We start from the raw sequence: 71,906 nt of genomic DNA, 5'->3' as shown, positions 1-71,906 counted from the left end.
ACTGCAAGTCGATCAGAAAGCTGGAAGGCAGGTTTTATGGCATCGAGTACACACACGTGGTCCGAGACAAAAATCAAGCAGCAGATGCGCTGTCCAAGTTAGGATCATCCCGAGCCAAAGCCCCACATGGCATATTCATCCAAGACCTACTCACGCCTTCCATCGAGGAGGAAGATCCCACGGTTGACAAGCCCCTAGACAAGCAATTAGTGGCTATGGTTCCGGTGTCGAGCACCACTGAGCCATCTCCGACCACGCATGAACCCAACTGGAGAGAACCTTTCATCAAATACCTGACAGATGGCAACGATTGCACTGATCGGACAGAAAACAAGTGCCTGATGCGCCGCAGTAAGCAGTATCTGCTCGTCGATGGCAAGTTATGGTGCAAGAACGCAAAGGAGGAAATCTTGATGAAGTGTATAACCCGGGAGGACGGTGAACGTCTCCTGGACCAAATCCACTCCGGCTCCTGTGGCAACCACGCAGCCTCGAGAACGCTGGTCGGTAAGGCTTTCCGAGTAGGGTTCTATTGGCCGTCAGCAGTAGCCGATGCAGAGAAGCTAGTCCACCACTGTGAGGGTTGTCAGTTCTTCGCCAAGAGAATCCACGTACCAGCACATGAGATCCAGACAATACCAACCTCTTGGCCCTTCGCATGCTGGGGATTGGATATGATCGGGCCCTTCAAACCAGCTCCTAGGAAATTTACATGCGTCTTTGTGCTGATCGACAAATTTTCTAAGTGGATAGAATACATGCCTCTGGTACAGGCATCCTCAGAAAAGGCTGTCACATTCCTTGACCAGGTCATCCACCGCTTCGGCATACCCAACAGCATCATCACTGATCTGGGCACTCAGTTCACTGGTAACGCTTTTTGGGACTTCTGCGATGAAAGGAGCATAGTAGTAAAATACGTCTCGGTGGCACACCCTAGAGCTAATGGACAAGTCGAGCGGGCAAATGGAATGATCTTGGACGCATTGAAGAAGAGGATGTACAGAGAAAATGGCAAAGCTCCTAGAAGATGGCTAAAAGAGTTACCAGCCGTGGTCTGGGGCCTCAGAACTCAGCCCAGTCGTAACACCGGCGTCTCACCGTACTTTATGGTTTACGGCGCTGAGGCAGTCCTCCCAGCAGATATAGCTTTCAGATCAGCACGGGTACAGAACTTCGACGAAGGCAAGGTCAACGAAGGCAAGGTTAGCTCACCTAGACGGTATGGATGTACCAAACTCGTGGCACATCGACAAGCTTAGACGTTTCTATGCTTAACCACTGAGATATGTACTCCTTTTGTACTTTTGATTTACTTTAATAAAGCTATTATGATTTCTTCGACCACTCTAATGTGTCACTTCGAATTTTATGGTTATTCTAACTTAGCCAGTAAAAGCCGACCACCATTCCTTTTACGGTTTTCGGAGCAGGCCCTGTCTCCGATTCCTCGCAACACGTGCATGGGATCTGTTCTCTACGTTACGGGTGATCGGCAGGTCCCCCCTATTTTGACTTGTCCGCGTCTACGTGTGCACAGGTCACGCACCTCACACTCCGACCACATGGCAAACTAGGGCCGTGCAAACTTCTCGGGATGACATGTCGAGCAAAATGGTACACCTAAACAGAACGTTAACATGTTCTCACTTAGTTACACCAATATGAGTATCAAGCTTAAATACGTTTTATACAAAGCAAACAAGCTTACGATGATATACAGTTACGTTATTACAAGCTTGCCTGAAGAGGCCCAAGTTTACAATAACACAACTATGTCCTTCTTCTACAGCTCTAAGCCTATTCCATTGGCTGGTCGGGGGCGCACGGCACCTACTGCTCGCTGCTTCCGATATCCTACTCGAGTCTCGGGGACTCTTATGCTGGTCGAGCTGAAGAGGATGGCCCCGTAGATGCCTGGCTGGTCGAGACCGCAGGCTTCATCGGTTGGCTTACAACTGATGGCGTTTCTAGCTGACTTGTCGATGGCGCACCCTGTACAGGTGCTGTCCCACCTCCACACAGGATAATATCGCCAATTATCTTTGACGACAGGTCTAACTGGGCCATCCGAAGCTCCTCAGCCTTGTCTGGGTCTACCTCCTTCGGGTACCCAGCCTCCAGGCGCTTGAGATCGATCAGGGGGTAGTGGGCACGCACCATGCTTAGCACATGTGCACCCGTGTACTCACCCACCTCCTTCAAGAACTCTTGGAACCAACTCCATGCCTTTCGGCACCTCTCGACCAGTCCGAGCTGCAGCGTCCTTGGTGCTTCCTCTGTAAGCGCCGGATTGATAAGGTCGAGGACGGGCAAAATGCCAGTTGCCACTTCCTGGCATCGGTTCTTCCATTTGTCCCGATCCTCGGTGGTCTCTAGGCATCGCGCCTTCCAGCCGTCACAATCTTTAATCACATCTTCTAGATGTTTCTTGGCATTGACTTTTAAAACTACAAACTGTACAAGACGTCAGAATGTAACGACATGACAAGATAGGGCGAGCAACAGAATGAGCAAGGTGGTCTGGAACACTTACTTTTCAGTTCCTCCTTCATCTTAGTTGTGCGGTCCCGGAGTTGAGACTGGTCGCGCGCCAATTTCTCGTTGTCCTCCTTCAGGCGACCACACTCTGCGGTCACACAGTTATTCTCCTCTTGGAGGCGGGTTACTTTGGCTTCTAAGCCTGCGCTACAGCTGTCACTACCAACAATGCAACAACGCGTGTCATGCACTTGCAGTGATAAAATGACAACTTACTTGTTTTTTACTACTCTCTGTTACTGAGCTGGACGACCAGGTTCTGGTTTTTTGCATCTTGTTCCGTCCTCTCCTGGTCGGCGGCTTCAAGCTGGCGGCGCAAGCGTTCAACCTCGGCCGCCAGTTCTCTATTGTTTGCCGTGATTCCCTCAATCTGGTCGAAGCACCTCTTTCGGTACCTTGCGGTCTTCATCAAGTCCTGCATATAAACAAGCTAAGTCAGATAGTTTGACTAAATAGTAGGATCAAGTGGTCAAGCCAAACATACCTGAACTTCTGTCACCAGACGTTTTGCCGCTCGTTCAACTTTTAGGGTCTCTTCGACCTCTGGGATTTCCTCATGCATAACCCACTCGTCGTTCCGCCAGCGCGACACATATACATGTTGTCATTTGTCTTGGGGACGGCCCAGGATCTCTTCTACTTTGTCCTCTTCGGCCTCTTGTTCAGGAGGCGGCGCTGGTCTAGAGCTTGTAATCTCTGCAACCACTATGGCTTTCCCACGAGCCATAGCATCGGCAAGCGAGCTCTGTGCCACCACCGGCTACTGCTCCTCAGCTTGGTCTGGTCCCCTTGGCGCCGAAGTATCCCCCTCAGCAGGGGTAGTGCTCAGAGCACTTGTACTTGGCTTGGCTCTCTCCTCAACCAGCTGCTTGGGGACTGTCGTCTGGCCGCTCGTCTACCGAGGATCCGGTGGATTTTCTTCTACAGGTTCCTCCACATCCGGCTGCTGGGCAGTTCTTTCCGCCATTGCTGGCGAAGCCATGCCGCACCTGGCTAGCTGGTCGGGATTTTCGGTGGACGTCGACCTAATATATCAGAGATAAGTTCAGAAGACAATAGTATTCAATACAAATTGTAAGCTTACATCAAGGTTGCAAATACTTACAGCTTGGAAGCGCGGAATGACGTGGCGAAGGAGCGTCTCTTCGACCGTGCTTGCTCCATGTGCTCGGCGGGTTCCACTGGGTCTTTTTCCATGACCAGTACCGGTGCCGGGGCCTGGCGCTTGACCCCTTTGCCGCTTGTCCTCTATGTTGCAGTGGTCGGTGATGCGATCCCTGCTGGCACAGAGGAGCAACCCTGCTTCATTGACTCCAGTTGTCTCCTCTTTCGAGGGACGAGTCGGAAGATGTCTGCATCCTCTGTTTCATCATCCGACAGAGGGAAGATGGCCTGACGACGTTTGTTGGCCGCCGGCCACTTGCCAGCAGCCCTGGCCGTTGCCTCCTCTCCAACCCCAAGTACAGCCCAGTCGACGTCTTCGGCCCTGGCACTGGTCTAGGGGGTTGGGCCGGCAACTTGCAGCCAATCCACACCAGGGGGTGGAGACACGAACACTGATGCCCTCTCATGACCATTACTCTGGGAAACATAAAGGCGACAACACAGTCAATTTTTGTTACAACATAACTGTACAGGTACAAGGAAGCATAATTTACCTTTGGGGGAGGTCGGGCCAGCTTGAAGGCGTGCTCGATGTCGTTTAACCTGACATAATTGGGATCCGCTAAGTTGAATAGCTCCCCAATCCTGGCCTTGACTTCAATCTTGTCAAGTGCCTCTTTTCTGATCCTCGTTGGATCTGCGCTCCCCTGGTATTCGTAACCAGGATGTATCCTCCTCTGGCAGGGCTGGATCCTTCGGCTGATGAAGTTTCCGACCACGCTTGGACCATCCAGCTTCCCCCATGGGATCATTCCGAGCAGTTCCTCAATCTGTTCCAAGTGCTCGGGCTTCTCCGACCAGCTATTTTTCTTCTCCGGAATGAACCCCACGTCGCACAGGGTGATCGTGTTCGGCTCTTCACGGATGTAGAACCACTTCTTGTACCATTCGTCCAGCGATGTGTTCCAAGGGCAGTGCAAGTACTGGGCCTTCATCTCATCGCGCAGATTGAGATATACGCCTCCGGCTATCTTTGAGCCACCGCTCCCTTTCTTCCGTAGACAGAACAGATGGCGAAAGAGGTCGAAATGGGGCTGGAAGCCACCATATGCCTCGCAAAGATGGATGAAGGCGGAGACAAGAAGAATCGAGTTGGGATGCAGATTGCAAATCCCAATCTCGTAGTACAAACAGAGCCCCTGGAGAAAAGGGTGCATTGGAACCCCAAAACCCCGCTTGAAGAAATCCTCGAAAACCACAATCTCACCTGGTTGTGGATCGGGGTAGCTTTCTCCTTCTGGCACGCGCCATCCCGCGAGTGCCTTGTTATGGAGCACTCCCATGGTGACGAGGTCTTCGATGGTCTAATCATTGCTCCTTGACTTCCACCACTCCTTCACCATGACTCCGGCTTTCTTCTGGGCGTTTTTCTTCGCCATTAATCTGTCCTTGCTAAAAGGGGTGGATATGGTGGAGGGGTGATGGGCGATGATTTCGGAGGAATAGGGTTTGGCAAGAGGAAGAAGGCTGCGGCGGCGAATGATAATGGGGGTTGGTAAACAATAACTTACCAGTTCTATATTATAAATAACCAAGAGTTCCGTCGTTTCGTCTGCCCAAGATTTTTTGGGAGATGTGCGCATGCACTGCAGACGGTTGTTTTCACAACCTCGAGATCTACGCCAATAAACGCGCCCCTTTGCTACCAGTGTACGCGCCTTTTCGTTGCTAGTGTGAGAGGGCCCACACTGACGCACCTCCTTACAGGTGCCAAGCGACTGTTTACTTGAAAGGACAGGAAGGCAGTATAGCGTGCCATACCCGTCTGCTTTTTCTGACCAGACGTGTCAGATTGGACTTGATAGAGTAAGAAGATAAATAAATACACCAAATAATAGTTCAAGCGGCATTCGTTTCTTCACTGCATGTTTCGAGCTCAGGGATGGTCCAGACCACTACCGTGCTCGGGAACTGCTCCGACCACTACCGTGCTCGGGGACTGCCCAGACCACTACAGTGCTCAGGGACTGCTCCGACCACTGCCGTGCTCGAGGACTGCCCAGACCACTACAGTGCTCAGGGACTGCTCCGACCACTGCCGTGCTCGGGGACTGCCCAGACCACCACCGTGCTTGGGGACTGCTCTGACCACTTTTGTGCTCGGGAATTGTCCCGATCACTGCTCGGAGACCGCTCTCCTCGGCTACATGTGATTGATACTCGCATACAGTTGAGAGGCATTTATTTAGACCTTGCTACAAGGCTCATACCTCGCCTTCTAGCAAGCTCGGGGACTACATCGATACGATGCACCTGCCGGTGCATCTCGTATTGCCTGTACGATGATTGGGTTCTCAACTTAATTGGGAATTCTTTTTTAGACCCTAGCACCACGTGCCTACGTCACCTACTACCAGGCTCGGGGACTAAGTGGGCACACTTCACCTTGCGGTGAATGTGTTTATTTAATCGACCCCTATGTTTTGACTGATTGTCAGGATTACTATCGTGCTCGAGAATTGTCCCGACCACTGCTCGGAGACCGCTCTCCTCGGCTACATATGATTGGTAATCACATACAGTTGAGAGCCATTTATTTGGACCTTGCTACAAGGCTCATACCTCGCCTTCTAGCAAGCTCTGGGACTACATCGGTACGATGCACCTGCCGGTGCATCTCGTATCGCCTGTACGACAATTGGGTTCTCAACTTAATTGAGAATTCTTTTTTAGACCATAGCACCACGTGCCTACGTCACCTACTACCAGGCTCGGGGACTAAGTGGGCACACTTCACCTTGCGGTGAATGTGTTTGTTTTTCGACCCCTACACCTCTGACGGTCAAAGACACTATGCTTCAACACGCACTTACATTTCTTTTCAGAAATACAAGTGGGCACACTTCCCAGTACGGAAATCTTTTTTTTTCTTAAGAACATCATACATTCTTCGGACAACCTACTTCTCCGGTGACAACGGTGGTCAGAGATGTCAAGAACTCAAGCCTCACTGTTCAGAGAAGGTTAAAACGGCGTGTCGCAGCATAATACATGGTGCTCAGGGACTAGCTGTGGGGGTATTAACCCCTATACCCTTACGGCTAGACTTGGGCCGGCCCAGATCAGAGGGTCCGGTCCACCAAAAGACGACGCGTGGCCTGGCCAATCTGTTTGGAGTCCCGCGCAAGGAGTCAAGACGGATTTGGCGATCAAGCAAGATCCTGGTCGGTTAGAATAGGAATCCTTATCCGGCCACCTATGGCAATTGTAACTGGCTAGGATTAGTTTCCAGATCTATAACCCTGCCCCCCAAACTATATAAGGTGGGTAGGGGACCCCTCTAAAAACATCTCTCATTGACATACAGCAATACAATCAGACGCAGGACGTAGGTATTACGCCTTCTTAGCGGCCGAACCTAAATAAAACCTCGTGTGTCTTGCGTCACCATCTTGTTTGTGGCTTGCGCATCTGTCTGCCGACAATCTACTACCTTGGGCATACCCCTAGGTAGACTGCCGACCATATTTCGTCAACAGATGCAGAATAGTGACGGCGTATTTAACAAGTTCGTTGAGAACTTACTGCATGTACGGCGCCACTTCGTCAAGGTTGGTCAACACGTATAGCATGATATGGCGCCACTCTTCATGATTCAAGGTCTTGGGGGTCGATGCACTTGCGCTTCCGAGTTGCCCTAGGAAAATGCTAAGGTTCGATTCATTTTTGCCAGCATTGTAACGAGGGGGTGGATTATGCATGCTAGGGAGGTTGTCACCATAGTATGCTGTTGTGAAGTTTGCCACCTCCTCCAGAATGTATGCCTCTACAATGGAAGCCTCGATTTTGCATTTATTTCTACATTTCTTTCGAAGAACCTTTAGACATCTCTCAATTGGATAGCACCAATGACCCTGCACGGGCCCCCCCATTTGTGCCTCATACAGGAGGTGCAAAATCAAGTGCTGCATCGGATTGAAGAAGCCGGGTGGAAAGATCTTCTCCAACTTACAGAGCAACACAGGTGCCATTCTTTCCAAGTCAGCAATCACAGTCTGAGATAACTCCTTGGCACAAAGCTGGAGAAAGAAATAGCTCAACTCTGCCAGCACTAGCTAGACATGCTCAGGGACATAGCCTCGAACCATCGCTAGAAGAAGCCACTCAATCCATATGTGGTAGTCATGACTCTTCATCCCTAAGACTCACATAGTAGATAAGTTCACTCCCCTCCTTAGATTAGCTGCATACCCATTAGGGAACATTAACGTCTGGATCCATTCTAGTACTTCCCTCCTTTGGGGCTTGCTCAAGACAAAATCAGCCTTAGGCCTTCTCCATGTCTTGTCGCGACTAGGAGGCTTCATATGTTGGTTTGGTCTATCGCATAACATTGCCAGATCCACTCTAGCCTTAACGTTGTCCTTTAACTTGTCAGGAATGTCCACTGTTCGCCTAAACGGTTGTTTAGCCCGTTTAAACACCGTGTAAACACTACACGGTGGTGCACCGTTTCTGTTTAATCACCCGTTTACCCCGTTTAATTGGCCGTTTAGCCCGTTTAATGGGACGTTTTGCCCGAATAATGGCTAAACAGTAGGTGACCGACTGTTTACCGTTTAGCGTTTAGGAAAACACTAGGAATGTCCATGATTGTTGCTCAAAGTGCCTCAGCGACATTCTTTTCAGTGTGCATTACATCAATATTGTGTGGAAGGAGAAGGTCATCAAAATAGGGGAGCCGAGTCAAGCCTGACTTATGAGTCCACATATGTTGCTCTCCATATCCCACAAAACCACCTTCTGGATTGACCACGAGACCATCTATCTGTTCACGAACCGCGGCACCAGTCATTATCGATGGTGCAGGGTCTGTCACTACGACACCTTTCATAAAGTTCTTGATGTCTCGTCTGAATGCATGGTCAAGAGGGAGGAATTGTCGATGTTTGTCGAACGATGAATACTTGCCACCCTTCTGCAACCAAATGAACCTCAGACCTTCCTTGCATACTAGGCATGGGAACTTCCTGTGAACACACCAGGCGTAGAATATCCCATACGCCAGGAAGTCATGCAGGGAGTAGTGGTACCAAACATGCATTTTGAAGTTTTTCTTTGTAGCTCGGTCGTATGTCCATACCCCTTCCTCCCAAGCATGGACCAATTCATCAATCACAGACTCCATGAACACACCCATATTATTCCCCGGGTATCCAGGAATTATCAACGACAAGAATATGTTCTATCGTTGAAAGAATACGCCGGGGGGGGGGAGATTGAGGGGATAACGAACATGGGCCAACATGTGTTTGGGGCAGCCATCATTCCATAAGGATTGAACCCATCTGTTGCCAGCGCAACACGTACATTACAAGCCTCTTTAGCTTTCTCATGATGAATGCCATCAAAGTGGGTCCATGCTTCACCATCGGATGCATGTACCATCCTATCAGGATTGTATCGTTCGCCATTTTTGTGCCATGTCATCTATTTTGCGGATTCCTCGGTCATGTATAGCCGTTGGATCCTCGGTATGAACGGAAGGTGCCATAGGATTGTCATGAGAATATCAAGCTGCCTCTTCTGGCCATCACCAGAATCTACCTCCAGGAACCTAGAGGATTTACACTTTGGACAGTACTTTGCTTCCACATATTCTTTCCTGAATAGGACGCACCCCTTCGGGCATGCATTTATCTGCTCATACGGCATCTTAAGTGCACGAAGGAGTTTCTGTGACTCGTGCATGCCCTTTGGTAGAAGGTGACCCTCCGGAAGCAGGCTACCAATAATTGTCAACATACCATCGAAGGCGTCTCGACTAAGGCTATACTGGGACTTTAACGCCATTATGCGTCCAATGGCATCCAGTTGAGAAACCTTTGTCTAGCCATGAAGGGGTTTCTGTGCCGTGGCAAACATGTCGTAGAACACCTTTGTGGTTGCCTCTGGCTCCTCCTCCGTACGTCCTTCAGCGAACTGTGCCTCGTGATAGTCATTTAACATGTCTGCTACCCCCGCATCAGCATCATAATCCTTGACACGTGGTCTCACCACCTCCTCTCTCATACGATCGGCTTCACCATGGTAGACCCACCGGGTATAGTCTGCCGTAAATCCATTCTTCCAAAGATGTTCCCCCATGACCTTCTTCATTTGTCTTTTTCTGTTTGCACATTTGCTACAGGGACAACAAATTTTACTTGCTCCTTTAGCAGCCACGCCAAATGCACGTTCCAAGAAAGCATCGGACTTGTCGATCCATTCATTGGTGACCTAACCCTGACTTGCGCGGCCCATGTACATCCACTCACGGTCCTCCATCCTCTAACATATATAGCGGCGAGTAATATAAACATCAATTGCATCTACATGATGTTCCTACTATCTAATAGATGAGGATAGGTCCTAATCCCACGCGAGGATCCGTAGATGAGGTTAGTTTTCATGCTCTACTCCTATCCGAGACAGAATTTCGGCAGCACCTCCCCGCTGTTCTCCAAATACACGTCCTGCTAGGGAGAGTGTGTATCCGGAGAACAAAAGGGAGATGATGCCGAAACTTTGTCTCGGATCAGAGAAGACCATGGAAACTAACCCCACCTACGCATCCGCGGGCTATCCAAAAAACGTGGATAATTCGAAATAGATACAATTTTAGATATGGAAATATCTACATATTTCCAACCGTATCTCTTTCGAACGGGAGACGCCTAACTGGGTTACGTGATCTACGACCATGATACAGAAAGAGGGGTTATACCTAGGGTGGCGGTGGAGTCAGGCTAGCGGGGCCGTGGCGGGTCGGTGCAGTGGCGAGGCGATGCGGTGCAGGCAGACCCGCAGCAGCGAGGAAGGCGATCGGGGTTGCCGAGGTACTCCGGCTCCGCTCCGACGGGCTCTTCTCTGCCAAAAAAGAAACATAAAACTGTTAATACAAAATTTCGGCAGCACCTCCCCTGCACGATGAGGTTTCCAAAACCTGCAAGAAAACCAACGGCACGATGGCCAACATGCACATATATATGAATGGCACGATGGTCGACATGCACAAGATTATGTAAGGAACACCTAGCAACGTAATCAGGACAAGCAAGGATCAGGGATTACAAATTCAGGATCTGTATCCCATTACTAATATATTCCATAAGCTATATTAATTTATGACAAACATCAATCCATGCATCCACAATCCATCCATGCTAAACCTCAGATTTGCAACTATGCACCATAACCAGCGTCCACGAAGGCACCCTAACCAGGACATCTTAATCTATTCATGCATCCGCATCCATCAGGCGGAGACGGCATAGGGGCTCACCACTGCAGAATGGCGACCGAGATGGCCGGATGCGGGTCGCTGCGGCTGCGGGGCCACGCCATGCCCCGGCGGCATTGCTACGGCGCCGCTACAGGAGCGCGTGAGGGCGAAGGCGCCGTTGCTTCAGCGGCCTCCTTCTCTTCCTCCTTCTTCCTCCCTCTTCCTCCTCTCCTCCTCCTCCGGCGGCGCGGCGCGGGGGCGGCGCTGCCGCGGGCGCGCGTGTGTGTGGTGTGTGTGCGCTAGCCCAGCCGGCGAGGTTAAATACCCCCTTTGCCGAGTGCTCCCGATCTGGCACTCAGCAAAGTATTTTTTTAATTTTTTTTAATTCTTTGCCGAGTGCCACCTGACCTGGCACTCGGCAAAGAGTTTTTTTTTAAAAAAAAATCTTTGTCGAGTGCCCTCGATTTGGCACTCAGCAAAGTATTTTTTATTTTTTTTAAATTCTTTGCTGAGTGCCACCCGGCCTGGCACTCGGCAAAGAGGGCTCCTTTGCCGAGTGTCTTCTCCTGACACTCAGCAAAGCGGTAGTTTTTTTTGACCTCCAAACTTTTTCTGCCATCCTCATACAATACCTGGTACTCTATGTTCCAATGTGGCATATTTCTCAGACTTTTTCTATATTTCTTTAATTTATTTTATTTAATTGAATTTTCTTGGATAATTTAAATTATAACCGCTAGTCATTCGAATAATGAAAAAAATGAATGGAAAAATGATATTCATGTTATTTAGTATAACGTGAAGCCGTATCGAGGAACAGACCACCAATTTCGAACATCTTGTTCATGAAACATGACCACGAACTTACGGTCGAATTGTTTTTAAATTCTATAAAAAACAAACGAAGTCCGAAAATCATGAAACTTGTCAAGATGTCATGATATCATATGTGGAGGCTGTGATAAAAAATTGAGGAGGTTTCGCGCAAGTTTGTCACGTACGATGGTTACCACCTCGTCGGCCTCTTCACAAAATCATAAAACTTCTTCGGAGATTCTTCGGTTTGCAAGCATCGTACATGACAACTTGCGTGAAACCTTCTCAAATTTTTATCACAGCCTCCACATATGATATCATGACATCTTGACAAGTTTCATGATTTTCGAACTTCGTTTGCTTTTTATAGAATTTAAAAACAACTCGATCGCAAGTTCGTGGTCATGTTTCGTGAACAAGATGTTCAAAATTGGTGGTCTGTTCCAAGATATAGCCTCACATTATACTAAATAACATGAATATCATTTTCCATTCATTTTTTTCATTATTCGAATGACTAGCAGTTATAATTTGAATTATCTAAGAAAATCCAATTAAATGAAATAAATTAAAGAAATATAGAAAAAGTCTGAGAAATGTGCCACATTGAAACATGGAGTACCAGGTATTGTATGAAGACTGCAGAAAAAGTTTGGAGGTCAAAAGTGGAAAAAAATATGGTTTGCCGAGTGTCAGGAGAAGACACTCGGCAAAGGGTTGCCAAGTGTCTTCTCCTGACACTCGGCAAAGCTACCGAGTGTTATTGTTTGCCAAGTGCTCGGCACTCGGCAAACCACCTCTTTGCCGAGTGCCAGTTGTTTACCGAGTGCTTTATATCTGGCACTCGGCAAACAGCCTCTTTACCGAGTGTCCGATAAAAAGCACTCGGCAAAGTCTGGAACACTCGGCAAAGAAGTTGTCTCCGGTAGTGGGTATAGGGGACCTTCGAATGATTGTTCACAAGAGCAAACGCTATATGTTGGCAAAAAACCACGAAGTTACCATCGAATTTGTACTCTAAGGGATGTTGTCGGATTCACCCCAATTCACATGTATTGGGGTGTATGGGGGTGAAATTTATTTAGTTTAAGTTTTTCTCCAATCCACCTTAACACATGTGGATTGATGTGAATCCAACTACATCCAAATAAGGTTCAAGCTGGGAATATTGATGAGTTTGTTATTTACTAGTAGCAATGCACATGTGTGCACACGTATCTATGGTTATGATAGTCGACTTCTTATTATAATGTCTGTTTTCTGAATTATTTTGTTAGTCAACTTCTTATTACAATGATATGTTGTTTCTAAATCATTTTGTTAATAAAACCTCGTGATCGTTTTCTTAAAATATCTCTCAATCACTCAAATGATGAGCTGATCGTGATGCATTCATAAGCATTCTTCATTCTTAGCAGGTCATCATCTACCCGCACTAATGTTGTTTCGTTTTGACCTGAATGTTTGCCCAACCGCACTGTTGCTGAAACATATGGTTGTGCAATTCTAACATTTTTAAATGTTTTGAATAGCAAAATTAAACTATTGTCCTGGCCTAAACTCGCAACTCGAGGGGGGGGGGGGGGGGGGGGGGGGGGGGGTGTACTGACACCATGAGGCAGCTCCAGTAGCTTAATTTGCTCTTGTCAACTCAGGATCTCTGAAAAAATGTATAAAGAAAGTAGGAGACATAGGAAAGGAACACTAAATGCTAGAAAACTAAGAGAAAATTTCCCTGATTAAAACTTGCCTTTCTTCCTTGGCCTTGAAGTAAATTTTCTTACATATTGAGCCTCGGCTGAAACTTTTGATTACCAATCTGGCCCTACCGTCGTATTTTGTCTTTAACACCCTTAAATAGTATGTGAAATCACTACTGCACAAAACCTAACAGAGGCGGACAAGCCAACCGTCTCCGTCAAAAGGTCACGGCTAACCCGCCTCGGTTAATCAATTATCGAAGGCGGGCGCCTAAACGCAGCCGCTTCGGTTAATGCTATTAACGGAGGCGGTTGAGTTAAGTAGCCCGCCCGCCTCGGTTACTAATTTCATGAAATAAAAAAAGCCCATCGAGCCCGGTAGCCCACCGAGCCCGATACCACGCGCCGTTGTTGCCCGTGGTAGGATCCACGCCCCCGCAGCCGCTGGTGACCGGATCCGCTTGGTGGTGGCCGGATCCGTGCCCCCACCGCTACTGGTGACTGGATCTGCGCCCCCACCGCCTCCGGTGGTTGGATCGGCCATCGGTGGACGGTTGGAGGCCGGATCTGGTGGCCGACACATGGGGGAAGAGGGAGGGGGCGCCGTGCTCGGAGGAGAGGGAGGGGTCGCCATGTCGTGCTCGGAGGAGAGGCGCGGCCGCCAAGATCCGTCGCCCTAGATTCGTCGGGCGGCGCGGCCACCGCCGGGGGGTCGCCTCGTCCGCCACGGCCGCCTGTGCGGGCAGCGCCACACGCCGTCGCCGCCATTGCGGGCCTCCCCGCACGCTGCTGGGACCGCTGCTCGGGCTTGGGAGGCGCCATCACTGCAGGGCCATTGCCGTCGCGGGCGTGGCCCCCCGCTGCGGGGGCGCACGATACCCGCCACCGGGCACGCTCTCAAGGACGCCACAAGGTCGACGAAGCCCTAGGAGTGAGGGAGGGAGAGGAGAGCACAGAGCCCTCGTGCGCCGTCGGGAGAGAGGGAGTGGGAGAAGCTGAGAGAGAGATCTAGGATAACTGAAGAATGAAACCCTAATCTCGTATATATACAATGAGCGGGATATGGGCCAAGATGAGCTGCCTGCTGGGCTACTATTTACCGAGGCGGGCCTCATAGAGTGACCGCCTCCGAAAATAGATTAACCAAGGCGGTTGTTCTCGGTTAATAACGATTAACCGAGGCGGTTGATTTGGACCTAACCGAGACAGTTGCTGGCCAGGCTACCCTGCCTCGAATTACCGAGGCGGGCAACCAGGCCGCCCGCCTCGGAGCCCATTTTGAAAACGCCTTGTAAAAGTATTTGTGTAGTAGTGAATGACCAATTTACCCTTGAGAAATTATGAGAACCAAAGGGCACCAGGCAGCATGCCAACATTATCACCGGCAAAGGTTCCCATATCAGTATTCCGTGACCGCCTCTATTTTTTCTTTCCGTTTCCCGTCCAGGTCACCACGTTCATATTTTTTTGTTTCCTTCTGTCCGTTTATCAGCCTGTTCGCTTGTTGGTTTCAGCCAGGGCTTATCAGCCATGATACAGTGTTTTCCTCTCACAACAAACCAGCACCAGACGGGCTTATCAGCCCAGAAACCAACCAGCGAACAGGTTGTATTTCCGTAGAGTGTCCGCATTCTTTTTTTTTTCATTTTCCCCTACTCTTTTTTCTTTTTCTTTTTCCTTTTCTAGACTAGAGCAGTGGCGACCCTAGAACAAATTAGAGAGTGGTGCATTAGTCTTATAGGTGTGAAAATTTAAGCTAAAACCATGATGAAATTTTGATTTTAGTATTGGGTTTTCAAATTTTGAAGGGTTTGTCATTAATCTAATCAAAATAAATGGATCTCCAAATTGTATGAGGAACAAGAGTGCTCAAAATTATGTTGGTATGCTGCCTGGGTGCCCTTTTGTTCCTCATAATGTCTCAGAGGTAAATTAGTCACTTCACGTACCACTTAATTGTGTTAGAGGCTAAATACGACGGTAAGGCCAGGTTGGTAATCAAAAGTTCAAGCGAGGCCAAATAAATAAGAAAGTTTGTTTCAGACCAAGGAAGAAAGACAAGTTTTAATCGTGGCCGAAGAAGAAAAAAAATTCTTCTTTTAAATCATTCCATACCTTTTAATGTGATGAAATAATACAAGGAGTCTGGGATCAGGAAGGATCTTCACATTTCTGAGTGCATTGGTATGATAAATGTCTAATTTTAGTAAGCACAACAACAACTTTATTTAGGCGCAAAAAAAAAACAACTTTATTTAACCTTAAATTGTCTTTCTGAGTTGAGCGGGAGAGACTATATGGACCAAATAATAACAAACTGCATAAATCCCAGATGTACATGTTGCAAAAGGACCCTAGATAAATAGCAAAAACCTTAGTTTTCATTCCAAATGATCAAATTCCAAAACTATATGACCTTGTCTATTTTGTTTAAGTTGGTCATTTTTCATATCACAATCTTTTTATCAATTATGTCTCTAACTCCGCATTCTTTCTTTTCAAAGCCATTGTAACAGGAATGATATATGTTTTGTGCTCCTTTGAAAACACCCATTTCTCATGGGGATTGGAAGGGATCGAGGGAGGAATGAACTAATTTCTCTTTTAATCACCTCCAATCCCAAAGAGGAATGATGGATCCATCCAAAAGAGTTCAAGGTTGTTCCATATACGTACGGTTGGTTTCCTATTTATGAAGAAATTGCGATGAATAAACAACGTAAGATTTTTTTTCTTTCATAGTCAGGTTGAGTTGCGGAACAACATTCGTCACCCCGAACATGGTGCACCTGGTCGGTGGCTCGGGGCATATTTGTGGAGACCGTAAATATGAATGATGATGATATATCTCAGAAGCATCCTATCAATAGATATCGATTAAACTAAATTGCGAAAACGTCGTAGGCTTGATATTGGCTTTCTCCATTATTAGCATGAAGCTATATTGTCGTTAGACTGTGCAAATGTACCTCTAAAAGATTAGAAAAACATATTCTGACTGAAATCTCACCATATACGCACCCTTATAACATACTTCTGTCATTTTAATTTGCTCTAACTTCGCTATAGTCCTCTCCTAATTCTATCAGGTATTGCTGCCATTTGCGTCCATTGTGCTCTAGTACTCCATGCGACCAGATCCCTATGGTTATAGTAAGAGGGTTTCCTCAATGCACCGGTGTGGATATATACCCAAATCTACATAAGCACTAAGCCATCATGTCATGTGTGCAGGTTGCTTCACAGGAATAGCCTGCAAGGACATTGATAGCTTGCTCAGCAAATTATAGAAGCACACGCTATAAGAGAGAGATACATAGTAACAAGAGTAGAGACATGATATTAAAAGCGACATGTATGTTGTAGAGAAAAATAAAATAGAAACATATGTGCCACAATCACAACGTGTAGTGCAGCTATCAAAAAGAAAAAGAACCTGAAAGGGCAATTTTGCCCCTCACATAAGCCTTATGTGCACACTTGCTTGCTCCGAAGTCTGAACTCTGAAGTGCCTTCAGCCTTCTCTCCAAAAGTCGAAATATTTACATATTTATCATCATTACGATGTGAGTGGTATAAAATATACCATATCAGTGACTCATGTATCAGTGACACAGTGTAAGATGCCATCTGTAATAGTGGTAATATATGCAACACATACAAGCTTTCTCAGTTCCTCGACACTAGTATAACCAAACTAGCAGGATCGCACAGAGCACTGACAAGCAGAGCACTGAATAAGTGAACAGAGCACTGACAGCATGCACATGAAAATCAGACCTCGACTAACTATGGCCGCGTTTAGATCCAAAAATTTTTGGATTTTGGCTACTGTAGCACTTTCGTTTTTATTTGGCAATTAGTGTCTAATTATGGACTAATTAGATTCAAAAGTTTCGTCTCGCGATTTCTCACCTTACTGTGCAATTAGTTTTTTTTTCGTCTACATTTAATACTCCATGCATGTGCCGCAAGATTCGATGTGACGGGTACTGCGCAAAATTTTTTGGAATCTAAAGAGGCCCTATATGTGCCAGTCCATATTGATCATTGCAAAGTCATGTGCAAGCATAAGAAATACTGGGTGTGTTTAGTTCACTTCCTCGCCAAGCCTGGCTAGCAAAACTAAGACAGGCTAGCTCTAGCTAGCCTTAGCCAATGCAAGGAGCACATGTTTGGTTGCTTATACTGCCTAAAGCCTGGCTAGGAATCGGTGTGTTTGGTTGCCTAATTTAGTTTGCATAGAATCACCTCTTCCTTCAGCTAGTAACTTTACCCCCTTTGAAGACTTTAGTCGAACATGTGGTGGGCATGCTCGGCGAGCACACCGACGACCATGGCAGGAGGCCACCACACCCTTGGTGCACGAGTTGGCAGCCGCGCTGCCTGCGATATCTCCGCCCGCGACACCTCCGTAGCATAGGGAAGAAGAATACAGGAGAGCTCGAGCCAAACCGCATGCGAGCACCCCAACTGGCCGCCATGGAAGGCACCCAGGCTTCTCCACCGCCTGCCATGGAAACCAGTCGACCTCCATCTTTGCCATGGACGGCACCCAGGCTTCTCCACCGTCCGCCATGGAAAGGCACCTAGGCTTCTCCACCGCCCGCCATTGAAGCAAGTCGACTTCCATCTTCGCCATGGACGGCACCCAGGCTTCTCCATCATCTCTGCCTCATCCACTCGGTGGCGGATCCCAGGGTCGGCCGCTTGTGAAGCCTCGTCTCCTCCAGATCCCGCCCGGTGACGGTAGTCCCAACCCGCCGCCGTGACACGGATCTCGCCGGCTGCCGCTCCTTCTCCCGCGCGGTGGGGTGGAGGAGGAGGGGAGCAGGGTCGCTGGTGGGTGGTGTGGAGGAGGAGGGGAGCAGGGTCGCCGCCGGGTGGGGTGGAGGAGGAGAGGAGCAGGGTCGTTGGTGGGTGGTGAGCAGGGTCGCGGCAGCTGGTGTGAAGGAGACCGCCGAAGGAAGAGCCAGCTCGCGAATGGCGTAGCGAGGGGGTGAGCGGACTCCTGCTCATCGCTAGCACAAGCCTGGCTCCACGAAAACGGGCCTCCCTCGCGTTCCCGGCGGGAGATCTAACTATTTGCCACTCTTACGGTGGCTGTCTCTCCATTTGCCAACTTTATCGTGCCAATTACAAAATTGCCTGAGAAAACAGTAACCAGACTAATATTTTGCCATTTTCGCTGACGTGTCATGCCAGATCAGCGCGCCAGCGTGGAAGTTAACGCCTCCGTCTCCGCTGACCCACGGCGCCCGCAACTGTTCGTCAGCTCCGAGGCCTGCGCGCTGCTAAAAGGGCCTCGCCGTCCGTCGTGGTGGTGGTGGTGTGCGTGGGCGGGGACTCAGTCGATGCGCCGCCACAATGCCACAGTACCAGGAGCTGCCCTGCGACGGGCAAGTGCTCGACATCGACACGGCGCTCAAGGATGGCATCCTCGGGGGCGCTCTGGAGCCCATGGATGCCGCGGCGGGGGACGCCGGCAAGCAGCCTGTGGAGCTCCGCAAGATGATGGACGAGCTGGACGTGGCCGGGGACGGCGGCAGCGACGAGGCGGTGCCGGCGGTCTTCATCTGCCCGATCTCGCTCGAGCCCATGGTAGATCCGGTGACGCTCTGCACGGGGCAGACGTACGAGCAGGCCAACATCTCGTGGTGGCTCGCCCTGGGCCACCGGACGTGCCCGACCACGATGCAGGAGCTCTGGGACGACGCGCTCACCCCCAATGCTACTCTCCGACAGCTCATCGCCGCCTGGTTCTCCCGCCGGTACACTCGGTTCAAGAAGCGCTCCGCGGACTTTCACGGCCGCACCGCCGACCTCGTCCACAGCCTCCGGGGCACGGCTGTGCCCAGGTGGCAACCCCTCAAGGGCTAGGCCCGCGTCGCGGCGCTGTGGGAGCTGCGCACCCTCGCCACCACCCACCAGTCCGTCACCAAGGCCATCGCCGAGGCCGGCGGCGTGGCCCTGTTGACGTCGCTGCTCGCCCCCTTCACGTCCCACGCCGTGGGGACCGAGGCGGTCGCCATTCTTGTCAGCGGGGTGCCGCTTGATGCTGACGCCAAGGGCGCACTCATGCAGCCGGCGAAGGTGTCTCTCGTGGTCGACATGCTCAACGAGGGCGCGGCGGACACCAAGATCAACTGTGTCCGCCTCATCCGCATCCTCATGGATGAGAGGGGTTTCCGGCCGGAGACGGTGGCGAGCCTGAGCCTCTTGGTTGGTGTCATGCGCCTCATCCGGGACAAGCGGCATCCGGACGGTGTCATCGCGGGGCTCGAGCTGTTGAATTCGATCTGTGCGGTGCACAGGCCAGCGAGGAGTATGATTGTTAGCATTGGTGCGGTGCCGCAGCTGGTTGAATTGTTGCCGGAGCTAGCAACGGAGTGTGTCGAGCCGGCCCTGGACATCTTGGATGCCCTTTCTGCAGTTCCAGAGGGGAGGATGGCTCTTAAGGATTGTCCGCGGACGATACCCAATGCTGTCCGCTTGCTGATGAGAGTTTCAGAGGCATGCACGCGACGGGCGCTGTCGATGCTGTGGACGGTGTGCCGGATGGCTCCTGAAGAGTGTGCACCTGCTGCTGTGGAGGCGGGGTTGGCCGCGAAGCTTCTACTTGTCATCCAGAGTGGTTGTGCACCGGAGCTGAAGCAGAAAGCGTCGGAGCTGCTCAAGCTGTGCAGCCTCAACTACACTGACACCCTCTTCATCTCCAAGTGCAAACTCACAAGGACAATTCAGTGAGATGGAAATGATGCTGCTCTGATGTCATTTGATTCGATGATGCGTGGTTTGTCGATTGACCTTGCTGAGTTCAGAGTTTCAAGGAAATGGCCATCCATTAGCAGGACGAGGGGGAGCTGACGAACAGTTGCGGGCGCCGTTGGTCAGCGGAGACGGAGGCGTTAACTTCCACGCTGGCGCGCTGATCTGGCATGACACGTCAGCGAAAATGGCAAAATATTAGTCTGGTTACTGTTTTCCCGGGCAATTTTGTAATTGGCACGATAAAATTGGCAAACGGAGAGCCAGCCACCGTAAGAGTGGCAAATAGTTAGATCTCCCGTTCCCGGCAAGCCACTCTGGAGGAGTGTTTTTGGCTTACCTAAGCCTGGCTATGAAGCCAAACAGGCAACCAAACAACTAGAGGCTGCATCCTAGAAGCCTGGTTAGGGGCTAAGCCACCCAACCAAACACACCCACTCTTGTTATGACTATTTGTTTGAGAGGAGGAACAAGTGGTGAGGTTCCAGTTACCACTAAGGGCCTGTTTAGATTTCAAAAAAATTTGCGCAGTACCCGTCACATCGAATCTTGCGGCACATGCATGGAGTACTAAATGTAGACGAAAAAAAACTAATTGCACAGTTGGGTGAGAAATCGCGAGACGAAACTTTTGAATCTAATTAGTCCATAATTAAACACTAATTGCCAAATAAAAACGAAAATGCTACCGTAGCCAAAATCTAAAAAAATTTGGATCTAAACGGGGCCTAAAAACAAATCAAAAGGAGGAGTTACCAAATAGATTGATGGCCTTTTGATTTAATTAATGAGGGGTAAAAGGAAAGAAATGAAATATTTTGTGTTGTCAATAGTTTTTATTAGACACATGTATGTCGCACGTACTTGTCTATTAGGGGCTGTTTGGATAGACTAGGACTAGTAATTAGTCCTATTTGTATCCACTGACTAATAAGTGGTACTATCTCAATATAAAGACAATTATATCCCTGAATTTGTTTGTCCGTGCATGGTTGATGGTCGAAGCCCAAAAACTGAAATCCAAAATCAAAGAAATATAATACTACAAAAGTCATTCGATCATTCAAGTGAAACAGCCAAGAGCTAACCAACGCCGCTCTCCACTGACTCCGTGAGCTGCCTGCCCTCCCAGTCGGTAGGCCAGTGAGTTAACAACTAGTCTAGGTCTTGCTAAAGTTTAGCACATCAATTAATCGATCTGTTTGGATTCTAAGGTTAAACTTTAGCAACTAGTTGTTAGCCAAGGGATCGCATAGGCCCGTATAGCAGGAGAAAAAGAAAAAAAATTGATCACGAGGTCGCTGAAAGCGTATTGATGTTGTGGGCCTCCCACGCCACCCACAGGCCACAGGAAGAATTGATCGGGAGCAATACACCACCGGCCTGTTCGCTGATTGGTTTCTGGGCTGGTTTGGGCTGACTGACGTTGGTTTGTTGTGAGAGGAAAACACTGTTGGCTGGCTAGTTTGGGCTGGTTGAAACCAACAAGCGAACATGCTACACGCCCCGACTGGCTGATGGGTGACTGGCGAAGGGATGCACGTACAGGTACAGTTTGCTAAAAAAAAAACCGTACAGCGATACAGAAGTCGACCAAGGCCATGTTTAGTTCCCTCATTTTCCAGAATTTGGCACTATGCAAAAAGAAGATTCCCCGTCATATCAAACTTGCGGTACATGCATGGAGTACTAAATGTTGACGAAATCAACAACTAATTGCACAGTTTGGTTGTACTTTGAGAGACGAACGTTTTGAGCCTAATTAGTCAACGATTGGATAATTATTACCAAATACAAACAAAACGCTACAGTACGCTACAGTGTCACTGAATTCCGGCGGCGCCAAATCGGTGGCCAACTAAACATGGCCCAAGCAATAGCCCTCAACGAAACACATGGGATTTCACGAGAACTTTGTAGGAGTTTCATATGAATTCGTCCGGTTCAATCAGAGTCACAACTGATTCGCCGGAACCTTGATTTTGTGTCGGTTCCCGCATATAAAAATATAAAATTATTACTGCGTTCCGTGAACAAAGATCGGCACCAAGGCACCAAAAGATATGCAAGCACAGGAATATTCAGTACAAGACCGACGTTGCTGAGCAACGAACAAATCCAACATGAGTTCAGCTGTGGCCGTGTTACCGTTCAAAAGCTAAAACAAAACCAGACAAAGCACTACCGAGTTAATCCAAAGTTCAATCTTAATTATACAGATGTTTCACAGTTTCGCCGAACGGCCCAATACAGAGCACAAGCTTAGTTTTTCACTTACAACACACCAGTTACACAAGGGTGGAACGTGAAAGCCAAGAATGAATTGCCTGAAACAGCATACCTACCCATGGCATTGGACACTTGATGGACTCCTGCGCCCAGATTGCATTGCATACCTACCTCGGTACAAAGCTCATTCAGGTGAACGAGCATTACTGCAGAGATGGCTGCGCATACTGTGGAGCTATGAATCCGGTCTCAAATGCCTATGCCTGTGGGCAGGAACTGCTGTTCTAGGATGCCAGGGCCAGACCGCTGCTTAAAGCCTCGTTCTGTTGTAGCTGTAGTAAGTCAGGAGGGACATGGAGATGCTCGGAGTTTTCATCTCCTAGGGCATGCAGAAGCAGGGTATAAGAAGTGGAAATGCATGCACTCATATCAGGTAGATTATGAAGAGATTATGGAACAACTGTACTACCTTTCTTTTTCTTTTTCTTTTTCTTTTTGAAAGCCGGTACTACCTTCCTTAGAAGGGCGGGCCTGGTGCAAGCGGTAGAGTCTTACCGTCTGTGACCGGAAGGTCCCGGGTTCGAGTCGCGGTCTCCTCGCGTTGCACAGGCGAGGGTAAGGCTTACCACTGACACCCTTCCCCATACCCCGCACAGAGCGGGAGCTCTCTGCACTGGGTACGCCCTATACTGCCTTTCTTAGGTTCAGCTTTACTATTGGGAGTGCCATTGTCACTTTTCTTTGTGTTTAGGAAGCGTCCCCCAGTTCCTCTTGCCCTCCTCATCGCGTGAAGATGACGAGACTCATGAAGATATGGCTGCAATATCAAATGCAAGTTCTTAGCAAGCTGTCAAGTTATATACTTCACTTATAGCTATAACTCAACCACTCAAGGACGTCCAGAAATAAACAAGACACGTAGTTTGCTAAGGAACAAGCTGAAAGTCACTGATACTCATTCCTCAATCTTGAAAAGTACAAAGAGAAGTGCTGAGGAGGCATGGTCATAATACCACACCACTAACCTTTCTGGCTTTGACCACCTTTTTCTCAAGTTCAGCCTTGGCACGTAACTGCCGGCGTCTTAAAATACCATGGTACTGCTTGGCATTTACATAAACAGGCTCCTCCGATATTTCAGGAGGTAATAGCATTCGAGATTGAGATAGTCCAGGCAGCTGAAAATGAGCCTGCACAGATAACATAAGGCGCTTTACGTTAGAAAAATATTTAAAAAAAAAAGAGTACTACAACACAAGAGGAAGGGAAATTTGACTACAGCTAATGTACAACCATGCATCTAAACTGTTTCCATCCACGTGATTTTAACAGTCGGAATTTTGAGTTGTACTCAAATGGTTGTACATGTAGCAGTGCTCTTTGTTTTTTCAAGTTAATTAAGGCAGTTCGATCGAGCTTTGAACATAGAGGTGTTGATATATACATAATTACATAAATTGTATAACTGAAGATGAATTCGTCTATTCAGAGTGTTGTACTTGATCCAAAGACATCTGAGCACTACCATCTTCCATAGCTATGACAACCGAACATTTCTTCTTCTTTTGATACCTCTAATGGGACAAGCTGTAGTGTGGTTTCATGTGCACGTACACACCAACCCTACACACGCACACCCACATGCACACAACCAAACATTTCTGCTTACCATAAAAAAAACTCACCTGACTTGCCCTTGTCATTGCCGCCGCCGCCGCCGCCACCGTCCTGGTCCTTGGTCTCCTCCAGGTACATCTCCTCCGCCATGGGCTTCCACAGCCGCACCCTTGCGTTGATGAACCAGTTCGACACCTAACAGAAATCAAGAACAAATTTTTTTTGAAAGTTAATTTACACACAGCCAGTAAAACAGTCAAATTGATGATAAACAGGAGAAGAAAGAAATGCTATTCATCAGTTTTATTTACTGACCTGACTCCTGGTGAGCCCGGTTTGCTTGGCGAGCATGATCTTGTCCGAATCCTTGGGGTATCTGCATGACGACACAGGATCCATGCGGACCAATTAGAGGCGGACACGATGAGGTGTGAGGCTGCATGCATGGCGCCATGGGCACGAAAGCAAGCAAGCAAAGGGCCAAACAAAGAGCAATGGAGTAGGTCGAAGAGTACAAGGGCTCATGATGAGCTACCTAGCTAGCTACTGCAGCTTGTGCAGTGAGGAGGATGAGATGGGACTCACGGATGCAGGAAGTGCTCGAAGAGCCAGGCGCGGAGGATGGAGACGGAGCGCTCGGGGAGGCCACGCTGGGGCCGCCAGGCGTCGCCCTGCATCATGCCGAGCTGCTGCAGCGCGTGCTGCTGCCGGAGCTGGTGGTCGATGTAGCGGAGGCGGGACCCGACGGTGCGGCCCCCGGCGGCGTCAGCGTCCTCGCCCAGCGCCCGGCTCGCCACGCGCACCTGCGCCGCGATCGCGTCCCGCAGGCACCGGAACTGCCGCGAGATGGTGCGCAGCGCCAGCGCCGTGTACGTCCGCGCCGACCCGGCGCCCGCCGTCGCCTCGAACGACGACGACACCGCCTGCATCTGCCCGTGGTACTGCCGGTACCGCTGCTCCACCTGCCATTGTCGATTGTTGTCGACATCGATCGCCACCATGCACACACAACAGTGTCAGTCAGCCATTGACCACTCTAATTCATTAATCAGGGCGTGCTACTGCTACTACTAGCAAGCTACTGGCCTACTAGCTGATTATAAGTATAGCTCGTTAGTGATGATCCCATCCAACCAACTGTTCGTCAACAAACTCTATCAATGCTGATCGGTGCAATCGCAACTGCTACACGCCTCCTGATATGATATGTCTACTCATGCACAGAAATGATGTATATATACAAGACATGGGGAAAATTAACGAGATAGTGAAATTTATGTTTTTCTTTTAATAAAAATAATAAAAATTGATATTTGGTAGTACTCGCATTCAGATTCAGCTGGCAGTACAGTGTACACTCATGAAGCAGGCTATTGCAGACAAAAAGAGACACATCTGATGAAGCAGCGAATTGAAGCTTGTTTGTACTGGCATGGACAAAGTACAACCAAAAGAATGGAAGTAGTTGAATTTAATTTATTTGCGCTATAAGCCGTACTTTTTCAGCCAACGAACCGTATTTTTCTCTCACAACAAATCAGCCAACAGTACTTTCAGCCATGGCTTATCAGCCAAGCGAACAGGGCATCTCTTAAGGATTATTTTGTTTGCTGAAAGACCTCCACTTGCCATATATTTCGTTGTACATGATAGTAGAGGATATGGTTTTCATTGCCACTTGTTATGTTATTAGTTAAATATGTTCATATATATACTCTATACCTTCTATATGGCACTTTGTCTTGGATTATATTGTTTTCATTCTCTTCCACACACACAAAAAAATATATATATTATTGCTTTCATTTTACTATTAGAACCGAACCTCTTAGTTGTTACCCCATACGCTTAAAATGAAATTAAGACATTTCAAAAGGAAAAAAAGAACAGAACCTAAGTGGTGATAAGGTGTACCAATAAGAATCCTCTAAGTATGTAATAAGCTGGTAATAATTAAACCACATAATAACTAGTGTTTTCTGCGAGGTGGAAATCACAGAATTAAGTAGGGGAACAATAATTGGTATTGATACTACTACAGCAAGTTGATACAGCATGGATGCTTGATTAAGAGAAGGATTTAAAGTGGGGGAAAAGTCTGATGATATATATCCATCAAATTAAAATTAAAGCCATGCACTGTTCCAAACAACTTGTGTCACTCATCTTTCAGAAAAAGAAACAGCATAACAAAGATAACCGAAAGGCAAATGGTTCCTAGCCTTTTAATACATAACACTGTGACACTGTCTTAGACTGTAGAAGCAAGCAAACAGCAAAAACAAGACAAAATATCTCTCCCTGTCAAATTTGAGGCAACATAACTAAAAACTTGCATGAAAAATCAAGGACCCTCAAGGCCTCATCAACAGCAATTAAAAACAGGTTTTTTAAAAATATCTTATTTTTGAACACGATCGAGAGAAATACATCAAATGGAAAATAACTTGTGAAATTAATCTTAGTAGTATGAATTGAAGCCATAAACTGTGCTATTTATATATACTACTGACCTCGTCAAGCATGTTGATAAGCTTGCTCTTCTTCATCTGCAGCTCATGCCGCTCCGCGGTGGACATCTCCGCCGCGCCGCCACCGCTCTTTGCGCCGGAACCGTCATCGGTGCCGCCACTGGACACGCCCTCCGAGTCCTCCTCCTCCTTCACCGCCGCCAGGCTCTTGGTCGTCTTGTTGGCGTCCTCGACGCCCTTGCTGACGCTCACCACCTCGTCGAGCAGCTCCTGCGCGGCCTTGAGGTACTTGGAGCTCATCACCATCTGCCCCTGCGACGTGGCCGCCACGCCCAGGTACTTGCCCTCGTCGGTGCAGCCAGGGCCGGCCACCGCGGCCACCATGACCGGCGGCGGCGCTGCCTCTCGGGACGACAGGCTGAGCACGGCGCTGACCCCAGCCGCCGCGGCGCCGCCGAAAGTCTGTGCCTGCGGCGGCGGCGACGACATGTCCACAGCGGCCACCTTCTTTGATCCAACATCTTTCCAATTGGTTGAGAGAACAGTGCCATTAGATTCCACCTGCAGGATACGTGAGTATACATAAAATATAGTTGGTTCCAAAACCAGTATTAGCTGGGCCAAAGATCACGTACGAATGACTTCATCATGGCCCTCCGCATATCTTCATCAGCATCCTTGTAGATGTCACGGAAGAATTTGTTCAATGCAGCATCGCCATCAAGTTTTTCTTCGTTCTCCTGATGCAGACACAAATCATGCAACCCCATACATATTCGAGAAACCTAAGTGGCAGCAATAAGAGTGGTACATATATAAGTGGGAATCTTGATCATACCTCCTTTTTTACCTCAGCTTCCAGTTTATCCCAGTCTTTTTTTGGCTTTGAAGATGGGTATGAAGGTCTTGGGGCTGTTTCAGCTGCAGAACATATATACAAATAAAATGTCTCTAAGAAATGCAAGACAGTTCAAGAAAGAAATGATCCAGATTATTAATTGGCTAATATTATCTACAGAAATCTGTTCATCTCAAACTGTTGATCATGTACAGATGAACCACAAAATGGACACACTACAAAACTAACGTGTGCACAAATCCACTACACTCAAATTAGTAGCTTCACTATACGGTTACTTGAGAAGGGCGGGCCTGGTGCAAGCGGTAGAGTCTTACCGCCTGTGACCGGAAGGTCCCGGGTTCGAGTCGCGGTCTCCTCGCATTGCATAGGCGAGAGTAAGGCTTGCCACTGACACCCTTCCCCAGACCCCGCACAGAGCGGGAGCTCTCTGCACTGGGTACGCCCTGTACTACCTTTCTTAGGTTCAGCTTTACTATTGGGAGTGCCATTGTCACTTTTCTTTGTGTTTAGGAAGCGTCCCCCAGTTCCTTTTGCCCTCCTCATCGCGTGAAGATGACGAGACTCATGAAGATATGGCTGCAATATCAAATGCAAGTTCTTAGCAAGCTGTCAAGTTATATACTTCACTTATAACTATAACACAAGAGGAAGGGAAATTTGACTACAGCTAAAGTACAACCATGCATCTAAACTGTTCCCATCCACGTGATTTTAACAGTCGGAATCTTGAGTTGTACTCAAATGGTTGTACGTGTAGCAGTGCTCTTTGTTTTTTCAAGTTAATTCAGGCAGTTCGATCGAGCTTTGAACATAGAGGTGTTGATATATACATAATTACATAAATTGTATAACTGAAGATGAAATCGTCTATTCAGAGTGTTGTACTTGATCCAAAGACATCTGAGCACTACCATCTTCCATAGCTATGACAACCGAACATTTCTTCTTCTTTTGATACCTCTAATGGGACAAGCTGTAGTGTCGTTTCATGTGCACATACACACCAACCCTACACACGCACACCCACATGCACACAACCAAACGTTTCTGCTTACCATAGGTTAGCAATTTTTTACCAAATGAACCCAAGTATATTCAATTCAATTCTGCTTCCATTTTCTGGATTATGTTCTGTAATTTTAATAGGGATGCTCATATTTAAGAACTGACGACTGTTCAATACATCTCCACTCTCCACTTGTCTTTAATTCTTTATCTCAGATTTCATATTTTGCCTGAGTAAAGCATAGTACCTAGTGCTGTTATTTAGACTAGCGCTATTAAAATTAAAATTTGCATAAAATGGGCCCCATGATTTCTAATGCTTAAATCAGCATAAAATAGTACCACAGCTTGACTTCCATAGGTAGTAACCATGCCTGCATAGTAAGGATCTGGGTACTGATGTGCTCCAGAAGCCTACACAAGGAAAGATATATAAACATGAGACAAGAAACACGTTGCCTTACAAGTTCTCAGAAAATGGAAACATAAACAGACAAGAAACAGAGTCCATAGAGAAGGGTGCACACAATTGATTGGTTCAGTTCCAGCTGTGAGTATGGTGCCAAATACTCCAACGCCAAAGCAGGTATCTGTGATGTGGCATGGTTCTTTTCTTGACCAGAGCTTCCATCTGGAATTAAAATAACATCAATTCTTAATTTCTTTTGTCGGTAGCAAAAAGTTGCTTGGAGCTAAAAGGCTTTCTTATTATTGTAAGGTAGAAAAATGATCTACTTTTGTTGCCAATACAGTGATTGATAATGGATCAAACTCTTCAAATCTAACAGTATAGCATGTTTACCCAAGTAGAACGTGTACAGCTGTACTCGCACCAACGTTTAAAACATTACATAAGGAAGTAGCATTAAGACGCATAGGACTTGCCTTTATTGGTAATGTTTGGAGGTGGAGAGGCATATGTCGCTGTAGAAGCATATGATGATGAAGCAGTAAAATTCTCAAAATCCCAATTGTTCTGTACGGATCCTTCTATAACGGATAGTGAAGTAGAGGTGTCCAGGTTTTCCAAATTTTCAGTGCTGTTCTCCTTCCGATGCTTCTTGGCGTCATCATGCCTAGTGTCAGTTTGAAGATAAGATATATGGGTTCTGAAGTACGTCACAAGGTTTAGCATGCAAAATGTTTCTCAGAAAATTTGATGAATGTGCAAAATTACCAAGGAACTAACTTCACCCTTTCTGAATGAAGAGACTATACTTACTTTTGCACAATGTATCAATGAACAATAAAGTCTGGAAGGATCTAAGCCCCTAGGTAACAGGTATGTATTGGTGCTTAATGAAAACTGCGTGCTATTGTGACTAACATTTGTTTTAACAATTTCAAAGATGGGTAACAAGAGCACAAGAGGAATGTGACCCCCAATTTTTATTTCAAGGTGATCAAGAACTTGGATTGTAGTTAGAAAGTACTTGTTAGGTACTATCTATCGTCTAATTTGGACTAAATGACATGTGTTTCGTTATGTGTTTGAACTAGATGGACAATCTAGTGACCATATATCATAGAGGCACCGTTGAATACGATCGCTATGGATATGTTGAGTTTGTTGACATGCAAAGCGTGCCTATGCTATTCAATGATATGCCTTCATTTAGTGAGATAGTTGCAAGGGCTCGGGAGGAGCTGCATTGCCTTGGAGATGATGGCATTACAGTTGAGGGTGTACTGCACCTAGGTTCTCCTCCCAACATCCTCAGACGAATGATCCCAATTGGTTGTGCGGATCAGTGGGAGAACTATGTGAGATCGGCTATGAAGAGCCAGCTGCAATGTTTGGACGTGGTTGTGCGTCGGGTGTTAGTCGATCCCATCCCTCATGGGTTTTCCCCACCAATGGGTCAGCAGGCACACATCGACCCTCCCGTCCTAGAACTTGATATGGATGTGGAGGTTGCACCTATGATTCCCAATGATCAATCTGCCCCCAATGCGGTAGTTGGAGATACTTGTCAGACTCATGTTGTTGTGGCAGATCCTTCTCATAAGATCCCTTTGACACAGAATCATCCAAGTAAGTGTCTTAACCGTATGGTTATTGGGAGCTTACCCCCTTCCTTACATCTATTTCTTTCATTCTTTCCTCATTTCTCTACTTATGTTGCAGGAGACATTCCTGAGAATGTGGATGTGCCCCCTGTTACTACGCAAGTGTACTGTGAAGATGGATTCCGTGGCTCCAATAGTGTTGAAATTATACATGATTCGGAGCCATATGAGATGACAAGGGCTCTTGATTCTGATGGTGATCGCCCTGTTGGAGAGCTGACAGAGAGTGATGTTGAGATGCTAAGGCGTATCTTTCCTAGCCGCCGTGATCTAAGAGTTCACGAGTTCAGCGATCTTGCTTATTCTGATCAGGCGTGTGCAGAAGGACGTGATGATGTGCTCCTAGAAGCTCCTGAGGCTGGTCCTAACATGGTAATTGAGAATGGTAGGGTGTTCAAGGACCTCCCTGCATTGAAGAGGTGGTTGCAGGCGTTTGCAGTGATACGAAAGAGACCTTACAAGGTCTTGCATTCATATGCGGAGCGCCGTTACACAGTTGTGTGTGACAAGAAACACTGCCCATGGAGGGTTTGTGCAAGGAAGCAAAAGGTCACCGGAAAGTGGAAGATCACAAAAGTTGCCGGACCACACAATTGTGCTGACCATGTGCTGACACTGAGGCATCAGCAGTTGACATCTACCCTCATTGCCAAACGGTTGATGGGAATATTACAGGGAGAACCCAACATGAAAGTTAGGACAATTATCAGGACCGTTGATGCGTTGTATGGAGGTTATGTGATAACTTATAGTAAAGCTTGGAGGGCTAAGCAGCAAGCGTGGAAGATGATATATGGGAACTGGGAGGATGGGTATGAGCAGCTACTAGTACTCTTCAATGCAATCAAAGCGGTGAATCCAGGCATGCATTATGAGTACATCCCAAAACCAAATGCATGGAAGGATGGGAGGCAGATATTCTTCCGTACTTTCTGGTGCTTCCCTCAGTGTGTCGAGGCCTTTAGGCACTGTCGTCCCATCTTCTCCATTGATGGTACGTTCTTGATTGGCAAATACCAGGGCACACTTCTCACTAGTACAGAAACAAGCTGTACTCCCGGTTGGAAAACCCCTTCAGTCCCGGTTTCCCAACCGCGAGCACGAATTCGGACTAAAGGGTCCCTCCTTTAGTCCCGGTTTCGCGCCCGGGACTAAAGGTCCGGTTGGTAATACCAACTGGGGCTAAAGAGGCCTCCCGGCCTGGCCACGTGGGTCGGCCCTTTAGTCCCGGTTGGTATTACCAACCGGGACTAAAGGTTTTCTTTTTTTTCTATTTTCAATTGATGATTCGTTTTGGTTTTCGAATAGGTTTTCGAATACGCATTCTATGCTGCTAATAATATATGTATTCTACACGCTTATAATATATGTTCGAACATTTTGTACAAACTAAAGTATGAAACTAACGTATATATTACATGCATATACATATATTGTACGTTATTTTATGTACATATAATATGTATATATATATTACAAATAAAGCTTGCATTGTATATTCTATCATATCCTTGGGATAACAAATTCACTCCATCTGGTTTGGCTTCCATGTTTCGTTCATGTCATTGTAGAACTCGCCGGTGGGGTTTAAGACCTGGTCATTAAGAAATCCTGCTATGGTCTCTTGAATTGCTTTTAGTTGGTCACGTCGTATGACTTTTTCCTTCAACCATAGAGTCTTCAATAAAAGTTAAAGGAAAAGTGTGTATATATATATATATATATATATATATATATATATATATATATATATATATATATGTGTGTGTGTGTGTGTGTGTGTGTGTGTTGGTCACGTGATTACTTATATATATGAGCAATAAAAGAAATTGTGAATATATGAATATATTTATATAACGTACTTTGAGGATCTCTTCAGGAGTTCTTTTTGCGTACGCCATGATGAACTCACAAACATAGTATCCGCAGTAGTTGTTCCCATGTTCTTGCCTCAGAACCCACTTTTACGAGAAAAAAGATCCGGTGAATTGAAAGCATGCATGGTGTTAATTGAATTATATATATATAAATATAGCTAGTACTTACTTTGTGTGCGATTACATCCAGTGGCACTTTGCAATGTTTCATGTGGTGTTCCTCAATGAAACTTTTCCAAACGCTGCGCCTAATAAAATAAAAAATTAATTTGGCCTTTAATAATTGTTGCAGTTAAGAGATCGGGGTATATATAGTTGCTAGAGAGGCCAAATTACCCTTGGATAATATCTATTATGTATTGGTACTCTGTTTGCTCTTTTGTTAACGAGTCTAAGATGCTCAACCAACTATTGGCCATATCGATGACCATCAATATTCAGTAATTGTTGCATATGTTTTTATACACAAATACGATCGACATTAATTAGAGTCAACATATATATATGGGACATCGCTTAGCTAGTAAGCAAATAATTGAACAAATATCCATATGATCGACATTAATTATTTAACACTCACTTGAAGTTGTAGGGGAAGAGTATGTCCTTGTTTTGTTGGTTCACTAAGAACCTCATGAGATTTTCCTCGAGTTCAGCTTTCCATTGAGGCGGGGGAGTAGGGTGTTTGAATACGACATTTGGATCAACGAAACCAACATCATTATCCTTTCTCTTTCTGAGTTCTGTCATCTCATATCTGCATATATAAAAATATAGTGTGAGGATATATAATTTATATATATACATGTAGCTTTATATATATACACTTTAATAGTAGAAAATAATCACACTTACAGACAATAGCAGCTAATAAGACTTTTGCCGAGAGAGTCCAGGTGGCATAGTTGGTGTAATTCTAAAAACTCGACATATATAACGTCATCGCCATGGAAGTAATGTTGGTTTCTAACTCTAACAGAAACAAAGGTCTCTCCCCGTTCATACGCCACCATGTACCACTTGTTTAGCAGGTACATTTGCGTACCCAGTTCACCTAAGGCCTCAGGGTTGTATAGACTCTTTCCATGTTCAAATTTCTTCCAAGGATCCACTTTCGGAGTAGATGGTCCTTCAGCGAGCACTTGGGCAAGGTCCAAACCAGTATCCTCGTAAAACCGAACTAGGTCCTCAAAATCGACGTTCAGTAAGTCTAAGTTTGAACCATATTCATTACGAATGATAAGAGGGGGGACTGATTGTTGCGATTGTTGTTCGAGTTGTGCAACACCTTTCCCTGCTCTAGTCTTTTTCTGCGCCGCCTCAAATGACTTGGTGAGAGAGCGATCGTAGTCCGATTTTGGCAGGGTCTTTTGAGATTCCCGCTTTTTCTGGTCCACCTTCTTTCTTAGAAGATCTGGAGGTAGGTAGAAGTACGGTTTCTCCGGGTTCTCCCTCGCTTCTCGTCGTTTTCTTACTTTTTCGAAGAAACTGCTCACATCTTTTTGTACTGCAGCATTTAATTGTCTGGATTATGTTCTGTAATTTTACCAAATGAACCCAAGTATATTCAATTCAATTCTGCTTCCATTTTCTGGATTATGTTCTGTAATTTTAATAGGGATGCTCATATTTAAGAACTGACGACTGTTCAATACATCTCCACTCTCTGTCTTTAATTCTTTATCTCAGATTTCATATTTTGCCTGAGTAAAGCATAGTACCTAGTGCTGTTATTTAGACTAGCGCTATTAAAATTAAAATTTGCATAAAATGGGCCCCATGATTTCTAATGCTTAAATCAGCATAAAATAGTACCACAGCTTGACTTCCATAGGTAGTAACCATGCCTGCATAGTAAGGATCTGGGTACTGATGTGCTCCAGAAGCCTACACAAGGAAAGATATATAAACATGAGACAAGAAACACGTTGCCTTACAAGTTCTCAGAAAATGGAAACATAAACAGACAAGAAACAGAGTCCATAGAGAAGGGTGCACACAATTGATTGGTTCAGTTCCAGCTGTGAGTAGGGCGCCAAATACTCTGACGCCAAAGCAGGTGGCCGACGGCGGTTCGTCGTCGTCGGACCCGTGGGCGTGGCGCAAGTATGGCCAAAAGCCCAAGGGCCCGAATTTTTTTAGCCTTTTTTTTGAAAATTTTTCATAAATATGCCCCTGGAGGTAAGATTTCAAAATCTGGACCTTTAACTCGGCGTCATTGTTGCTGACGCCGAGCTTACACGTCTCGGCGCCAGCGTTTCTGGCGCCGAGCTCTTAGGCTCGAAGCAAACGTGGCGGTGACATGGCAGAAAGCTCGCCGCCAGTCACCCTAGCGCCAAGCTCGACGCCGTAGATCTTGGCGCCAAGCTTGGCGTCATTATCTATGGCGCCAAGCTGGTGTTTTAACCCCGGCCTCAACCTTCCTGCCCGAGCCTTCTTCCTCTTCTTTCTCCTCCCTCTTGGGTTTTTTCTCTCCCCACTTCGCCCTATCTCACGAATCAACATATTGGACCGTGGAAAGTTGGATTTGATCCGTAGATCTTCGAGAGCAAGGTATCCTCGCTCCCCTCCTAGTTTTTTCGTATCGATTCGGTATATATTAGTCGGATTTTTCAACCTAAGAATCGTCATTACTTAGGATTTCATTCTATCCCTCAATATTTGTATTATACAACCATAGGATGATGCCAAGGCGTGGAAAAGCTAGCAAACCTAGGTAACCGCAGCGTATGTAGTTATGTTATGGGTTCATTGTTGTGCATCAAATGGAAAACCCTAGGTTTAGGGTTTAATGTTAATTGCTTTCGGTTCTTAGAACGAAATTGGTTGTATTGTAGTTATGGTTCTCATTGACATTAATTTGTGATGTTTTGATTTTTGTTTGTTAAATTACATCCGTTTTATTAGATGCAAGAAATGTATCGGGAGTTTTGGCGAAAACGGGGTTGTCCTCGAGAATTATACCCCGATGCGTCTAGCAAAGATGCCCCTGTCCCTCTTGACCTCCCTGTCCCTAATTGTGACTGTGGTTTCCCGGCCCACGTGTTTCAATCGAAATGTTCAGACACAGCGACGCGTTGCTTCTACACATGCAGTCGTTTTAATGTAAGAAATTGTTTCCACTATCTCTTTTTCTTTATTTGTGTAAGTATGCTACTAATATTTTGTTGGAATCTTGTTGTGTAGGACCATGAGAGGTGCTTTTTATTTTAGTGGATCGACGGTGCAGACAGGTTTGACCCTAGGTACCTCCTTTTCGACGATTGGTTTAGAGGGAGACATCCACGTGAGCACTTCAAGCGGTGGGTTCCACCCCCCCCACCCCCCTGCCATTGATGGCTAAGGAGAAGCACCTAGCCGTAGTTAGACGATTCGAGGAACCTCCTCTGTGCGAATGCGGAGATCGAGCTATGATAAACCTAGAGAATACTTTGGAGTTTGTGTGTCCGAACAAACACGAAGTAAGTGGAAAGTGTATCTGTTTAAATGTTTAGCTTTATGTGTGCATGTACTAATGTCTCCTCTTTTAGGTGTATGGATTTGCGAAGTATCGTTTCAAGGAGTGGCTCTATGGTCCTAAGAATCAATGGCCGAAGCCACCAAAGGCAAATGAAAAGAAGAAAGAAAGGTTAATTTACAAAGCACCTACAGTAAAGTGCGAATGTGGTGTTAAATCCAACTATGGTCTAGTCCATTCGGAGCTTGGAATAGGCCATTATTGCGGCCATATGGTTGACTATGATGAGGTTGGTTATTTGTGTGGTAAACATGAAATCGTATTTTGTTTCTTTTGCTAAGACATATATGATATAATTTTTCGTTTGAACAGAGCACTAGGAAATGCAGGTGAAAATGTTATGATGGTTAAGCTAAGTTCTTGGATGAATTGAAGGGGAGGAAAGTAATTGCACGGTAGAGGGGATATGGACATGACTATGTCAACCTATTCGTTAAACATCACAACGACAAGATGCGTGAGTTTGCTAGACAGCGCGGTATTTGTAACCCGATCGATGTTGGGCTTGACAAATGGGGATTGGAGAGACGGAGGGTGTTAGAGGAGGAAAGGGCAAGCAAGGAGGCAAGGGAGGAGACAAGAGTACATATGCAGGTCTTGAACAAGCATGTTGTTGCATTATGTGCCAGTGAGTGCTTGAAAGCCTTTTTTTCATTGCCTGATTTTAAATATAATATAAACACGTTTCTAACTGACTGCATTTTATACATGAAGGGATTGGATGCAGCGAGGACCATGACGGAGAGGTGGCTCATGCAAGGTATGAGGAAAAGAAGTTAGATGAGCACAGAATGCAAGCTGGTCGCACCGTTCAATCACCGATTGTGTTGTCTGATGAAGGGGGCGAGGATGAGGACGACACTGCCAGACTGAGCGAGCTCATCGCTCTATTAGAGGCGGGCTTGCAGGCGGAGGAGGCTGAGGATGACACTGGCAGACTGAGCGAGCTCATCGCTCTAGTAGAGGTGGGCTTGCAGGTAGAGGAGGCTGAGGACGACACTGGCAGACTGAGTGAGCTCATCGCTCTAGCAGAGGCGGGCTTGCAGGTGGAGGAGGATGACGATGCGTTCTTCACTCAGGCCATAGAGGTCGCAGATGAAGCGAAGGCTGCTTACAACAGGCGATAGGCAACAAGGTTGTGGTAGAGGACTGGTACTCGGATGATGAGTTGCTTACTCAGTATGTTTCAGACTGAGGATTTGCCCCCTATGTCTACTGTCGGCACGTACTTCTAGTATTATTATGTTATTTAATGTGGCATAGTATTGAACTTTTCATTATGTGGTTGTTTTCATTATTTGTGGTCATAATATTCAGCTTAATATTACGGACGTAGTGAAATTTGATCACGTGTTGCAAACAAAACCTAACGAAGTAGGGTATTATATAATTCAACACATAAAACACATGAAATGACATGTGAGAACATGTACCGAACTAGGGTACAGAGTTCCTTCGACTAAACCTAACATGCCTTAGGTAATTAAACCAAACAAAAAACACATAGATGTGGCATGTGAATAAGATAAAGTCGTCCAAGTAGTGTGGCCACACAGCAAATTGTGTTGCACCTTCTCCACAGTAGCCTCCCATTATTTGTGGTGGTGGTGGCGGGGGTGACGGGGGAGGCCCCTTGTTCTTGTGGTTAGGGTAGGTGCAATATGGATCATTGCAGAGTGCCTCCTGTGAATCAGCACCATTGTTGTTGTCGTCCTGTTCGTCATCCTTGTAACCGCTGCTAACTTCCCTTTCTAGATCAAAGATATGGTCCTACAGGTAGTAGATGTACTCCGCATGCGGATAAATAGGTCGAGGATCGACCCACCTAATGAACCCATAGTTTTCTTCGGCCAAGGAAGACTACAATAAGTATGTCATGTAAGTTGTATAGAAGAGGAACATATTGAAGAAACAAATAGTAATAGCAATTACCCATGCTCGCGGGCATTTGAAGAAACGAGGACCTCCATCTATTCCCTCGGTGAACATCTGCACTAGGCAATCCTCACCATGCATTCATTTTGGCCACTCTTCTTTCTGTTCATCGTATCCTCTTAGTAGTGTCTCTTTGGTGAAATCACTTTTGCTCTCAACTGGGAACCTCTCATAAAGAGCTTCCTCAAAGAAATCAGGACCAAGAGAACCCTCCCACACAATGGTAGTTCCCTTCCCCTTTCCTCTCCCTCTGGACGACCCTTCAGACATTGGTACTGCAATGAAAGAAAATACTGAGGAGTGCTGTGTGTGTGAATGAGAGGGAGTGAGGGTTATTTATAGGTTGAGAGGAGGAATGGAGGCCTCTCAATGTGCCATGTCAGCGATCCGTGTGCCTCTTCACCTCAGCCCTTGGATCAAACAATCATAAGATGGATGGTGGAGATGGAGTGGAGTTGTGCTTCCTTGCATGCCAGTACTATGTAAGTGAAGTGATAAATCGCTGTTGTCATAGTACTCCTCGTCCTTGTAACTGAAAAGTCTATTTTCATTGTCTGAAAAGCCTAGATTCGTTCACTGTTACTTGAAAAGCCTAGAATCATCTGCAAAGCGTCTGTACGATACGATTGGACTATACACATTCTAATGAATTTACATTTAATCTGTGTACTACATTTGTGCCTTTTTAGCAGTGTAGTATGATTAATGATTCATGGAAAAAATTCGCAAGAGTTTCCCTTATTTTAGGAGCATCCACAGTTACACACAGAGACATCATTATATAATCCACACATTTAATCCTCCAAAGAGCACAATGCAACCACAATGAACATCACAATCAACATAACATGTCCTGCATAGTCCAAATAGTCCACAATGTCTATACAGTTCTAAATAGTTATAGGAAAGTAAATACAAAATGCATAATAGTACATACTAACATCTACCACAACCCTCACTGCCTCCTAGTCTTACCCTTACCCTTATGACTGAGAGCGCTCATACCTGGAGTGTAAGGGTCAGGTGGACGGCATTGCCTAGTGCCTGGAGGCTGTGTAGGCTGAGTCGAGGGAGCGTCATGGAGCTGAGAGGGGCCAAGCTCGTCGTGCCTTTGGTCCACGTCGTCGTCGTCCTCGTCCTCATCCTCGTCCCCTGTAGCTGCTTGGCTAGAGGAACCTAAGCCTCCTCTGCCTGCGGAAGGAACGTACACGTCTTGCGTCGTGTCTGTCCTGCAACCACAACGAACAGCCACACAACGTAGCCGATGTGACAACCTCTGTTGTACAAAATTATGTTAACTGAAAGAATCTAACATATTAATAATATGTTTGAAAGAATATTTTGAATCTTATGTCTAGGAAGCTATGCATGTCATCGTCCCTGACTCTCGGACGAAAGTGCTCAATGTCTTCAACGGAACATTTGAGTGTATTGCCCTGCAACAAAGTTCTTAGTAATAATACTTATGAACAGATAGCAATATGTTTTGTTTTCTTTTGTACAAGAATCTAACGTATTATAAGGATGCTACGGCTCGAAGGTGGCACTAACTAAAATAGATACCTCTAACGCCTAATGTATTGGTATGCAACTTAACGTAGAAAAATAAGGCAATTGACTTACCACTCTATCCAAGATAGGTCCTGCCTCCACCTGCCTTCCCGCACGAGTAGATTGGTCGTACGCCATGTCTTCATCGTCGGAGGACTCGATGTCAGCATAGTCATCTTTTGTCCACTGTACCCTCAGCCTACAACGTGTCGCACGTTGGTACCATGCTTGGTACCGCCTGAACTCACGGTTCATGTGCGGCTCGTTGTTCTCGTCCACGTTGTCCAGCATCTCCTCCCATTGCTCAATGTAGAACTGGTGGTGCTTCTCCTAGTCAAAAATCTTTCTGTTCTTCTGACGATCCAACCTGCACGTATGTCATCATTACTTAATCCATGTACATGTCACCATATTAATGGAAATAGACCATCACGAGACATTTGAAATAGCAAAACACTTACTTGTGTAAGTCAATGCCAGTCGAGAACGGAGCCGTTGGCCAAAGCTGTCTCACTCCAAATTAGCGTGCAACTCTATCTGGCAGGTGGAACTCGACAGCATAGAAGCATATTAGAGGGCACCTCATCCTATAGAAGTTGTCGTCGAACCCACACATGTTGCTCAACTGAAAAGGAAGTGCCCCCTCTCCATCGTACGACTCCTACTTCACCTGCAACATGTCCAAACAAGATGTTAGATGGTATACTAATCCATTTCAAACCAGCATGGGAAATAAAATTTACTTACACTAGACGCCGTGAGCGTGTCTAGCTCATTCGTGAACTCAATATACGCACGGTCTAACCTCACGTGCGGAACCTTGACCTGGTCCCAAAGGTACGCCCACGTCGGCTGTCGACATGGAGGCTGACTTGGTAACCACTCACGACAAGCCAGAACCTCAGGACGGCCAACTGGTAGACGAGCCCACATCCACAACTGGAGCAGGTACACGCATCCACCAAGTGATGCTGTGGACGAAGTCTGATGACACCCCTCGCAAAAGCTACCGGTAAAGGAAACCCAAGACCGCAGAGCCCCAGCTGTACTAACCTGCCTGGTCCTGGTCACTGAGGCAGTGGACCCACATCCACGACGTAGTGTCACCCATGGCGTCGGGGAAGAGAACATAGGCAAACAGGTGTAGGATCCATGCCCTACAGTAGTACCCAACTGTCTCCTCATCTACCTCCTCGGGGCACTGTGCGAACTCTTGCCGGAGCTAGGAGATGAGAACTCCAGAATTGCGAGCCCCTTGGTCGCGAACCTCACGCCCAAGGAAGGCCTCCACTCATGCTCTCCAGCCTTCTGACCTGCACTGCCCAGTGACTGCGTTGCCGTGAATCCTCAGGCCTAGCATCTTTTGACAGTCCTGGAGCGTGACTGTCATCTCCCCGAAAGGTAGGTGGAAGCTGTGAGTCTTCAGCCGCCATCTATATTTTAGACAAAGCAAGATTACATGTCAAAAAGGCAAGCACATGAACAAATGCCATGAATGGAGGCAATGATTGAATATAATACTTGTCAACCAACGCAGTTATGGCCGCCGAGTTGAACTTGGGCAACCCACGACGAACCTGAAAAGAGATGACATCCAGGCCAGCTCTTTGCAGGAAAGGAGTGTACATGTCGTCGTACTATATGTCCAAGAACCCACTGTGGGTTCTAGGACGAAGGAGCAGAAGGTCCTGCATGGAATAAAACATAGTCTCCTGTTACTTCACGAACACATGTACGCTCACCAAAATTTGAACAAAAAGTATAGGTTATTACCTGCCCCTGTGCTATGAGACGTCCTTGGTGGGTCTCCTCGTACGTCGGGTCAAGCAGGTGGAATTGTGCCATCCTACAAAAAGTCAATGAATTAGAAATTCAATATACAATGAAACATGAACTTAGAAATGTACAAGTAATTAACACAATTACATGCATAAATTGAGACATGCATAATTAATTAAATGAATACGGCAAATATGAAATAATGAAATCAACCAATAGTCGCACCTCACTAATCTGCCAATGGCAACTTCGTGAATTATGGCCAAGTCTACCACACTTGCCGCACTCGTACTGCTCGGGATCAGTAACAAATGGGGTTCCTCTCCCACGCCTTGTTCTTTCGGTTATCTGATCCATAACCATCCTATGCTTCGTCCTCTTCCTTGATCCACGCTTGTTTCAACAGTAAGCTGGATTCGTAATGTACTTCAGCCCATCATATGGAGGCCACTCTCTAGGGTCCTAGAAAGGCACGAAGCGGGGGTTCCATGTGTGCACAAGCGTGTCGACACTAAACTCGTGAGGTATCCTACTCTCGATATTATAGTTGCGATGCCTAGCTGCTGCCACCAAATGGGAACATAGAAAGTGGTACTACCTTGGTTTACCACAAGTGCATTTGAAATCTTGGAGGATAACCACATGCATCCTCGACTCTCGGACCTCACCGTCGAATGTTGTACCACCCCTATGCTCCACCTGATAAGTCCCTGTGGCGTGGTCAAAGCATGTAACCTCATGTGTGCCAGCCCTTTCATTTGCCTTCTCTAGGTGTGCCTTTGGTTTCGGAGCCCATATCTCTCCATCACTACGCAAGTTCAATGCATGGGCGTGTCTATCATTGAACCAGGCAACAAGCTTGTAGAAGGTGAATTGAACAATTGCATTCACGGGCATACCACATATCCCCAATAACAACTTATTGAATGACTCCGCCATGTTACTGCACTGAAACTCATACCTCCATCCACTAGCATCATGAACTCTCGTCTATTTCTCCAAATCCCTCATCAAACCTATGAGCCATTGTCTACCTTCTGCATTTGATGCAGTTCTGACCTCCTCCAACTTTTTCTGAAAGTACTTGTCCTCAAGCTGTCGAGCAGCCTCCTGGAACAGATCAAAGTTACCCTTCACACCATCCTTCTGGAGTAGATTCTCGGCAAGGTGCCGAGTACACCAACGATGGTGCAAAGGTGCATACCCCTCTATCTGCTCTCGCACGGCATTAAGTATGCCCTGGTGCCTAGCAGATATGATGCCAACCTCCCTGCCAGGCCCAACCACATGTATCCAGACTAGCCTCAAGAACCATCCCCAACTGTCATTGTTCTTCTCAACCAAAGCGAATGCCAAAGAAACCAACTTGTTGTTCGTGTCATAGGATATGGCTATAAGACACTAGTAGAGAAATGACTTTTAATCCACTTCAAAATTTGGCTTTAGTCTCGGTATTTTTCGCGCCCGGGACTAGAGAGACCTTTAGTCCTGGTTTGTAGCTCCAACCGGAACTAAAGGTCCCTGCCCAACGGCTACTGCGGTAGGCTTTTGCTGCAGGGGACCTTTAGTCCCGGTTGGAGCTACCAACCGAGACTAAAGGTTAACTTTTACTCCTGGTTGGTCCCTCCAACCGGGAGTAAAAGTCTACTCTCGGCTGGAGGCTCCGTCCGGCACTAGAAAGGGACCTTTAGTCCTGGTTGCTGTCTCCAATCGGGACTAAAGGTCCCCTCCTATATACCCCTTCTTCCTCCCTGAGCCCGAGCCACTTCAAGCTCAGTGTTCTTGCTTCATCGCCGGCCTCTCTTCTTCCTCATCGCCGGTAATCACAAGATTTTCTTCGATTCCTCCATCGATTCTTCGGTTCTAAAGGTTACCAACTTTATACTCTCATGTTTCATCAGTAGCATATCTCATTTTGTGGACTAGATATATGTGGTTTTTTATGGTGGATTTTTTTATTTGTAAGCCATTTAAGCTCAAAATCACTTTAAAGTTTGCATATTTGGATGAAGGAAGGTTAAAGTAGTTATTCAAAACTAGTATTCAGCTTTCATTTCTAGCATGCATAGCACACTTCATGGTTTAGAGATATAGAGAATTTTAGAGTTTTTTTAATTTTATCTGTTTATAAAATGAGAAATTTATATTATATTAAAAATGAGTATAGAGAGTAGATGGCAACTACTTCTGGGTCCTGAGCCTCTCATTGGGTTCCAAAGCGACTGAGGCCGGACCTCCCTCTCATTGCATGCGGCAAGTGTGAGGAGAAGATTGTGATGGAGTACCGGGTGAGGAAGGAGTGTCCCAACAAGGGCTATATCTTCTACAAGTGTCCGGATCGCAATGTGAGTTATTTTGTCGCATTTGATGATTATGGTTAATTTATACTTATTTTCATGATGATTGTGATTAAAGTTCTAATTTTTTGTTTTAATTTCAGTAGGATGGCACTAGATGTTTAGGCTGGTACTAGGAGGTAGAGTATGTTGAACACGTGCAAAACTCTCTTGCACAGGCGGCTACGACGGCTGATGAGGCAGTGATCCTGCGGAGGAAGCCCATAGATGTTGAACAAACGCATGATCTGTCTGTTTTAGTTGGGATTGGTCGTGAAATCCTTATGCTGCTGAAGTGTATTTTAGCTTTAGTTAGTGGTAGTTGGGATTGTCTACATTGTAGCGAGACTTTCATAAATTAATACCTTGTGTGGTGGCATGCATGTCGTATAATTAACTAATTATGTTCTAGGTTTTAATATGGTATGTATGTCATGTAATGCAGATGAGCCGGCATTGGATGTACAATGCTGATCGCCGCTCCCAAGAGTTCATTGAGGGCGTGCATTCTTTCTTATGTGTGGCCGAGGCAAACAAACGCGATGGTTTCATGTGCTGCCCATGTGCCATATGTAAGAATTTGAAGGAATATGCTAGCTCAAGGAGTCTTCATTCACACTTGTTGAAGTCGGGTTTCATGCCAAACTATATTTGTTGGACGAAGCATGGAGAAACCGGGGTTGTAATGGAAGAAGGTGAAGAAGAACAATGAGACGATGATGACATTATTGTTGAATATGGTGCCTTCAATGATACTGCAATGGGGGAAGCTGAAGAAGAGGTAGGGGCATAAGATGAGCCCGCTGATGATCTTGGTCAGGCCATTCATGATGCACAAAGAGAATGCGAAAGTGAAAAGGAGAAGATCAAGTTCGAGCGCATGCTAGAGGATCACAAGAAATTGCTATACCCAACTTGTGATGCGGGGCAGAAAAAGTTGGGTACCACACTAGAATTGCTGCAATGGAAGGCAAAGAATGGTGTATCTGACAAGGGATTTGGGGAGTTACTGAAAATCCAAAAGAAGATGCTTTCGAAGGATAACGAATTGCCCGCCACTACGTACGAAGCAAAATAGGTAGTCTGCCCTTTGGGATTAGAAATCCAAAAGATACATGCATGTCCTAATGACTGCATCCTCTACCGTGGCGAGGAGTACGAGAAGCTAGATGCATGCCCGGTATGTCATGCATCGCGGTATAAGATCAGGCAAGATGACCCTGGTGATGTTGAGGGCGAACGTCCCATGAAGAAAATCCCTGCTAAGATTATGTGGTATGCTCCTATAATACCACGCTTGAAACGTCTGTTCAGAAACAAAGACCATGCAAAATTGTTGCGATGGCACAAAGAAGACCGTAAGGTAGACAATATGTTGAGACACCCTGCTGATGGGTCCTAGTGGGGAGCAATCGATAGAGAATTCCTAGAGTTTGCAAATGACGCAAGAAACTTAAGGTTTGCTTTAAGTACGGATGGTATGAATCCTTTCGGGGAGCAGAGCAGTAGTCATAGCTCTTGGCATGTTACTCTATGTATCTACAACCTTCCTCCCTAGTTATGCATGAAGCGTAAGTTTATTATGATGCCAGTGCTCATCCAAGGCCCAAGGCAACCTAGCAACGACATCGATGTGTACCTGAGGCCACTAGTTGAAGAACTTCTACTTTTGTGGAACAGACCAGGTGTACGTGTGTGGGATGAGCACAAACAGGAGCACTTTGACCTGCGAGCATTGTTGTTCGTAACAATCAATGATTGGCCTGCTCTAAGTAATCTTTCAGGACAATCAAACAAGGGATATAATGCATGCACACACTGTTTTGATGACATTAATGGTATATTCTTGAAAAAATGTCAAAAGGTCATGTACCTTGGCCATCGTCAATTTCTTCCTGCGAATCACCCCCTAAGAAAGAAAGGCAAGCATTTTAAAGGTAAGGCAGACCACCAGACCAAGCCGGGCAACCAAACTGGTGAGGATGTACTCAATATGGTCAAGGATGTGAAAGTAGTATTTGGAAAGGCACATGGCAGCGAACCTGTTCCAAACGATGCCGACGATCACGCACCCATGTGGAAGAAGAAGTCCATATTTTAGGAGCTACCCTATTGGCAAGTCCTAGAGGTCCGTAGCGCGATCGACATGATGCACCTGATGAAGAATCTTTGTGTGAACCTGCTAGGCTTCATGGGTGTGTATGGGAAGCCTAAGGACACACTTGAAGCATGATAGGACCTGCGGTGTTTGAAAGAACGAGACAACCTACATCTAGAGAAGACAGATGATGGACGCCATTACTTAAGTCCTGCCAGCTACACTCTTAGCAAAGAAGAGAAGGAAAGCATGTTTGAATGCCTAGCAAGCATCAAGGTACCATCTGGATTCTCCTTGAATATAAAGGGTATAATAAATGTGCCAGAGAAGAAATTCCTAAACTTAAAGTCCCATGATTGCCACATGCTCATGACGCAATTGCTTCCAGTTGCATTAAGAGGAATTCTACCTCCAAATGTACGTCTAGCCACCGTGAAGCTATGTGCATTCCTCAATGCAATTTCTTAGAAGGCAATCGATCCAATGGATCTAGCTAAACTATAGAATGATGTGGTTCAATGTCTTATCAGCTTTGAGTTGGTGTTCCCTCCTTCCTTCTTTAATATCATGACACACCTCCTAGTTCACCTGGTCAAGGAGATTAGCATTCTCGGTCCTATGTTCCTGCACAACATGTTCCCCTTTGAGAGGTTCATGGGAGTCCTAAAGAAATATGTTCACAACTGTGCTCGGCCAGAAGGAAGCATCGCCAAGGGCTATGGAACAGAGGAGGTCATTGAGTTTTGTGTTGACTTTTTTCCTGACCTTGACCCAATTGGTGTTCCTAAATCATGACACGAGGGGAGACTAAGTGGAAAGGGGACACTAGGGAAGAAAACATATATTGGTACGTAGGACAATTATTTTAATAAAGCACACTACATAGTTCTGCAAAACTCCTTGGTGGATCTGTATATCGAGACACATAAAGAGTTGCTCCGATCCGAGTTTCCAGGGAAGTCTGAAGCTTGGATTACGCGTCAGCACATGGAAACTTTCAGCGACTGTTTGCGAAAAGAATGTCAAGGTGATGAGAGTATTGATGAGCAACTATATTTGTTGGCTAGGCAGCCATCGTGGCATATCCTCACATACAAAGGGTACGGGATAAATGGGAATATATTTTACACAGTAGCCCAAGATAAAAGGAGCACCAACCAAAACAGTGGTGTCCGTATAGATGCCACCGACCCTAATGGAAATAAGCAAACATATTATGGCCGCATAGAGGAGATATGGGAACTAAACTATGCACCTACTTTTAAGGTACCTTTGTTCAAGTGCCAATAGGTAAAGGCGACTGGAGGCGGGGTAGCAGTCGACAACCAGTATGGAATGACAACCGTGGACCTCAATAATATTGGGTACAAAGACGAACCGTTCATCCTTGCCAAGGATGTGAATTAGGTGTTCTATGTCAAGGACATGTCTACAAAACCGAAGAGAGGGAAAAACAACAATGACCCAATCAATGAGCCAAAGCGCCACATAGTTCTTTCATGGAAAAGAAACATCGTTGGAATTGAAGACAAGTCAGACATATCAGAAGATTATGAAAAGGATGACCGAATTCCACCCTTCACAGTGAACAAAAACCCAAGCATCCAGCTAAATGATGAGGTCACTCCATGGTTACGGCGCGATCATAACCAAGGGATATATGTTAAGAAGAAGTTCACTACCGTGCCCGCTTGATATATATAGTGATATTTAATAGTGTGTATTAGAGGTATTATGTAATAATTGTGAATTCAGATGTGTTTATTAGGTGTTTCCTTTTTTCTATGTTCAGATTAAATTTGTGTTTGATGGTGGGATTTCCATGTCGCTTTTGGACAATGTGTGATGAAAAAATGAAAAGATTTACGTTAAAATGATGTGAAAACAAATTTCCAATCAAAAACAAAAGTTTTAATGATTTAAATTAAACACTACATTTTTGCATTAACGAAATAGTAAATATTAATGACATTATGTTTCAATACTTATAAGAAAAAACAAAAAACTTTAGGTCACACAATTTTCCTATGTGCAATAAAGCAAAAGTAAATCCATATTCTTTTAAAACAATTTTATGCCTTGTATTTAATTTACTGTGCAATTAATAATACTTTAACATTTTATAGAAAGAAATATATAAAAAAACAAATGGAGCTTGAAACTAGCGGGAAGCCAAACTGCAGCCCACCTTTACTCCCGGGTGGATCAACCACCCGGGACTAAAGATGGGTTGTGTTTTCGCGGCCCGCCAAAATCCCCTTTACTCCCGGGCCGTGGCTACACCTGGGACTAAAGGTTAGACCTTTAGTCCCGGTTCTAACCATCACCCAGGACTAAAGAACCTTTAGTCTCGGTTCTAAACATCACCCGGGACTACAGGTCCCCCTTTATAAACCACGCCCTTCTCCCTTCTCTAGTTCTCTTCCTCTCTATCTCCGCCACGCCGTCGCCTCATCTTCTCCACCAGATCGATCCAATCCAGTAGCGCCGCCGCCCCCAGGCGACCACCCTAGCCTTGCCTCGTCACGCGCGCACGCTGTCACCGGCCCCACGTGCACGCATGCTTCTTCTCCGGCCGGCCAGCGCATGCCTCGCTCATCCTCATCCATCGTCGCCGTAGTCCACACCGGAGCACGCCCGAGCCTTCCCCGCGCTGCCGCACCTTCGAGGACGAGGAGCCCCGGAGCCTTCCCCGCGCTGCCTCACCAGAGCGCACCCAAGCCTTCCCCACGCTGAGCGTCCTTGGCCCGAGCGATGCCGCAGCGGAGGAGCCACCCGAGTCGACGCACCACCGAGGACGAGGAGCCCCGGAGCCATCAATTGGGTCTGTGTTTTGCTCGTTTCGATTTCTTGCGGCTTGACATCAATTGGGTCTGTGTTTGGAAGACGACGACTAGGGCTCATTTGATCTATTGTATGTACCTGTTGTATGTGCCTGTCAGTAGCATGAATCATGAATGAACCGTCAAACAAGGCAACCTAAACGACGCTCAGCGCTGGTCAAACCCCGTCGGATCGGATCGATAAGCGGCGGCTTACGTGATCTTAGAAGATGTGTGAGGTCATGAGAGCGTGTGTTTTTTCTCAATTTTGTCGAGCAGGTCAATTAGAGTTAATTTTTCCATGAAACGCCCGCGAGCTCGCCGATGTCGAGCAGGTCACTTAGAATTAATTTTTCCATGAAATGAAATACTTAGAAATCATGCCTTTTATTTTTTAGAATTAATTTTTCCATGAAATGAAATACTTAGAAAATAGTTAGAAAATTGTAGAAAATCCGTACTAGTTGAACTTGCGGACCGTGTTCATCTCGGCTAGCATGTTCTCTGCCGAGCAGTAACGGACGTCAAGGAGGAGCTTTGATTCTACGAGGGAGAGTGGCAATGGTCGTGGAAGACCGTATTCCCTTCCTCGTAGAATCGGAGCTCTTCCGTGGCCAAGTACGGTGCCGTCCGGTGGAGAAATGCTCGCCGAGATGATCACGTAAGCAAGGTCAACTAGTACGGATGGTTATTTATTTAAACATGTTTTTGAGCTAGAATTTGATGGATATTTGATAACTTCAGACCTACAAATGTCATCTACAAATATCACTATCCTCGAGGTGGCATGTCCTGCAGGAGTCCATTTTATAGACATAGTTTTTATTTTTTATAGATATATCTAGTGGTGTAAAAGCTAGATGGCTGCCCCGAGAGACAACATGGATGAAGAAATGATGGATATTATCAACACCGGCACTCAATTTGCCGATGGTGACCAGCAGGATGTAGATGACGGGAGTCAATACCTGGCTCTTGAAGATAACCAAGAAAATATTGTGCAAGAAAATACTAGCGAGGTATATATATTTATATATATATTTGAATATTATATATATATTTGAATATCTATCATCTATTATGTGTACACATGATATTTATTTATTTATTTTTAAACATAGCCCTCTGGATCAACGACCACAACGGCGAAAAGCAAAAAATATTCGAGGCCCGAAAAAGCCATTGGAGGGGCGCTACATAATATCGGAATTCAATATCGAGACAGGCGAACCACTTGGTCCACATGCAAGGAAATTCATGCAACACTGTGGGTGCCTTGTAAGGGACAGACTTCCGATCAGTGCCCGTGAATGGAAGCAAAAGATCAATGAGCCTCATGTTAGTTTTGTCTCTGATCTTGATAAGAATTTAATTTGGGATGATATCCTTCAACATTTCACGTTGCAAGCGGATGGTTATGATGATATCAACGATGATGAATTGAAGGAGCTAGTTCGAAAGTGGGCTATGAAGAAGATGGCCACACAATTCCAGACTTAGAAGAAATCCCTATACACGAAATACGTCAAGAAGAACCTAACGCCCAATTTCAATACTAGAGGCCCGCTCGCGAAGTTGAGGCCCTACTGGAATGATTTTGTACAGTACAAGACATCGGAAGAGGGTGAGGAACGGGTGAGAAGGAACTAAGACAATGCCCGACAGAAGGTATACCACCATGGCATGGGATCAGGTGGCTACACGACTGCCATTCCCAAGTGGGAAAAATGGAAGCGGACATTCTTGCCAAGGGTATCACACCAGAATCACTCAATTGGCCCAAACGTGCGAAGAATTGGTTTTTCGCTCATGGGGGAAGACTGGACCTAGAGACCGGGAAGCTGGTTCATGGCCCAAAACTCAAAAGAGCAACACAAAGATTTTCTTATGCTCTACAAGCTAAAGCTATTGGTGCGTTCAGGCCCAATAGAGAGAAGGATGAACTAACGTATGCCATCGGGACTGCTGAACACAGTGGCCGAACGAGAGGTTTAGGACGGAACATTTCTTGGGAGCATGGTTTCCCTAACAACAGAGATACCTACAGAAGCCGGCAGAGAAGGAAGGATGAGGAAGCAGCGCGGATCAGCAGGTTGGAGGAATATGTTCATGAGTCACGGGAGGCGTTGCTTCAAGCACAGAAGCGCGAAAAAGACATGCAAGCTAGAATGCAGGACGAAATCATAAAGCAAGTGCAAATAGCAATGAGTGCCCAAAGGCGAGCATCAGATCCAGGAATCAACATTAATATTAGCCCCCCTGATCAGTTGAAAAGCAGCTGCGCTTCCACGGAGTTGCCAAATCAAGATGACGCAATGCTACGTTTCCCCGTGGATGACATCACTGCACCGTTTACATCATGTGAGCTACATATTCCAAAAGGGAATGCCACAATCATGGTGGCTCTCGGTGTTTTTTCTCCTCCAGATCCTACTAAGACACTAAAAATCCATGGGGCAATAATACCACCTGGATATGTTAGCGTCTCAGTGGATGGAGTTAACAAAGGTTTTAGTGATCTGGCTCTTGACATTCCAGGAGGTGATGGGGAGAAGACTCTAGGAGAAGCAGAGAAGACATTCATACTATGGCGCAAGTGCTACATCATTATTCCCGGGGTCTCTAGTCCACCGCCGCTTCCTCAACTGCCAGACAATAGGTGCGGACAAAAGTGAACAAAATATTTTTTTACTAATTTTCTATTGACATGCATGATTAATAATAACAATTTCTTATACCTAATTATTTTTTTTTGTACTCACACAGCAGGGCCTCCGCCAACCTAAGTCCAATTATTCAATCTCCAGATCATCATAGTGCTCCAGGCAATGATTATGCAATGCCGCCACCGCCGCCACCTCCAAGGAGGTCTCCAACGCCTCCAAGGAGGTCTCCAACGCCTGCCCCGCCTCCCTTCATGACCAAGAAGCAGCCAGCTCCTAAGAGGTCCGCCCCGCAAACGAAGTCGTTGGCCCACCAGCCGGCAAAGAAGAAAGCCTCCTCTAATCTAATTATTCCCTAAAAATTGTCTTATGAGAAAAGTGAAAAGGAATTAAATGCTGCAGTACAAAAAGATGTGAGCAGTTTCTTCGAAAAAGTAAGAAAACGACGAGAAGCGAGGGAGAACCCGGAGAAACCGTACTTCTACCTACCTCCAGATCTTCTAAGAAAGAAGGTGGACCAGAAAAAGCGGGAATCTCAAAAGACCCTGCCAAAATCGGACTACGATCGCTCTCTCACCAAGTCATTTGAGGCGGCGCAGAAAAAGACTAGAGCAGGGAAAGGTGTTGCACAACTCGAACAACAATCGCAACAATCAGTCCCCCCTCTTATCATTCGTAATGAATATGGTTCAAACTTAGACTTACTGAACGTCGATTTTGAGGACCTAGTTCGGTTTTACGAGGATACTGGTTTGGACCTTGCCCAAGTGCTCGCTGAAGGACCATCTACTCCGAAAGTGGATCCTTGGAAGAAATTTGAACATGGAAAGAGTCTATACAACCCTGAGGCCTTAGGTGAACTGGGTACGCAAATGTACCTGCTAAACAAGTGGTACATGGTGGCGTATGAACGGGGAGAGACCTTTGTTTCTGTTAGAGTTAGAAACCAACATTACTTCCATGGCGATGACGTTATATATGTCGAGTTTTTAGAATTACACCAACTATGCCACCTGGACTCTCTCGGCAAAAGTCTTATTAGCTGCTATTGTCTGTAAGTGTGATTATTTTCTACTATTAAAGTGTATATATATAAAGCTACATGTATATATATAAATTATATATCCTCACACTATATTTTTATATATGCAGATATGAGATGACAGAACTCAGAAAGAGAAAGGATAATGATGTTGGTTTCGTTGATCCAAATGTCGTATTCAAACACCCTACTCCCCCGCCTCAATGGAAAGCTGAACTCGAGGAAAATCTCATGAGGTTCTTAGTGAACCAACAAAACAAGGACATACTCTTCCCCTACAACTTCAAGTGAGTGTTAAATAATTAATGTCGATCATATGGATATTTGTTCAATTATTTGCTTACTAGCTAAGCGATGTCCCATATATATATGTTGACTCTAATTAATGTCGATCGTATTTGTGTATAAAAACATATGCAACAATTACTGAATATTGATGGTCATCGATATGGCCAATAGTTGGTTGAGCATCTTAGACTCGTTAACAAAAGAGCAAACAGAGTACCAATACATAATAGATATTATCCAAGGGTAATTTGGCCTCTCTAGCAACTATATATACCCCGATCTCTTAACTGCAACAATTATTAAAGGCCAAATTAATTTTTTATTTTATTAGGCGCAGCGTTTGGAAAAGTTTCATTGAGGAACACCACATGAAACATTGCAAAGTGCCACTGGATGTAATCGCACACAAAGTAAGTACTAGCTATATTTATATATATATAATTCAATTAACACCATGCATGCTTTCAATTCACCGGATCTTTTTTCTCGTAAAAGTGGGTTCTGAGGCAAGAACATGGGAACAACTACTGCGGATACTATGTTTGTGAGTTCATCATGGCGTACGCAAAAAGAACTCCTGAAGAGATCCTCAAAGTACGTTATATAAATATATTCATATATTCACAATTTCTTTTATTGCTCATATATATAAGTAATCACGTGACCAACACACACACACACACACACACACACACACATATATATATATATATATATATATATATATATATATATATATATATATATATATATATATATATATATATATACACACTTTTCCTTTAACTTTTATTGAAGACTCTATGGTTGAAGGAAAAAGTCATACGACGTGACCAACTAAAAGCAATTCAAGAGACCATAGCAGGATTTCTTAATGACCAGGTCTTAAACCCCACCGGCGAGTTCTACAATGACATGAACGAAACATGGAAGCCAAACCAGATGGAGTGAATTTGTTATCCCAAGGATATGATAGAATATACAATGCAAGCTTTATTTGTAATATATATATACATATTATATGTACATAAAATAACGTACAATATATGTATATGCATGTAATATATACGTTAGTTTCATACTTTAGTTTGTACAAAATGTTCGAACATATATTATAAGCGTGTAGAATACATATATTATTAGCAGCATAGAATGCGTATTCGAAAACCTATTCGAAAACCAAAACGAATCATCAATTGAAAATAGAAAAAAAAGAAAACCTTTAGTCCCGGTTGGTAATACCAACCGGGACTAAAGGGCCGACCCACGTGGCCAGGCCGGGAGGCCTCTTTAGCCCCAGTTGGTATTACCAACCGGACCTTTAGTCCCGGGCGCGAAACCGGGACTAAAGGAGGGACCCTTTAGTCCGAATTCGTGCTCGCGGTTGGGAAACCGGGACTGAAGGGGTTTTCCAACCGGGAGTACAGCTTGTTTCTGTACTAGTGAGAAGTGTGCCCTGGTATTTGCCAATCAAGAACGTACCATCAATGGAGAAGATGGGACGACAGTGCCTAAAGGCCTCGACACACTGAGGGAAGCACCAGAAAGTACGGAAGAATATCTGCCTCCCATCCTTCCATGCATTTGGTTTTGGGATGTACTCATAATGCATGCCTGGATTCACCGCTTTGATTGCATTGAAGAGTACTAGTAGCTGCTCATACCCATCCTCCCAGTTCCCATATATCATCTTCCACGCTTGCTGCTTAGCCCTCCAAGCTTTACTATAAGTTATCACATAACCTCCATACAACGCATCAACGGTCCTGATAATTGTCCTAACTTTCATGTTGGGTTCTCCCTGTAATATTCCCATCAACCGTTTGGCAATGAGGGTAGATGTCAACTGCTGATGCCTCAGTGTCAGCACATGGTCAGCACAATTGTGTGGTCCGGTAACTTTTGTGATCTTCCACTTTCCGGTGACCTTTTGCTTCCTTGCACAAACCCTCCATGGGCAGTGTTTCTTGTCACACACAACTGTGTAACGGCGCTCCGCATATGAATGCAAGACCTTGTAAGGTCTCTTTCGTATCACTGCAAACGCCTGCAACCACCTCTTCAATGCAGGGAGGTCCTTGAACACCCTACCATTCTCAATTACCATGTTAGGACCAGCCTCAGGAGCTTCTAGGAGCACATCATCACGTCCTTCTGCACACGCCTGATCAGAATAAGCAAGATCGCTGAACTCGTGAACTCTTAGATCACGGCGGCTAGGAAAGATACGCCTTAGCATCTCAACATCACTCTCTGTCAGCTCTCCAACAGGGCGATCACCATCAGAATCAAGAGCCCTTGTCATCTCATATGGCTCCGAATCATGTATAATTTCAACACTATTGGAGCCACGGAATCCATCTTCACAGTACACTTGCGTAGTAACAGGGGGCACATCCACATTCTCAGGAATGTCTCCTGCAACATAAGTAGAGAAATGAGGAAAGAATGAAAGAAATAGATGTAAGGAAGGGGGTAAGCTCCCAATAACCATACGGTTAAGACACTTACTTGGATGATTCTGTGTCAAAGGGATCTTATGAGAAGGATCTGCCACAACAACATGAGTCTGACAAGTATCTCCAACTACCGCATTGGGGGCAGATTGATCATTGGGAATCATAGGTGCAACCTCCACATCCATATCAAGTTCTAGGACGGGAGGGTCGATGTGTGCCTGCTGACCCATTGGTGGGGAAAACCCATGAGGGATGGGATCGACTAACACCCGACGCACAACCACGTCCAAACATTGCAGCTGGCTCTTCATAGCCGATCTCACATAGTTCTCCCACTGATCCGCACAACCAATTGGGATCATTCGTCTGAGGATGTTGGGAGGAGAACCTAGGTGCAGTACACCCTCAACTGTAATGCCATCATCTCCAAGGCAATGCAGCTCCTCCCGAGCCCTTGCAACTATCTCACTAAATGAAGGCATATCATTGAATAGCATAGGCACGCTTTGCATGTCAACAAACTCAACATATCCATAGCGATCGTATTCAACGGTGCCTCTATGATATATGGTCACTAGATTGTCCATCTAGTTCAAACACATAACGAAACACATGTCATTTAGTCCAAATTAGACGATAGATAGTACCTAACAAGTACTTTCTAACTACAATCCAAGTTCTTGATCACCTTGAAATAAAAATTGGGGGTCACATTCCTCTTGTGCTCTTGTTACCCATCTTTGAAATTGTTAAAACAAATGTTAGTCACAATAGCACGCAGTTTTCATTAAGCACCAATACATACCTGTTACCTAGGGGCTTAGATCCTTCCAGACTTTATTGTTCATTGATACATTGTGCAAAAGTAAGTATAGTCTCTTCATTCAGAAAGGGTGAAGTTAGTTCCTTGGTAATTTTGCACATTCATCAAATTTTCTGAGAAACATTTTGCATGCTAAACCTTGTGACGTACTTCAGAACCCATATATCTTATCTTCAAACTGACACTAGGCATGATGACGCCAAGAAGCATCGGAAGGAGAACAGCACTGAAAATTTGGAAAACCTGGACACCTCTACTTCACTATCCGTTATAGAAGGATCCGTACAGAACAATTGGGATTTTGAGAATTTTACTGCTTCATCATCATATGCTTCTACAGCGACATATGCCTCTCCACCTCCAAACATTACCAATAAAGGCAAGTCCTATGCGTCTTAATGCTACTTCCTTATGTAATGTTTTAAACGTTGGTGCGAGTACAGCTGTACACGTTCTACTTGGGTAAACATGCTATACTGTTAGATTTGAAGAGTTTGATCCATTATCAATCACTGTATTGGCAACAAAAGTAGATCATTTTTCTACCTTACAATAATAAGAAAGCCTTTTAGCTCCAAGCAACTTTTTGCTACCGACAAAAGAAATTAAGAATTGATGTTATTTTAATTCCAGATGGAAGCTCTGGTCAAGAAAAGAACCATGCCACATCACAGATACCTGCTTTGGCGTTGGAGTATTTGGCACCATACTCACAGCTGGAACTGAACCAATCAATTGTGTGCACCCTTCTCTATGGACTCTGTTTCTTGTCTGTTTATGTTTCCATTTTCTGAGAACTTGTAAGGCAACGTGTTTCTTGTCTCATGTTTATATATCTTTCCTTGTGTAGGCTTCTGGAGCACATCAGTACCCAGATCCTTACTATGCAGGCATGGTTACTACCTATGGAAGTCAAGCTGTGGTACTATTTTATGCTGATTTAAGCATTAGAAATCATGGGGCCCATTTTATGCAAATTTTAATTTTAATAGCGCTAGTCTAAATAACAGCACTAGGTACTATGCTTTACTCAGGCAAAATATGAAATCTGAGATAAAGAATTAAAGACAAGTGGAGAGTGGAGATGTATTGAACAGTCGTCAGTTCTTAAATATGAGCATCCCTATTAAAATTACAGAACATAATCCAGAAAATGGAAGCAGAATTGAATTGAATATACTTGGGTTCATTTGGTAAAAAATTGCTAACCTATGGTAAGCAGAAACGTTTGGTTGTGTGCATGTGGGTGTGCGTGTGTAGGGTTGGTGTGTATGTGCACATGAAACGACACTACAGCTTGTCCCATTAGAGGTATCAAAAGAAGAAGAAATGTTCGGTTGTCATAGCTATGGAAGATGGTAGTGCTCAGATGTCTTTGGATCAAGTACAACACTCTGAATAGACGATTTCATCTTCAGTTATACAATTTATGTAATTATGTATATATCAACACCTCTATGTTCAAAGCTCGATCGAACTGCCTGAATTAACTTGAAAAAACAAAGAGCACTGCTACACGTACAACCATTTGAGTACAACTCAAGATTCCGACTGTTAAAATCACGTGGATGGGAACAGTTTAGATGCATGGTTGTACTTTAGCTGTAGTCAAATTTCCCTTCCTCTTGTGTTATAGTTATAAGTGAAGTATATAACTTGACAGCTTGCTAAGAACTTGCATTTGATATTGCAGCCATATCTTCATGAGTCTCGTCATCTTCACGCGATGAGGAGGGCAAAAGGAACTGGGGGACGCTTCCTAAACACAAAGAAAAGTGACAATGGCACTCCCAATAGTAAAGCTGAACCTAAGAAAGGTAGTACAGGGCGTACCCAGTGCAGAGAGCTCCCGCTCTGTGCGGGGTCTGGGGAAGGGTGTCAGTGGCAAGCCTTACTCTCGCCTATGCAATGCGAGGAGACCGCGACTCGAACCCGGGACCTTCCGGTCACAGGCGGTAAGACTCTACCGCTTGCACCAGGCCCGCCCTTCTCAAGTAACCGTATAGTGAAGCTACTAATTTGAGTGTAGTGGATTTGTGCACACGTTAGTTTTGTAGTGTGTCCATTTTGTGGTTCATCTGTACATGATCAACAGTTTGAGATGAACAGATTTCTGTAGATAATATTAGCCAATTAATAATCTGGATCATTTCTTTCTTGAACTGTCTTGCATTTCTTAGAGACATTTTATTTGTATATATGTTCTGCAGCTGAAACAGCCCCAAGACCTTCATACCCATCTTCAAAGCCAAAAAAAGACTGGGATAAACTGGAAGCTGAGGTAAAAAAGGAGGTATGATCAAGATTCCCACTTATATATGTACCACTCTTATTGCTGCCACTTAGGTTTCTCGAATATGTATGGGGTTGCATGATTTGTGTCTGCATCAGGAGAACGAAGAAAAACTTGATGGCGATGCTGCATTGAACAAATTCTTCCGTGACATCTACAAGGATGCTGATGAAGATATGCGGAGGGCCATGATGAAGTCATTCGTACGTGATCTTTGGCCCAGCTAATACTGGTTTTGGAACCAACTATATTTTATGTATACTCACGTATCCTGCAGGTGGAATCTAATGGCACTGTTCTCTCAACCAATTGGAAAGATGTTGGATCAAAGAAGGTGGCCGCTGTGGACATGTCGTCGCCGCCGCCGCAGGCACAGACTTTCGGCGGCGCCGCGGCGGCTGGGGTCAGCGCCGTGCTCAGCCTGTCGTCCCGAGAGGCAGCGCCGCCGCCGGTCATGGTGGCCGCGGTGGCCGGCCCTGGCTGCACCGACGAGGGCAAGTACCTGGGCGTGGCGGCCACGTCGCAGGGGCAGATGGTGATGAGCTCCAAGTACCTCAAGGCCGCGCAGGAGCTGCTCGACGAGGTGGTGAGCGTCAGCAAGGGCGTCGAGGACGCCAACAAGACGACCAAGAGCCTGGCGGCGGTGAAGGAGGAGGAGGACTCGGAGGGCGTGTCCAGTGGCGGCACCGATGACGGTTCCGGCGCAAAGAGCGGTGGCGGCGCGGCGGAGATGTCCACCGCGGAGCGGCATGAGCTGCAGATGAAGAAGAGCAAGCTTATCAACATGCTTGACGAGGTCAGTAGTATATATAAATAGCACAGTTTATGGCTTCAATTCATACTACTAAGATTAATTTCACAAGTTATTTTCCATTTGATGTATTTCTCTCGATCGTGTTCAAAAATAAGATATTTTTAAAAAACCTGTTTTTAATTGCTGTTGATGAGGCCTTGAGGGTCCTTGATTTTTCATGCAAGTTTTTAGTTATGTTGCCTCAAATTTGACAGGGAGAGATATTTTGTCTTGTTTTTGCTGTTTGCTTGCTTCTACAGTCTAAGACAGTGTCACAGTGTTATGTATTAAAAGGCTAGGAACCATTTGCCTTTCGGTTATCTTTGTTATGCTGTTTCTTTTTCTGAAAGATGAGTGACACAAGTTGTTTGGAACAGTGCATGGCTTTAATTTTAATTTGATGGATATATATCATCAGACTTTTCCCCCACTTTAAATCCTTCTCTTAATCAAGCATCCATGCTGTATCAACTTGCTGTAGTAGTATCAATACCAATTATTGTTCCCCTACTTAATTCTGTGATTTCCACCTCGCAGAAAACACTAGTTATTATGTGGTTTAATTATTACCAGCTTATTACATACTTAGAGGATTCTTATTGGTACACCTTATCACCACTTAGGTTCTGTTCTTTTTTTCCTTTTGAAATGTCTTAATTTCATTTTAAGCGTATGGGGTAACAACTAAGAGGTTCGGTTCTAATAGTAAAATGAAAGCAATAATATATATATTTTTTTGTGTGTGTGGAAGAGAATGAAAACAATATAATCCAAGACAAAGTGCCATATAGAAGGTATAGAGTATATATATGAACATATTTAACTAATAACATAACAAGTGGCAATGAAAACCATATCCTCTACTATCATGTACAACGAAATATATGGCAAGTGGAGGTCTTTCAGCAAACAAAATAATCCTTAAGAGATGCCCTGTTCGCTTGGCTGATAAGCCATGGCTGAAAGTACTGTTGGCTGATTTGTTGTGAGAGAAAAATACGGTTCGTTGGCTGAAAAAGTACGGCTTATAGCGCAAATAAATTAAATTCAACTACTTCCATTCTTTTGGTTGTACTTTGTCCATGCCAGTACAAACAAGCTTCAATTCGCTGCTTCATCAGATGTGTCTCTTTTTGTCTGCAATAGCCTGCTTCATGAGTGTACACTGTACTGCCAGCTGAATCTGAATGCGAGTACTACCAAATATCAATTTTTATTATTTTTATTAAAAGAAAAACATAAATTTCACTATCTCGTTAATTTTCCCCATGTCTTGTATATATACATCATTTCTGTGCATGAGTAGACATATCATATCAGGAGGCGTGTAGCAGTTGCGATTGCACCGATCAGCATTGATAGAGTTTGTTGACGAACAGTTGGTTGGATGGGATCATCACTAACGAGCTATACTTATAATCAGCTAGTAGGCCAGTAGCTTGCTAGTAGTAGCAGTAGCACGCCCTGATTAATGAATTAGAGTGGTCAATGGCTGACTGACACTGTTGTGTGTGCATGGTGGCGATCGATGTCGACAACAATCGACAATGGCAGGTGGAGCAGCGGTACCGGCAGTACCACGGGCAGATGCAGGCGGTGTCGTCGTCGTTCGAGGCGACGGCGGGCGCCGGGTCGGCGCGGACGTACACGGCGCTGGCGCTGCGCACCATCTCGCGGCAGTTCCGGTGCCTGCGGGACGCGATCGCGGCGCAGGTGCGCGTGGCGAGCCGGGCGCTGGGCGAGGACGCTGACGCCGCCGGGGGCCGCACCGTCGGGTCCCGCCTCCGCTACATCGACCACCAGCTCCGGCAGCAGCACGCGCTGCAGCAGCTCGGCATGATGCAGGGCGACGCCTGGCGGCCCCAGCGTGGCCTCCCCGAGCGCTCCGTCTCCATCCTCCGCGCCTGGCTCTTCGAGCACTTCCTGCATCCGTGAGTCCCATCTCATCCTCCTCACTGCACAAGCTGCAGTAGCTAGCTAGGTAGCTCATCATGAGCCCTTGTACTCTTCGACCTACTCCATTGCTCTTTGTTTGGCCCTTTGCTTGCTTGCTTTCGTGCCCATGGCGCCATGCATGCAGCCTCACACCTCATCGTGTCCGCCTCTAATTGGTCCGCATGGATCCTGTGTCGTCATGCAGATACCCCAAGGATTCGGACAAGATCATGCTCGCCAAGCAAACCGGGCTCACCAGGAGTCAGGTCAGTAAATAAAACTGATGAATAGCATTTCTTTCTTCTCCTGTTTATCATCAATTTGACTGTTTTACTGGCTGTGTGTAAATTAACTTTCAAAAAAAATTTGTTCTTGATTTCTGTTAGGTGTCGAACTGGTTCATCAACGCAAGGGTGCGGCTGTGGAAGCCCATGGCGGAGGAGATGTACCTGGAGGAGACCAAGGACCAGGACGGTGGCGGCGGCGGCGGCGGCAATGACAAGGGCAAGTCAGGTCGAGTTTTTTTTATGGTAAGCAGAAATGTTTGGTTGTGTGCATGTGGGTGTGCGTGTGTAGGGTTGGTGTGTACGTGCACATGAAACCACACTACAGCTTGTCCCATTAGAGGTATCAAAAGAAGAAGAAATGTTCGGTTGTCATAGCTATGGAAGATGGTAGTGCTCAGATGTCTTTGGATCAAGTACAACACTCTGAATAGACGAATTCATCTTCAGTTATACAATTTATGTAATTATGTATATATCAACACCTCTATGTTCAAAGCTCGATCGAACTGCCTTAATTAACTTGAAAAAACAAAGAGCACTGCTACATGTACAACCATTTGAGTACAACTCAAAATTCCGACTGTTAAAATCACGTGGATGGAAACAGTTTAGATGCATGGTTGTACATTAGCTGTAGTCAAATTTCCCTTCCTCTTGTGTTGTAGTACTCTTTTTTTTTTAAATATTTTTCTAACGTAAAGCGCCTTATGTTATCTGTGCAGGCTCATTTTCAGCTGCCTGGACTATCTCAATCTCGAATGCTATTACCTCCTGAAATATCGGAGGAGCCTGTTTATGTAAATGCCAAGCAGTACCATGGTATTTTAAGACGCCGGCAGTTACGTGCCAAGGCTGAACTTGAGAAAAAGGTGGTCAAAGCCAGAAAGGTTAGTGGTGTGGTATTATGACCATGCCTCCTCAGCACTTCTCTTTGTACTTTTCAAGATTGAGGAATGAGTATCAGTGACTTTCAGCTTGTTCCTTAGCAAACTACGTGTCTTGTTTATTTCTGGACGTCCTTGAGTGGTTGAGTTATAGCTATAAGTGAAGTATATAACTTGACAGCTTGCTAAGAACTTGCATTTGATATTGCAGCCATATCTTCATGAGTCTCGTCATCTTCACGCGATGAGGAGGGCAAGAGGAACTGGGGGACGCTTCCTAAACACAAAGAAAAGTGACAATGGCACTCCCAATAGTAAAGCTGAACCTAAGAAAGGCAGTATAGGGCGTACCCAGTGCAGAGAGCTCCCGCTCTGTGCGGGGTATGGGGAAGGGTGTCAGTGGTAAGCCTTACCCTCGCCTGTGCAACGCGAGGAGACCGCGACTCGAACCCGGGACCTTCCGGTCACAGACGGTAAGACTCTACCGCTTGCACCAGGCCCGCCCTTCTAAGGAAGGTAGTACCGGCTTTCAAAAAGAAAAAGAAAAAGAAAAAGAAAGGTAGTACAGTTGTTCCATAATCTCTTCATAATCTACCTGATATGAGTGCATGCATTTCCACTTCTTATACCCTGCTTCTGCATGCCCTAGGAGATGAAAACTCCGAGCATCTCCATGTCCCTCCTGACTTACTACAGCTACAACAGAACGAGGCTTTAAGCAGCGGTCTGGCCCTGGCATCCTAGAACAGCAGTTCCTGCCCACAGGCATAGGCATTTGAGACCGGATTCATAGCTCCACAGTATGCGCAGCCATCTCTGCAGTAATGCTCGTTCACCTGAATGAGCTTTGTACCGAGGTAGGTATGCAATGCAATCTGGGCGCAGGAGTCCATCAAGTGTCCAATGCCATGGGTAGGTATGCTGTTTCAGGCAATTCATTCTTGGCTTTCACGTTCCACCCTTGTGTAACTGGTGTGTTGTAAGTGAAAAACTAAGCTTGTGCTCTGTATTGGGCCGTTCGGCGAAACTGTGAAACATCTGTATAATTAAGATTGAACTTTGGATTAACTCGGTAGTGCTTTGTCTGGTTTTCTTTTAGCATTTGAACTGTAACACGGCCACAGCTGAACTCATGTTGGATTTGTTCGTTGCTCAGCAACGTCGGTCTTGTACTGAATATTCCTGTGCTTGCATATCTTTTGGTGCCTTGGTGCCGATCTTTGTTCACGGAACGCAGTAATAATTTTATATTTTTATATGCGGGAACCGACACAAAATCAAGGTTCCGGCGAATCAGTTGTGACTCTGATTGAACCGGACGAATTCATATGAAACTCCTACAAAGTTCTCGTGAAATCCCATGTGTTTTGATGAGGGCTATTGCTTGGTCGACTTCTGTATCGCTGTACGTTTTTTTTTAGCAAACTGTACCTGTACGTGCATCCCTTCGCCAGTCACCCATCAGCCAGTCGGGCCGTGGTGTAGTGCTCCCGATCAGTTCTTCCTGTGGCCTGTGGGTGGCGTGGGAGGCCCACAACATCAATACGCTTTCAGCGACCTCGTGATCGATTTTTTTTCTTTTTCTCGTGCTATATGGGCATATACGATCTCTTGGGCTAACAACTAGTTGCTAAAATTTAACCTTAGGATCCAAACAGGTAGATTAATTGATAGGCTAAACTTTAGCCAAGGCCTAGACTAGTAGTTAACTCACTGGCAGCTCACGGAGTCACAGTGGAGAGCGGCGCTGGCTAGCTCTTGGCTGTTTCACTTGAATGATCGAATGACTTTTGTAGTATTATATTTCTTTGATTTTGGATTTAAGTTTTTGGGCTTCGACCATCAACCATGCATGGACAAACAAATTCAGGGATATAATCGTCTTTATATTGAGATAGTACCACTTATTAGCCGGTGGATCCAAACAGGGTAGGACTAATCACTAGTCCTAGTCTATCCAAACAGCCCTTAATAGACAAGTATGTGCGACATACATGCATGTGTTTAATAAAAACTATTGACTACACAAAATATTTCATTTCTTTCCTTTTACCCTCATTAATTAAATCAAAAGGCCATCAATCCATTTCGTAACTCCTCCTTTTGATTTGTTTTTAGTGGTAACTTGAACCTCACCCCACTTGTTCCTCCTCTAAAATAAATAGTCATAACAAGAGTGGGTGTGTTTGGTTGGGCGGCTTAGCCCCTAGCCAGGCTTCCCAGATGCAGCCTCTAGTTGTTTGGTTGCCTGTTTGGCTTCCTAGCCATGCTTCGGTAAGCCAAAAACACTCCTCCAGGGTGGCTTGCCAGGAACACGAGGGAGGCCCGTTTTCGTGGAGCTAGGCTTGTGCTAGTGACGAGCGGGAGTCTGCTCACCCCCTCGCTACGCCATTCGCGAGCTGGCTCTTCCTTCAGCCATCTCCTTCACACCAACTGCCGCGACCCTGCTCCCCTCCTCCCCCACACCACCCACCGACGACCCTGCTCCTCTCCTCCTCCACCCACCCGCCGGCAACCCTGCTCCCCTCCTCCTCCACACCACCCACCAGCAACCCTGCTCCCCTCCTCCTCAACGCCACCCGCCGGCGACCCTGCTCCCCTCCTCCTCCACCCCACCAGCGGGAGAAAGGAGCGGCAGCCAGCGAGATCCGTGTCACGGCGGCGGGTTGGGACTACCGTCACCGGGTGGGATCTGGAGGAGACGAGGCTTCACAAGCGGCCGACCCTAGAGGAGATGAGGCGAGAGTTCCGCCGCCGAGTGGATGAGGGAGAGATGGTGGAGAAGCCTGGGTGCCATCCATGGCGAAGATGGAGGTCGACTTGCTTCAATGGCGAGCGGTGGAGAAGCCTAGGTGCCTTCCATGGCGGACGGTGGAGAAGACTGGGTGCCGTCCATGGCAAAGATGGAGGTCGACTTGTTTCCATGGCAGGCGGTGGAGAAGCCTGGGTGCCTTCCATGGCGGACAGTTGGGGTGCTCGCATGCGGTTTGGCTCGAACTCTCCTATGGTCGTCGGTGTGCTCGCCGAGCATGCCCACCACCTGTTCGACTAAAGTCTTCAAATGGGTAAAGTTACCAGCTGAAGGAAGAGGTGATTCTATGCAAACTAAATTAGGCAACCAAACACACCGATTCCTAGCCAGGCTTAGGCAGTACAAGCAACCAAACATCTGCTCCTTGCATTGGCTAAGGCTGGCTAGAGCTAGCTTGTCTTAGTTTTGCTAGCCAAGCTTGGCGAGGAAGTGAACTAAACGCTCCCAGTATTTCTTATGCTTGCACATGACTTTGCAATGATCAATATGGACTTGCACATATAGTTGGGTGCAAAAATTTGGAGACAACTCAAATTATGAGAGGCTTTGAATCATTTGATCATATGCTAAAAATAGAAATATCGCTTTAGGATCATAGTTAAAAGTGCACTCAATACATCCAGCTTCAAGCATAGCAATCTGCGAACACATGGTTGATATATGTGCCCATGTTGTGAGTGATGAATGATTGTCAAGTAGATAATCAAAGCTTTGGTTAAGTGTGTGTGGGACTACTAACCGAGGCGTGAGTTGCATGTGCATCATGTCTCTTGGCTTGTGGATATGCAGGTGTTGAGCGTGAGATGATCAACGATAATGGAGAAGGCCAAGCAAGGAGTTCGTTCGCGATGGACTAGGAGTGGTGAAGGGTGGAAGTGAAGGCTTGGTTCGAGGGATCAAGGACCAGAGGATGGACCGTGGATGGTTAGCCTTGGACACGTCAACAAGCACTTGGAGATAGTGTTGACTGAAGTCAAGACAGGGATTGGACCAAGTCAAGGCGAGCACACAAACACTTGGTGATTGTCCGGTCGAAGATGAGTAGGACACATGTCGATAGCGTGGAGAAGGCGTAGCGACCGGGCGACTCCATGTGGCTTTGGCAGTTTCGACCTCAAAATCATAGGCGACAGTTTGCCGGTTTGGGCCTCAAAATTGGGGAATGGCAGCAACACGAAGCGTTGAGGTGAAACAAAGTCATGAAGACAACGGGACCATCGGATGCACAATGAAATATTTAGACAGTTTTGCCCCTTGGGGTGTCTATGTGTATCCAGTGCTAAGTACGCAATAGTTTAGTAAACAATCATTGCACTATATATATTAGATACGGCTAGTGGTAGAGGCATCCCTTACAGCCCTAGTTTTCATTTCCTTAGGTTAGCCTTGTGCTTTGAGAGAAAAGGGAGATTAGAAGTAGAGATAGTGAAATCCTCTTGCTCTAATTTCCATCTCTAGAGGAAGGATGAAAGGTAGTGGCTAGGCTTATTTTGTATAGATGAATTCATGGTTCATCAATGGAAGGTTTACTAAAAATCTCGAGTTCATCTATTCTCTCCTCGTTTTTCTCTTTTTTGGTGATTTTTGTAGCCATTTTCAGGTGAATTTCTTTTTGCTGTGTTGGCTGGTTATTTGGCTCGGTTTTGGAGTATTTTGGGACCCTTAGAACTTGATCAAAACATGGCTTGAAGACCAACAACTATCTCTCTTGTTCTAAACCCCAAAGCCCAACACCTATCTCTCTTCTTCTAAACCCCAAAGCCTCTTGTTTCTAGTCCCTTTTGGTGAATTTCTTGGAAATATTTATGCTGAAGATTTTGAGGTGTTCTTTGGTTGTTCTTAGGTGACATGATGTCTTGGGAACATGCTTAGGCTTTGCATCCACGAGCACCCTCAATTTCTTCATTTCAACAAAATGGTGAAAACACCGATTTGAGAGCTAAAATAATTCAAATATTTCCTGGCCAAGCTTTGAGCTTTTGGTCAAAACCTCTTGGGGATACCTTGACTATGTTCTAGGGAAGAAGCATACAAAATTAAGTGTTATTTGCACTTCGTTGATTGAACTCTGCAATTTTCTTTCTTGGTTTGGCCTACTTGTGGAACTTCTTCTCCGGTCGAATCCTTCTCCAATGAACTGTTTCTCTGGCCTTCTTCTCAGTGTACAACGATGTGCGTGATAACGTGTTAGAATTGAAGAGCGAGAGACAAGCAAGTGATGCAAATGATCCGTGTCTTCCGTTGAACTGTGTTGTACATATATATACAGGAGCCCAGATAGACAGTTAAAGTCTGAAAGAGAGAGGGGTGAAAAGACACCCTTTGGGATTATTCCCTAGTTGATCATTAATTATAATTCTCACCAGTCACAGTCGTCCATTACCCCACTTAGAGATGTCAGTTTTTTTAAGAAATAGTCGTTTTGCCCTTGCAAGAGTAGACCCAAGCACACCGGTTTCAGTTTTTTTCCTATACACTAGGATTATGCTTGTGCATTGCAGAAACAAAATAATATAATAATTTAAATTTAAACGTATGTTGTACTATTACCCAAAAACAATTATTGGATCATGATATTCACAACATTCTGTTTGTAGTCGATTGTTGATATTCCATAAGTTTTCACAAAGCATGAGCAATTAGAATATAATTCAAGTTTCATGTGAAATCAAAACAATCTAGCTCATATCATAACAACCGTGCTCATTATGACTATCTATTCTACTATGCCTTGTCTATGCTACTCTTAAGCTGTAGTTGTGCAGGAATTGAAACTTTCATAGAATTTCCATCATAAGACAACAAGATGTTTCCGTTTGTAGTCCATATCCTAGTGAATCGTCACAACAAGAAGATGGTCATATAAAAACATTCACCCTATGAAGCCAAAGGTGATTACTTGCACTTAAGCATCCCATCCAAAGAGTTAGTAAAACTACAAAGTGCCTAAGGTTTCTTGTATAAAAAATCTAGAACTAATGAGATATTTTCTTATTTATTTTGCTCCAAATAACCCTTGCCATGGACGCCTTGCTTCTATTTCACTACTACAGATTGATCGATTTATCACTTTCACTACCGTAGCGATAGAAGCGACATTGTGATACTTGCACCATCGGTTGGAACGATAGCGAGACCTCCTACGACTGAAATCGGCAGTTTAGACTGTGTCGTCGGCAAAAAGTGAACTCGCCGCCGGCACACGTAGCAAGCCGAGAGAAACCGCGTGGAGTAGATCCCGAGCTCTCCCCGGACTTAGGAGGACACCGGACCGGGTGGTCATGACCTAGGGCGTGCCAGTCAATTTGACCCTGTAATTGACAAGGAGAGAAAGATAATCAGTAATTTAAGGTGGAACATGCTGGTATTGCTCCAGACAGTTCCAAATGTGCGGCTAGATAGCCAATTTGATAAGGCTATCGACTAAATAGTCGATATCCAGCATGTTCATTGATATAAGATATTAAAAACGAGCACTTATTGGCAATAATCAAGTATTAATGATAGAAATCTAATGCCAATGATCATAAAACATGCGAGAATATGGTAGAGAGCTAATATGAATGAAAGCATTTGCATTGACTATATACCGTATTGGCTCAAAGATCAGGACAAGAACAAGTACAATAATAAAAGCCAAAACACTTGCAATGCACAGGCCATCAGCAAAAATAGCCGATTCCAAGGTGAACATATGCATAAAACGTGATCGATCACTTATCTAGTATAGATGATCTACAAGCTCATCAAATCTAACCTATCATCATTAACAGAGGGGTCGAGCGGATCGAAGACAGCCATAATAATGATAACAAATTAAACTCTTAAAGCACATAGATCTATCAATATTTAGACAAGATTATGAGCACGTGTTACAAGCATGAAAGCATAAACAACCGACCGATGGGCCGATCTAGGTGGGTTTTGTCGTATAGCATGCAAACGTTCAACCACCGAAGCGTAAGTAAATCTACAAACCGACCAAACCCAATTTACGGCACTATCAATAGGTCGACCGAATCGATGCAGCATTGATAGTAGAACGACAAACTGCAAGCCTAGCGATCTATAAATCTACTTATGTTTTGACGGAATCATGGACGCATGCCATACACATGAAAGCTCATGCTATCGGCTAGCCAATAGAAACATAACGGGTGGATGACGTCATGTCTCCCTTCATGAGTAGATCCATTAACCAACAATACCTGATCTAGTGCGCTACCAATAGGTTGATAACGAAGACAGCAGATCGGAGATTGATGACTAACAAACCTATTCCTTAATGGAAACAGGGCTTCAAACACCCACTATGATCGATCAAGATCAAGATAAAACGGTCGATAAACGGGATCTAACGTCAACAGTTGGATGCTAGTATAAAAACAATTGACAGACGATAGATCGAAAGATGAAGACCGAGGAATCTTTAATCTAGATAGAGCAATTGGTGATATTGTGCTGAAAGTAAACTATTTAACACAATATCGATAACTAATCCATATCAAAATTTGTATGAGATCGAGCCGGACCGATGCAACCGTACAAATTTTGATAAGAATGAAAGGGTAACTTGTATCAGTAATTGTAAGAGATACGAGCCGGACCGACGCAACCTTACAATAACTGATGATAACTAACTTATACAAAGCATGTAAGAGGTTAGACCTAACCGATGCAACCTTACAAACAAAGTATAAATCGTGACGGATACTCATAGACAAGCCGGAGGTCGAACCTAACCAAGGCAGCCCTGCTTGCTCGAAGAACTCACCGAGAACTACTTTACTCCTACTCCTAAGGGTGGCACAGGGCCAAAAGAAAGGTAAATGCACTTGTTTTGATTGATGTGTGGATGTCTATTACAATAGCCGGGGTTCAATATTTATACCCGAGGCTCGACTATGAGTCCTGGTCGAACAAGACCAGTTACAAAATTTGGTAAAAGAGAACAAAACTTTCTAGATTACGATAACTTGGACCCCAATCTTCCCCTTCTATGGAGTCCGACGCGTCTTCCTGCTTCATGTCTTGCCAATAGGGTCCATTCCCTTGAGATGATGTCATCACTTTATCCAATCGTTCTACCCAGCCAATTCTGCATCTACCACGGCTTTCTTTGGTAAGTTCTGAATTATAGGGTTCTATGCGACGAACCAAAATTTGGTGTCAACAGACTTCTACCACCGACGGGTTAACGATAGATGCAGTAGTGGTATTGGGGTTGCATTTCCTCCGTTGCATGAAAAGCTGGGCCAACTGGGATACGCATTTTGCCCGCCAGCCCTAAAGTAGCGTTTGGTCAACCGGCGGTAAATTCAGCGTGAGTGTTGAATTGCCTCAACTTCCAAGGCCGTCAAATCACCATTACTTTCGCCGCCTGAAGACTAAGAGCCATGTACCCACTGCTCTACATATACTTCAGGCCTAGTGCCCTCTGAAACGACCCTTCTTCTTCATCCATCATCCCCTTCTCTTCCAAACTACAAAGAAAATGTCGGACAGTCCCATCAAGTTTCCAAGCAGCCCATCGTCCAGCGAGGATGAATTGCCTCCCCACCACTCCTCCAAGGAGAACGTCTCCTCCGATGATGGGATGTTTGATTATAGACCTCCGTGGAGCTTTGAGAAGGAGGACCCAGAGGTGGAGGACGAGGACGACGCCGACGATGACTCCGACAACTCTGACTCCAACTTCAACTTCGCCTCGCCTCCTCCCAAGCGAGCGAGGCGAGCAGCGAGAGGATCATATATTTAGATTAAGTAGTTTATAGTTAGTATAAGTAGTTTTAATAGTTTAGGTTAGTTATTATGCTTCCGAACGAGTACAATCATATACTCATCCAAATTGTATCTATATGTTAGATATATATAATCAATCAATGAAAAAAATTCTATTCGCACAGATTTGATCTCTTCAATGCCACTTTTTTTATATGAAATGCAAAGCAAGTTCTTTCCAATACTACTTCCAAATATCAGTGCACGGATTTGATCTCTTGACGAATGTTTTTTAATTTTTCTATATATTTGTGAATGAAAAGGGAAAAAACTATCATGTACGGTTGTAGTTGTTTCTAGGAGAATCTAAAGTAGTTTAACCACTGACAATCGCCGTATTATAGCATTGGATTAGTGTGGCAATGGTAGGCTTAATATGGACATTGTTTAACTTATCCCGTGCCATCCGTTCTCGCTACCGATCAATCTAGACCATCCATTTGGCAACAAACCTAGAAGCGCCCAGCCCATTCCCAACACCCCTCGGGTCGTGTCGACGCCTTGGCGGCGGTTCGACCAACTAAAAAACCCAAATGTGAATCCATTAGTTCTCCCCCCTGTTGTTCCTTCATCTTCATTCACCCCACCCGTTGCTTCATCTTCATTTTGACCCATCACATGTACTTGCCCTGCCTCGACCACCTTGTATTGTCATCATGGACAATGCCCCATGAAGGTTAGATCACTACTGCACTCGAACCTTTCACAGCCACATCGTAACCCTCATCACAGCCTCATTTTGGCATCTGCGGTAAGCTATCGATAGTGATGGTCATAGCCTTCCCCGTCAGCATCTAGGACCGACTGCGATGTACACTAACACCGCCGTATTGGCTTATGATCCATCCATGATTAGGTCCTTACTTTCATCGCATTGGAGCCTGACCCGGCTGTGGATGTACACTAACACCGCCGCATTGGCAAATGATCCGCTGTTGACGGTAGTTAACGTTCATCATAAACTGTCAATATAACTTATATAAATGCATAAAAGGATCACCAACACAGGTCTCAGGGTTAAATTAATAAATTCCATAAGTTTTAGTGAATCTGTGTTTGTAGGAGGATTTACTCAGAAAATCATCAAGGAGGGCCTATTCGTCAAAGCAAACCACGTTTATCTGCAGCGAAACCGACGTGGGAAGACTCTAGAAGACTCCAAAAGGCAAACCACCGAAGCAGAGGACAGGTAGCTGCCATGTGGGGCCAGCCCCTGGGCCCACCTATCAACCCCTCCTTCAAATGTCAGTTCTCTACCGCCTCCTAGATTGCATCTACGCCGATCTTTCAAGTCGGTTTGATCTGAGGGTCCAGAATTGATGCTCCGACCTATATATAGCAGCCCCTACTGAAAGGTCCTAATGGCTAGAGGGGGTGAATAGCCTATTAAAAATTTCTACAACAACACTAAAACAAATGATTAGTCAATAAGATGGCAAAGCGAATTTTGCGCTAGCACTATACTTGGGGTTGCAAGCCACCTA

At 45.5% G+C, this 71,906-nt stretch overlaps 3 protein-coding genes and 1 pseudogene across 3 annotated transcripts; 2 read left to right on the top strand and 2 right to left on the bottom strand.

Annotated features, from left to right (window-relative positions):
• Positions 1 to 18,792: 18,792 nt before the first annotated feature.
• Positions 18,793 to 20,172, top strand: LOC136490035 (U-box domain-containing protein 75-like; annotated as a pseudogene).
• Positions 20,173 to 22,612: 2,440 nt separating this feature from the next.
• LOC136488130 (nuclear transcription factor Y subunit A-1-like) lies at positions 22,613 to 39,618 on the bottom strand. Its single transcript, XM_066485158.1, has 7 exons — positions 39,434 to 39,618; positions 38,782 to 39,005; positions 34,325 to 34,386; positions 34,140 to 34,211; positions 23,448 to 23,612; positions 23,113 to 23,239; positions 22,613 to 22,798 (listed from the first exon to the last, which is right to left on the bottom strand). The coding sequence occupies exons 1-7, from the start codon at positions 39,616 to 39,618 to the stop codon at positions 22,707 to 22,709; spliced, it is 927 nt and encodes a 308-aa protein (XP_066341255.1). The 3' UTR covers positions 22,613 to 22,706.
• On the bottom strand, positions 23,723 to 29,512 carry LOC136487129 (uncharacterized). Its single transcript, XM_066484255.1, has 11 exons — positions 29,263 to 29,512; positions 28,905 to 29,008; positions 28,720 to 28,791; positions 27,687 to 27,948; positions 27,349 to 27,431; positions 27,146 to 27,250; positions 26,553 to 27,071; positions 24,625 to 25,001; positions 24,355 to 24,415; positions 24,108 to 24,234; positions 23,723 to 23,727 (listed from the first exon to the last, which is right to left on the bottom strand). The coding sequence occupies exons 1-11, from the start codon at positions 29,510 to 29,512 to the stop codon at positions 23,723 to 23,725; spliced, it is 1,965 nt and encodes a 654-aa protein (XP_066340352.1).
• Positions 39,619 to 55,766: 16,148 nt separating the features above from the next.
• LOC136488128 (uncharacterized) lies at positions 55,767 to 61,283 on the top strand. The gene is made up of 11 exons (XM_066485157.1): positions 55,767 to 56,016; positions 56,271 to 56,374; positions 56,488 to 56,559; positions 57,331 to 57,592; positions 57,848 to 57,930; positions 58,029 to 58,133; positions 58,208 to 58,726; positions 60,278 to 60,654; positions 60,864 to 60,924; positions 61,045 to 61,166; positions 61,235 to 61,283. Exons 1-11 carry the CDS (start codon positions 55,767 to 55,769, stop codon positions 61,281 to 61,283), a joined length of 2,004 nt encoding a protein of 667 aa, XP_066341254.1.
• Positions 61,284 to 71,906: the final 10,623 nt, after the last annotated feature.

Source organism: Miscanthus floridulus, chromosome 10 (assembly GCF_019320115.1).
Source record: "Miscanthus floridulus cultivar M001 chromosome 10, ASM1932011v1, whole genome shotgun sequence".
In the NCBI taxonomy this organism is placed as follows: domain Eukaryota; kingdom Viridiplantae; phylum Streptophyta; class Magnoliopsida; order Poales; family Poaceae; genus Miscanthus; species Miscanthus floridulus.
Note: the sequence above shows the minus strand (reverse complement) of the source record. Positions and strands in the feature narration are given on the sequence as shown.

What these genes read in the sequence shown, in the direction of transcription:
- LOC136488128 (XM_066485157.1), top strand. Translation starts at nt 55,767, where the DNA reads ATGCTAAACCTTGTGACGTACTTCAGAACCCATATATCTTATCTTCAA. An exon ending in TGGAACTGAACCAATCAATT is followed by an intron (nt 56,375 to 56,487) that starts GTGTGCACCCTT and finishes TTCCTTGTGTAG; the next exon opens with GCTTCTGGAGCACATCAGTA. An exon ending in TTCGAGCACTTCCTGCATCC is followed by an intron (nt 60,655 to 60,863) that starts GTGAGTCCCATC and finishes GTCGTCATGCAG; the next exon opens with ATACCCCAAGGATTCGGACA.
- LOC136488130 (XM_066485158.1), bottom strand. Translation starts at nt 39,618, where the DNA reads ATGCTGGACAACGTGGACGAGAACAACGAGCCGCACATGAACCGTGAG. An exon ending in CCTATGGAAGTCAAGCTGTG is followed by an intron (nt 23,613 to 34,139) that starts GTACTATTTTAT and finishes TTATCTGTGCAG; the next exon opens with GCTCATTTTCAGCTGCCTGG. An exon ending in AGCTGAACCTAAGAAAGGCA is followed by an intron (nt 22,799 to 23,112) that starts GTATAGGGCGTA and finishes ATGCCCTAGGAG; the next exon opens with ATGAAAACTCCGAGCATCTC.
- LOC136487129 (XM_066484255.1), bottom strand. Translation starts at nt 29,512, where the DNA reads ATGCTAAACCTTGTGACGTACTTCAGAACCCATATATCTTATCTTCAA. An exon ending in GGACCTTCCGGTCACAGGCG is followed by an intron (nt 27,432 to 27,686) that starts GTAAGACTCTAC and finishes TATGTTCTGCAG; the next exon opens with CTGAAACAGCCCCAAGACCT. An exon ending in AAGCTGAGGTAAAAAAGGAG is followed by an intron (nt 27,251 to 27,348) that starts GTATGATCAAGA and finishes TGTCTGCATCAG; the next exon opens with GAGAACGAAGAAAAACTTGA.